The sequence below is a fragment of the Oncorhynchus gorbuscha genome, unplaced genomic scaffold, assembly GCF_021184085.1.
Source record: "Oncorhynchus gorbuscha isolate QuinsamMale2020 ecotype Even-year unplaced genomic scaffold, OgorEven_v1.0 Un_scaffold_1335, whole genome shotgun sequence".
NCBI lineage: Eukaryota > Metazoa > Chordata > Actinopteri > Salmoniformes > Salmonidae > Oncorhynchus > Oncorhynchus gorbuscha.
The window spans coordinates 393-72,481 of NW_025746141.1; the positions used below are offsets into that span (position 1 = coordinate 393).

At 43.8% G+C, this 72,089-nt stretch overlaps 2 protein-coding genes, 1 non-coding gene and 2 pseudogenes across 9 annotated transcripts; 3 read left to right on the plus strand and 2 right to left on the minus strand.

Moving 5' to 3' along the window:
• The first annotated feature begins 1,767 nt into the window (after positions 1-1,767).
• LOC124022324 lies at positions 1,768-6,817 on the plus strand (annotated as a pseudogene).
• Positions 6,818-13,018: 6,201 nt separating this feature from the next.
• LOC124022323 (G-protein coupled receptor 4-like) lies at positions 13,019-22,417 on the plus strand. Of its 3 annotated transcripts, none has more exons than XM_046337247.1 (4): positions 13,019-13,091; positions 13,515-13,564; positions 16,455-16,496; positions 21,074-22,417. In XM_046337247.1, exon 4 carries the CDS (start codon positions 21,168-21,170, stop codon positions 21,948-21,950), a length of 783 nt encoding a protein of 260 aa, XP_046193203.1. In that variant the 5' UTR covers positions 13,019-13,091; positions 13,515-13,564; positions 16,455-16,496; positions 21,074-21,167; the 3' UTR covers positions 21,951-22,417. The 3 variants fall into 3 exon arrangements, with proteins under 3 accessions (XP_046193203.1, XP_046193205.1, XP_046193206.1); XM_046337249.1 differs by having other exon boundaries at positions 13,039-13,091; positions 16,443-16,496; XM_046337250.1 differs by having other exon boundaries at positions 13,050-13,091; positions 13,515-13,554.
• A 6,349-nt stretch (positions 22,418-28,766) lies between these two features.
• On the plus strand, positions 28,767-37,567 carry LOC124022321 (G-protein coupled receptor 4-like). Of its 4 annotated transcripts, none has more exons than XM_046337242.1 (4): positions 28,767-28,836; positions 29,262-29,311; positions 31,941-31,982; positions 36,511-37,567. In XM_046337242.1, the coding sequence occupies exon 4, from the start codon at positions 36,605-36,607 to the stop codon at positions 37,460-37,462; it is 858 nt and encodes a 285-aa protein (XP_046193198.1). In that variant the 5' UTR covers positions 28,767-28,836; positions 29,262-29,311; positions 31,941-31,982; positions 36,511-36,604; the 3' UTR covers positions 37,463-37,567. The 4 variants fall into 4 exon arrangements, with proteins under 4 accessions (XP_046193198.1, XP_046193199.1, XP_046193201.1 ...); XM_046337243.1 differs by having other exon boundaries at positions 28,786-28,836; positions 31,929-31,982; XM_046337245.1 differs by having other exon boundaries at positions 28,800-28,836; positions 29,262-29,301.
• A 5,240-nt stretch (positions 37,568-42,807) lies between these two features.
• LOC124022319 lies at positions 42,808-51,123 on the minus strand (annotated as a pseudogene). Its single transcript, XR_006836358.1, has 11 exons — positions 50,310-51,123; positions 49,701-49,894; positions 49,420-49,535; positions 48,809-48,948; positions 48,267-48,367; positions 47,911-48,144; positions 46,819-47,181; positions 46,602-46,715; positions 44,501-44,725; positions 43,308-43,531; positions 42,808-43,208 (listed from the first exon to the last, which is right to left on the minus strand). The product of XR_006836358.1 is annotated as a polyadenylate-binding protein 1A-like (transcript).
• On the minus strand, positions 43,676-43,754 carry LOC124022326. The gene has a single exon (XR_006836361.1). It is a non-coding gene; the product is annotated as a small nucleolar RNA SNORD72 (small nucleolar RNA).
• Positions 51,124-72,089: the final 20,966 nt, after the last annotated feature.

A 72,089-nucleotide genomic window follows, 5' to 3' on the forward strand; every position in this document is an offset into this window, starting at 1 on the left:
ATCTGTATCTGTATCTGTATCTGTATCTGTATCTGTATCTGTATCTGTATCTGTATCTGTATCTGTATCTGTATCTGTATCTGTGCTGTATCTGTATCTGTATCTGTATCTGTATCTGTATCTGTATCTGTATCTGTGCTGTATCTGTATCTGTGTGCTGTATCTGTATCTGTATCTGTATCTGTATCTGTATCTGTATCTGTATCTGTATCTGTATCTGTATCTGTATCTGTGCTGTATCTGTATCTGTATCTGTATCTGTATCTGTGCTGTATCTGTATCTGTATCTGTATCTGTATCTGTATCTGTGCTGTATCTGTATCTGTATCTGTATCTGTATCTGTATCTGTATCTGTATCTGTATCTGTATCTGTATCTGTATCTGTGCTGTATCTGTATCTGTATCTGTGCTGTATCTGTATCTGTATCTGTATCTGTATCTGTATCTGTATCTGTATCTGTGCTGTATCTGTATCTGTATCTGTATCTGTATCTGTATCTGTATCTGTATCTGTATCTGTATCTGTATCTGTATCTGTATCTGTGCTGTATCTGTATCTGTATCTGTATCTGTATCTGTATCTGTATCTGTATCTGTATCTGTGCTGTATCTGTATCTGTATCTGTATCTGTATCTGTATCTGTGCTGTATCTGTATCTGTGTCTGTATCTGTATCTGTATCTGTATCTGTATCTGTATCTGTATCTGTATCTGTGTATCTGTATCTGTATCTGTATCTGTATCTGTATCTGTATCTGTATCTGTATCTGTATCTGTATCTGTATCTGTATCTGTATCTGTATCTGTGCTGTATCTGTATCTGTATCTGTATCTGTATCTGTATCTGTATCTGTGCTGTATCTGTATCTGTATCTGTATCTGTATCTGTATCTGTGCTGTATCTGTATCTGTATCTGTATCTGTGCTGTATCTGTGCTGTATCTGTATCTGTATCTGTATCTGTATCTGTATCTGTATCTGTATCTGTATCTGTATCTGTATCTGTATCTGTATCTGTATCTGTATCTGTATCTGTATCTGTATCTGTATCTGTGCTGTATCTGTATCTGTATCTGTATCTGTATCTGTATCTGTCTGTATCTGTATATCTGTATCTGTATCTGTATCTGTATCTGTATCTGTATCTGTATCTGTGCTGTATCTGTATCTGTATCTGTGTCTGTATCTGTATCTGTATCTGTATCTGTATCTGTATCTGTATCTGTATCTGTGCTGTATCTGTATCTGTATCTGTATCTGTATCTGTGTATCTGTATCTGTGCTGTATCTGTATCTGTGTATCTGTATCTGTATCTGTATCTGTGTCTGTATCTGTGAGTATCTGTCTGTATCTGTATCTGTGCTGTATCTGTATCTGTGAGTATCTGTATCTGTATCTGTATCTGTGCTGTATCTGTATCTGTATCTGTGATCTGTATCTGTATCTGTATCTGTGAGTATCTGTGCTGTATCTGTATCTGTATCTGTATCTGTATCTGTATCTGTGCTGTATCTGTATCTGTATCTGTATCTGATCTGTATCTGTATCTGTATCTGTATCTGTATCTGTATCTGTATCTGTATCTGTATCTGTAGTATCTGTATCTGTATCTGTATCTATCTGTATCTGTATCTGTGAGTATCTGTATCTGTATCTGTGAGTATCTGTATCTGTGCTGTAAAAATGTGCATGTATTCTATCTTGCATTTCCACTTCCTGATCTGAGTTGATTTGATAGGTGCTACAAGAGGAACTGTATCTGTATCAGTCAATCTAATGGAACCACCAGGTAAGACCAGGTAGATTCCCCATGGTTACTACATGGAGACAATATCTGTAGATTCCACATGGTTACTACATGGAGACTGTATACTGTAGATTCCACATGGTTACTACATGGAGTATCTGATACTGTAGATTCCACATGGTTCTACATGGAGTACAATACTGTGTATCTGTATCATCTGTTACTACATGGAGACAATACTGTAGATTCCACATGGTTACTACATGGAGACTGTATACTGTAGATTCCATGTGCTGTACACTGTGCTTACTATCATGGAGACAATACTGTAGATTCCACATGGTTACTATCATGGAGACAATACTGTAGATTCCCATGGTTACTACATGGAGACTGTATACTGTAGATTCCACATGGTTACTATCATGGAGACAATACTGTAGATTCCACATGGTTACTAAATGGAGACAATACTGTAGATTCCATCATGGTTATCTACATGGAGCTACAATACTGTAGATTCCACATGGTTACTACATGGAGACAATACTGTAGATTCCACATGGTTACTACATGGAGACAATACTGTAGATTCCACATGGTTACTACATGGAGACAATACTGTAGATTCCACATGGTTACTACATGGAGACAATACTGTAGATTCCCATGGTTCATGGTTACTACATGGTTACTAAAGACAATACTGTAGATTCCACATGGTTACTACATGGAGACAATACTGTAGATTCCACATGGTTACTACATGGAGACAATACTGTAGATTCCACATGGTTACTACATGGAGACAATACTGTAGATTCCACATGGTTACTACATGGAGACAATACTGTAGATTCCACATGGTTACTACATGGAGACAATACTGTAGATTCCACATGGTTACTACATGGAGACAATACTGTAGATTCCACATGGTTACTACATGGAGACAATACTGTAGATTCCACATGGTTACTACATGGAGACAATACTGTAGATTCCACATGGTTACTACATGGAGACAATACTGTAGATTCCACATGGTTACTACATGGAGACAATACTGTAGATTCCACATGGTTACTACATGGAGACAATACTGTAGATTCCACATGGTTACTACATGGAGACAATACTGTAGATTCCACATGGTTACTACATGGAGACAATACTGTAGATTCCACATGGTTACTAAATGGAGACAATACTGTAGATTCCACATGGTTACTACATGGAGACAATACTGTAGATTCCACATGGTTACTAATGGAGACAATACTGTAGATTCCACATGGTTACTACATGGAGACAATACTGTAGATTCCACATGGTTACAATACTGTAGATTCCACATGGTAAATGGAGACAATACTGTAGATTCCACATGGTTACTAAATGGAGACAATACTGTAGATTCCACATGGTTACAATACTGTAGATTCCACATGGTTACAATACTGTAGATTCCACATGGTTACTAAATGGAGACAATACTGTAGATTCCACATGGTTACTACATGGAGACAATACTGTAGATTCCACATGGTTACAATACTGTAGATTCCACATGGTACAATACTGTAGATTCCACATGGTTACTAAATGGAGACAATACTGTAGATTCCACATGGTTACTAAATGGAGACAATACTGTAGATTCCACATGGTTACTACATGGAGACAATACTGTAGATTCCACATGGTTACAATACTGTAGATTCCACATGGTTACTACATGGAGACAATACTGTAGATTCCACATGGTTACTACATGGAGACAATACTGTAGATTCCACATGGACAATACTGTAGATTCCACATGGTTACAATACTGTAGATTCCACATGGTTACTACATGGAGACAATACTGTAGATTCCACATGGTTACTAAATGGCGACAATACTGTAGATTCCACATGGTTACTAAATGGAGACAATACTGTAGATTCCACATGGTTACTACATGGAGACAATACTGTAGATTCCACATGGTTACTAAATGGAGACAATACTGTAGATTCCACATGGTTACTAATGGAGACAATACTGTAGATTCCACATGGTTTACAATACTGTAGATTCCACATGATTCCACATGGTTACTACATGGAGACAATACTGTAGATTCCACATGGTTACTACATGGAGACAATACTGTAGATTCCACATGGTTTGTAGATTCCACATGGATACTGTAGATTCCACATGGTTACAATACTGTAGATTCCACATGGTTACAATACTGTAGATTCCACATGGTTACTAAATGTAGATTCCACATGGTTACAATACTGTAGATTCCACATGGTTACTAAATGGAGACAATACTGTAGATTCCACATGGTTACTAATGGAGACAATACTGTAGATTCCACATGGTTACAATACTGTAGATTCCCCATGGTTACTAAATACAATACTGTAGATTCCACATGGTTACTAAATGGAGACAATACTGTAGATTCCACATGGTTACTACATGGAGACAATACTGTAGATTCCACATGGTTACAATACTGTAGATTCCACATGGTTACAATACTGTAGATTCCACATGGTTACTAAATGGAGACAATACTGTAGATTCCACATGGTTACAATACTGTAGATTCCACATGGTTACAATACTGTAGATTCCACATGGTTACAATACTGTAGATTCCACATGGTTACTAAATGGAGACGATACTGTAGATTCCACATGGTTACTAAATGGAGACAATACTGTAGATTCCACATGGTTACTAAATGGAGACAATACTGTAGATTCCACATGGTTACTAAATGACAATACTGTAGATTCCACATGGTTACTAAATGGAGACGATACTGTAGATTCCACATGGTTACTAAATGGAGACAATACTGTAGATTCCACATGGTTACTAAATGGAGACGATACTGTAGATTCCACATGGTTACTAAATGGAGACGATACTGTAGATTCCACATGGTTACTAAATGGAGACGATACTGTAGATTCCACATGGTTACTAAATGGAGACGATACTGTAGATTCCACATGGTTACTAAATGGAGACGATACTGTAGATTCCACATGGTTACTAAATGGAGACGATACTGTAGATTCCACATGGTTACTAAATGGAGACGATACTGTAGATTCCACAAGGTTACTAAATGGCTATTTTAACTGTTCTTGTGCTTCACGCGTTAACCACTGTAATACACAGTGATGACTTTGTTTTTCTTCGTTTTTTCTATTATATGATATTCATAAAAAAATGTCGTAATGGCTCAATTGATTAGTTAATTGCGTAAAAAAAGAGACGTTTTAAGGTATCCTAACATTTACACAATGTAAGAATGTTAATGTCTGCAGACATTGCACTTTGATAGTTCTATTTTGTATTACATGGTCTGTTTTACTAAAAATACACAGAACGTAGAACTATATTGAGCACACTTCCTGTTTCTTCAGAAGGGAAATGCTTTTAGATTTAGAGTAAAGATGCATAATCGAGCTCAAAACTAGACCTGTTTTAAAGAATCATGACTGGGATCTTAGATGTTATAGGAGTATAACACCAGCTATTTCTCTGTTTTTTTTCTTTCTGAGTGTAGGCGCACAACAGGAAAATATTAAAGGACCTTGAACTTGGAATCTGAAGGAAACCCTGCCGTTCACCAGTTCCTGCAACAACAAGCACCGCCAGGGATGGCTGGAGAAAACCTGTACAATGTTACGGACGACATCCCATCCACTTGGAGCATCGTTGAAACCGTCGTTCAGTGGACGACGTTCTCCATCGGTTTTCCTCTGATCTGTCTGTCCATTTATGCCATGTACTTCCTGGTCAGAGCTGATCACATCGCTCCAGTCTACGTTATCAACCTTCTTATTGCAGATCTCATTCAGATCTGCACGAGGCCGTTCAACCTGTCTGGTACCTGGAAATTGATTGTGATGTTTATTGAATTCTTTGGTATTAGTGCGAGCATTGGTTTCATGGTGTGTGTTGCTCTGGAGAGATATCTCGTGATTGCATTTCCTCTCTGGTACCGTTTTTTCGTCGTAACATCAAATACTCGCTCATAATGTCCTCCGTCATCTGGGTTATCCCTTTCCTCCAAATCTCCATGTTATACCTCACGCCGACTCTCGATACGAAGCTGATTCTGTTTGCGGTTAACCTCCTCATACCCTTTCCATTGCTCGTATTCTTCCTCGCGGGCACGTTGAAAGCTCTGTCCGTCTCCGTCTCCGTGCCGGCTGTCGAACGGAGACGGATTATTGGTACCCTGGCCCTTGTGCTGGGCAATTACACAGTCCTGTTCTTACCCCTCATCATACAATATCTGATATCAGGGGTGACAGGCCGTCACAATGTAGAGATCGGGACACTCCTTGAGAGATTCAGCCCCCTTGTGGATCCCTTACTCTACGTGTTCATGAGAAAGGGAGCGAAGGACACTCTTGCCTTCCCCTGCTTCGACAAGCTGATGGGTGACGAGGAGCAGAGCCAAGTCACTAACACTATGACCATGACTGAGAGTGTAGTAGAAGGCTCCAGGTAGGACAGATGCAGGGTAATGGACTGTATCTGTATTTAAAAAATATAAAAAAGTTACCATTCCTGTGTCTGTGAGAAGAATTCCAAAAACACAGTTAAAAATGGAAAAGACACCATTTGTTGTTTTGTCAGGTATTGTTGTATTTCTTTGCATCTTGGGACAGTATAAAAGTTTATTTTTTATTTTACCTTTATTTAAACGAGGCAAGTCAGTTAACAACAAATTCTTATTTTCAATGACGGCCTGGGAACAGTGGGTTAACTACCCTGTTCAGGGGCAGAACGACAGATTTGTACCTTGTCAGCTCGGGGATTTGAACTTGCAACCTTCCGGTTACTAGTCCAACGCTCTAACCACTAGGCTTGTAGTTAAAATGTGAAGAGTACATGCCTTGATTTTTTTATATACAATACATGACATACTGTATTGTACTCAGCCCTATTCTGCATTGCGCTATCTGTGTTGGGCTTGTATTGCAGCTTTTCAGAAAAATATGGACTTGTTTCTTTCAATAAACTGATCATGTGGATATTTGAGATCACTCTCCTCTTTTGTTCCCATTCTCTCCCGGAGTCCCTTTAAAAAAAAGAGGACACTGAAAGTGGTCAGAGTTAGAGCCAGTTTGTTCATTGTAACTTGGTGACGCAGTGGACAGGGCAGATAGGGGTTTGAATGACTAGGCATGTTGGGCAGCCTTCCTTCTCCAGAGACACAGTCTGGTTGATGGGCTGACAGGGCTGCGTGAGAGACCCCTCAACGGGTTCCAGGAGAACGAACAGGGAGATCAGGAGAACGCACAGGAACAGGGAGAACGGGAGAACGCACAGGAACAGGGAGATCGGGAGAACGCACAGGAACAGGGAGATCAGGAGAACGCACAGGAACAGGGAGATCAGGAGAACGCACAGGAACAGGGAGATCAGGAGAACGCACAGGAACAGGGAGATCAAGGTGCCGACACAGTGAGACCTAACATGCTGAAAGAGAGTCTAAGTGAAAACAAATTATTTTCTCTGGCATTAGAAATGGTACAGTGTAGATTGCTTATTATTTGCGAATAGTTGTAATAACTATATATAACAGTAAGAGAAGTCTGATCAATAGAGACGGGTTTACCTGAAGGACTCAGTCTGATCAATAGAGATGGGTTTACCTGAAGGACTCAGTCTGATCAATAGAGATGGGTTTACCTGAAGGACTCAGTCTGATCAATAGAGATGGGTTTACCTGAAGGACTCAGTCTGATCAATAGAGACGGGTTTACCTGAAGCACTCGGGCGGTCTATGTTTTGTCTTTATTTAGTATGGTCAGGGCGTGAGTTGGGGTGGGCAGTCTATGTTTTGTCTTTATTTAGTGTGGTCAGGGTGTGAGTTGGGGTTGGCAGTCTATGTTTAGGTTTCTGTTTTCGGCCCAGTATGGTTGTCAATCAGAGGCAGGTGTCGTTAGTTGTCTCTGACTGAGAATCATACTTGGGTAGCCTGGGTTTCACTGTTGGTTTGTGGGTGTTTGTTTCCTGTGTCAGTGTTTTGTCACCACACGGTCCTGTTTCAGGTTTCTGTTGGTTTGTGGGTGTTTGTTTCCTGTGTCAGTGTTTTGTCACCACACGGTCCTGCTCTCTGCTCATGATTTCTCCCCCTTCACAACAACCTTGAATAGAACTGGTATTCAGGGTTGGAGGCTCTCTGCTCATGATTTCTCCCCCTTCACAACAACCTTGAATAGAACTGGTATTCAGGGTTGGAGGCTCTCTGCTCATGATTTCTCCCCCTTCACAACAACCTTGAATAGAACTGGTATTCAGGGTTGGAGGCTCTCTGCTCATGATTTCTCCCCCTTCACAACAACCTTGAATAGAACTGGTATTCAGGGTTGGAGGCTCTCTGCTCATGATTTCTCCCCCTTCACAACAACCTTGAATAGAATCCCATGTTGGTAACAGAATATATGACTTTAACACAATGACTTCCTCATGAACTCTACTTTGCACAGTTTAGACTTCTGTGACTCTGTACCTGTACCCCCACATTGACTCGGTACCTGTACCCCCACATTGACTCGGTACCTGTACCCCCGCACATTGACTCGGTACCTGTGCCCCCCCACATTGACTCGGTACCTGTACCCCCGCACATCGACTCGGTACCTGTACCCCCGCACATCGCTCGGTACCTGTACCCCCACACATTGACTCGGTACCTGTACCCCCACATTGACTCTGTACCTGTACCCCCACGCATCGACTCGGTACCTGTACCCCCACGCATCGACTCGGTACCTGTACCCCCGCCCATCGACTCGGTACCTGTACCCCCACGCATCGACTCGGTACCTGTACCCCTGCGCATCGACTCGGTACCTGTACCCCCACACATCGACTCGGTACCTGTACCCCCACGCATCGACTCTGTACCTGTACCCCCACGCATCGACTCGGTACCTGTACCCCCACGCATCGACTCGGTACCTGTAGCCCAGCGCATCGACTCGGTACCTGTAGCCCCCCACATTGACTCGGTACCTGTACCCCCACGCATCGACTCGGTACCTGTACCCCCACGCATCGACTCGGTACCTGTAGCCCAGCGCATCGACTCGGTACCTGTAGCCCCCACATTGACTCGATACCTGTACCCCCACGCATCGACTCGGTACCTGTAGCCCCGCACATCGACTCGGTACCTGTAGCCCCCACATTGACTCGGTACCTGTACCCCCACACATCGACTCGGTACCTGTACCCCCGCGCATTGACTCGGTACCTGAACTCCCACACATCGAATTCCAAAAGTGTGCAAAGCTGTCATCAAGGCAAAGGGTGGCTACTTTGAAGAATCTCAAATATAAAATATTTATTTACAACTTTTTTGTTGTTGGTCACTACATGATTCTATATGTGTTCTTTCATAGTTTTCATGTCATCCATATTATTCTACAATGTAGAAAATAGTAAAAATGGAAAAAAAACCTTGAATGAGCAGGTGTGTCCAAACTTTTGACAGGTACTGTATGTAACCCCACAATTTCAACATTAGTGACAAGGAAGTCATTTTTCTGAAGTATTTGCACAATATTTCATTTGTTGCATTTGTGTGTGGTGGAGGACAGTTGTCACATTTCATCATTGTCTCAACATATTGGTTTTAAGTCTGATGGACCTAGACATTGTGACTGACCTATAAAAGTATGGTGGAATATCACTAGTAAGTTTGTTTTATTTTCTCAAGTAGCTGCCTGTACTCCAGCACATCAAGTCTGTGAATATAAAACTAACAGCTTCTTCACCCAAAGAGGTGTATGCATATTAGAGGTCGACCGATTCATCGGAAGGGCCGATTCATTAGGGCCGATTCATTAGGGCCGATTTTTTTTTATACCTTTATTTAACTGCAAGTCAGTTAAGAACAAATTCTTATTTTCAATGACGGCCCATGGTTTAGAAGGAAATAGTCCTATAATTCCTATAATAACTACAACCTAAAACTTCTTACCTGGGAATATTGAAGACTCATGTTAAAAGGTAAAAGGAACTACCAGCTTTCATATGTTCTCATGTTCTGAGCAAAGAACTGAAACGTTAGCTTTCTTATATAGCACATATTGCACTTTTACTTTCTTCTTCAACACTATGTTTTACATTATTTAAACCAAATTGAACATGTTTCATTATTTATTTGAGGCTAAATTGATTTTATTGATGTATTATATTAAGTAAGGGAACACCCCCCTGAAATGGACAAAAATGAATGGGAAGTCATTGGCACTGGAGAAACCATATACACGGTGTCCAATACCACTCAATTCGGCGTCGTTTCGTTCAAAGTTGATTGCAAATGCCATATGGCAAATGCCAGGTGTAACACTTTAAAAATCCAACAGGTGGCGAGTGCGCTCCACCGTGGTTTTTCATATTGCAAATGTAACACAAGTCAACATCCAAAAGTAACATTTTTAAAAAGTGAAAAAAAAAAAACTTATCACCCCTTAAAAAAGTGCTTTCTGAACCGTTTCTTGAAAATCTTTCGATTTTTTGTCAATTACACATGTGTAAGAACTGTATGAATATACTTTTGTCAACTTTTATGATCATTATTTTTCTTTAAAATTCTTTTTTTTTTTTTTTACTTGTCCATTTGCAATATGATTTCATAGGAAGTCAAAAGTCACTTTATTTTGGCCAAATGCCATAAGAAATGTCCAAATGCAATATGAAAGATTTGAAAATGCCAAATCAGGATGTTATGTCCATTTGCCATGTACCATCACAAATTTGACATGCTCAAAAATACTGCAGAAATGCAAAATTGACTGGCCTGATGAACTCGGGATGGCCGGGCAGTGATAGTGGTTCCTCTCCATCGCTTGTTGTGTTGATTTCATCATGTCCATTTGGTGATGTTTTTTTCAATGTTGAATCATATTGCAAATGCATGTGCATTTGCAATATGTTTCAATGGGCATTTACCATCACAAATTTGTCATGCTCAAAAATCCTGCAGGAATGCTAAATTGACTGGCCTGATGAACACAGGATGGCCGGGCAGTGATTCTGGTTCCTCTCCATCACTCGTTAGGGTTGATTTCAGAATGTCACTTTTGGTGATGGTAACTCACTGTCTAAACATATTGCAAATGGACAAAAGTCACCAGCAAGTCACCGTCCATCAGTCAATTAGAAATCATTCTGACACCAAACTGATACAAACTGACACCAAACCCACTTTTTCCAACTCGTTTAGAAGCCAACTATCACATACTTCAGAGCTGGCCCAACATTCACAACGCCTTCTGTTCAAACCATAATGAAAACGTAAAACACGTAGTTACGTTCCAGCTGCGGGTCCAGTTCTGACATCATGTGTAGGCCTAGCTGAGGCGACCCCGAATCCCAAGTTTCGGCTCGATAGGTAATTTGTTGCCCGAGCAATACACTAATTGGTTCTGAAAATCCACTTTTTTTTCCATGCCTTGCTACGGGGTCCTTGAATGAGCTATCGGATAGAAACGTTGGGGTCCGTCTATATGGGCCGAGACGTTTGCAATGCACCTAGTCTTGCAACTCTGGGACATTTCTAAATGTCGTCATTTTCGTGATGCAAAAATGAAATTATTGCAAATGTATGAGGCTGTTTCTCGATCCGAGAACCTTCTAGAGCCACGTAACTCACCTTGCACTATCGACCTGAGGTCTAGAACAGGTTTCTAAAGTTTCGGAAGTCTATGTCTGACGGTTCTTTAATAGTTCGAACAAGGTTAACTAATGCAGGCAGTGTATGTCTCCATGCACCCCAATGTGTCCCTCCTTCCAAGCTGTGTGTGTGTGTGATTTAGTTTTATTATTCTATTCTATTCTATTCTGTTCTATTAAATTTTATGGGAAAAATGACTGATTTACAGTTCATGGGGGTTGCCTAATCACACATATGAAGTTTTGGACAGATCTGACTTTTTTAACCCCTCGAAACAGCCCCTGAGACACCAATTATGGCACTTCCGGTTGGCACAGGAAGCTATAGGTAAAGACATATCCTCATTGGGGCTTTTACAGAATCCTGGGTCTTAAGTGTTTACTTCAAGAACTGACCGATTTACACAGGGTTGAATGCACTATGTCTATCAAACTGCAGGCAGGGTATGGATATACACTTTTGGGGTGATTTTAACCACTTCCGGTTGCTACAGGAAGCTTAGAATCGACACAGGTAGACCTCATACTGGCCTGATGGACTGTCATTGAAGACAGGTTTATAAGGCATTCATAACCTACATAGGCTTTAGGTTGACTTTAGAGGAGCAGGCAATGTATTCCTATGGGGAGAGAAGTCATTATAATCTGTGAGATCAAAAAACCCTGTTTTACTGTTAAGGGTTAATGCCACACGGTCAAGGTTAGGCTTGCACGGATCGGGAGGACCTCAGGAATGTACCTGAGGTCGAATTGTGCTTCTCACCCTAACGATTCTCTCACTGTCACCCAAAAGCAAATGACATTTAGGGCCAGGCTTCATTTTGGGCCTAATTTTCTAATGGTCGCTGCACCAGAGCGAGCTACGGTCAAGCGGGGCATCTCGTTGAACTCGGCACGGCCTAGAGAATATGGAAATGCCATTGCAGGTTCTGTGTGTCTTTAAGCACTGCACTTTGTCACTCCATCCTTGCTGTGTGTGTGTGTGTGTGTGTGTGTGTGTGTGTGTGTGTGTGTGTGTGCGTGTGTGTGTGTGTGTGTGTGTGTGTGTGTGTGTGTGTGTGTGTGTGTGTGTGTGTGTGTGTGTGCGTGCGTGCGTGCGTGCGTGCGTGCGTGCGTGCGTGCGTGCGTGCGTGCGTGTGTGTGTGCGTGAGAGAGAGAGCTTTTCTTTGACATCTGTTGGGGGAAATGACTGACTTACAGTTCATGGGGGTTGCCTAATCACACATATGAAGTTTTGAAAAGATCTGACCTTTTTTAACCCTTCGAAACAGCACCTATGACATCATTTTAAGGCACTTCTGGTTTACACAGGAAGCTGAACGCGACCTCTAATGCGTATGATAAGATGTGTGCATGAAGCGTATTATGTCATATTCCTGTTGTCCTTCTGAAATACATGGAAGTGGAAACAGTGTGGAATGGATTAGGTCCGGGGATCTTTTAACCACTGGTAGTGATGTCATGTGATCTCCCTGACCAATCAGCTGTCGAAGACAAATGATACAGTAACACACATTGTGCAATGACTTTTGACATCCTGGAGTGGTGGACTTCCTGTCTCACAGTATTGAAGGCTCAGACGTGCATGCTGTATTGTCACTGGGTCTGTGAGTATCTGTGAGTATCTGTGCTGTTGTCACGCCTTGGTCATTGTATTTTGTGTTTTTGTTATATGTTTGGGTAGGCCAGGGTGTGACATGGGTTTATATTGTTGTTTTTCGTATTGGGGTTTGTAGTATTTGGGATCGCGGATGTTTAGGGGTGTTGTATAGGCTTGGCTGCCTGAGGCGATTCTCAATCAGAGTCAGGTGATTCTCGTTGTCTCTGATTGGGAACCGTATTTAGGTAGCCTGAGTTTCGCTCTGTATTTCGTGGGTGTTTGTTCCTGTCTCTGTGTTGTAGTCACCAGATAGGCTGTAATAGTTTCACGTTCCGTTTGTTGTTTTCGTATTTCAGTTATTTCATGTACCGTCTTATCATTCATTAAAGTCATGAGTAACAAACACGCTGCATTTCGGTCCGACTCTCTTCCTTCAACAGACGAACGCCGTTACAGCTGTATTGTCACTGGGTGTGCACCGTGAGTATCTGTGAGTATCTGTATCTGTATCTGTATCTGTATCTGTATCTGTATCTGTATCTGTATCTGTATCTGTGCTGTATCTGTATCTGTATCTGTATCTGTGCTGTATCTGTATCTGTATCTGTATCTGTATCTGTATCTGTATCTGTGCTGTATCTGTATCTGTATCTGTATCTGTATCTGTATCTGTATCTGTATCTGTATCTGTATCTGTATCTGTATCTGTATCTGTATCTGTATCTGTATCTGTGCTGTATCTGTATCTGTATCTGTATCTGTTTCTGTTTCTGTGCTGTATCTGTATCTGTATCTGTATCTGTATCTGTATCTGTGCTGTATCTGTATCTGTATCTGTATCTGTGCTGTATCTGTATCTGTATCTGTATCTGTATCTGTATCTGTATCTGTATCTGTATCTGTATCTGTATCTGTATCTGTATCTGTATCTGTATCTGTATCTGTATCTGTATCTGTATCTGTATCTGTATCTGTATCTGTATCTGTATCTGTATCTGTATCTGTATCTGTATCTGTATCTGTGCTGTATCTGTATCTGTATCTGTATCTGTATCTGTATCTGTATCTGTATCTGTATCTGTATCTGTATCTGTATCTGTGTATCTGTATCTGTATCTGTATCTGTATCTGTATCTGTATCTGTATCTGTATCTGTATCTGTATCTGTATCTGTATCTGTATCTGTATCTGTATCTGTATCTGTATCTGTGCTGTATCTGTATCTGTATCTGTATCTGTATCTGTATCTGTATCTGTATCTGTATCTGTATCTGTATCTGTCTGTATCTGTATCTGTATCTGTATCTGTATCTGTATCTGTATCTGTATCTGTATCTGTATCTGTATCTGTATCTGTATCTGTATCTGTATCTGTATCTGTATCTGTATCTGTATCTGTATCTGTATCTGTATCTGTATCTGTATCTGTATCTGTATCTGTATCTGTATCTGTATCTGTATCTGTATCTGTATCTGTATATCTGTATCTGTATCTGTATCTGTATCTGTATCTGTATCTGTATCTGTATCTGTATCTGTATCTGTGCTGTATCTGTATCTGTATCTGTATCTGTGCTGTATCTGTATCTGTATCTGTATCTGTATCTGTATCTGTATCTGTATCTGTATCTGTATCTGTATCTGTATCTGTATCTGTATCTGTATCTGTATCTGTATCTGTATCTGTATCTGTATCTGTATCTGTATCTGTATCTGTGCTGTATCTGTATCTGTATCTGTGCTGTATCTGTATCTGTATCTGTATCTGTATCTGTATCTGTATCTGTATCTGTATCTGTATCTGTATCTGTGCTGTATCTGTATCTGTATCTGTATCTGTATCTGTATCTGTATCTGTATCTGTATCTGTATCTGTATCTGTATCTGTATCTGTATCTGTATCTGTATCTGTATCTGTATCTGTATCTGTATCTGTATCTGTATCTGTATCTGTATCTGTATCTGTATCTGTATCTGTATCTGTATCTGTATCTGTATCTGTATCTGTATCTGTATCTGTATCTGTATCTGTATCTGTATCTGTATCTGTATCTGTATCTGTATCTGTATCTGTATCTGTATCTGTATCTGTATCTGTATCTGTATCTGTCTGTATCTGTATCTGTATCTGTATCTGTATCTGTATCTGTATCTGTATCTGTATCTGTATCTGTATCTGTATCTGTTCTGTATCTGTGCTGTATCTGTATCTGTGCTGTATCTGTATCTGTGAGTATCTGTATCTGTATCTGTATCTGTATCTGTGCTGTATCTGTATCTGTGCTGTATCTGTATCTGTATCTGTATCTGTATCTGTATCTGTATCTGTATCTGTTCTGTATCTGTATCTGTATCTGTATCTGTATCTGTATCTGTATCTGTATCTGTATCTGTATCTGTATCTGTATCTGTATCTGTCTGTATCTGTATCTGTATCTGTATCTGTATCTGTATCTGTATCTGTATCTGTATCTGTATCTGTATCTGTATCTGTATCTGTATCTGTATCTGTATCTGTATCTGTATCTGTATCTGTGCTGTATCTGTATCTGTATCTGTATCTGTATCTGTATCTGTATCTGTATCTGTATCTGTATCTGTATCTGTATCTGTATCTGTATCTGTATCTGTATCTGTATCTGTATCTGTGCTGTATCTGTATATGTATCTGTATCTGTGCTGTATCTATCTGTATCTGTGCTGTATCTGTATCTGTGCTGTAGCTCTATCTGTATCTGTATCTGTGCTGTAGCTCTATCTGTATCTGTATCTGTGCTGTAGCTCTATCTCTATCTGTATCTGTGAGTATCTGTATCTGTATCTGTGAGTATCTGTATCTGTATCTGTATCTTTATCTGTGCTGTATCTGTATCTGTATCTGTATCTGTGCTGTATCTGTATCTGTATCTGTATCTGTATCTGTATCTGTATCTGTATCTGTATCTGTATCTGTATCTGTATCTGTATCTGTATCTGTATCTGTATCTGTATCTGTATCTGTATCTGTATCTGTATCTGTGAGTATCTGTATCTGTATCTGTGAGTATCTGTATCTGTATCTGTATCTCTGTATCTGTATCTGTATCTGTATCTGTATCTGTATCTGAGTATCTGTATCTGTATCTGTGAGTATCTGTATCTGTATCTATGAGTATCTGTGCTGTATCTGTATCTGTGAGTATCTGTGCTGTATCTGTATCTGTATCTGTATCTGTATCTGTATCTGTGAGTATCTGTATCTGTATCTGTGATCTGTCTGTATCTGTATCTGTATCTGTGAGTATCTGTATCTGTATCTGTGAGTATCTGTATCTGTGTGCTGTAAAATGGCATGTTTCTAACTTGCATTTCCACTTCCTGATAATGAGTTGATTTGATAGGTGCTACAAGAGGAACGCCAGTCAATCTAATGGAACCACCAGGTAAGACCAGGTAGATTCCCCATGGTTACTACATGGAGACAATACTGTAGATTCCACATGGTTACTACATGGAGACAATACTGTAGATTCCACATGGTTACTACATGGAGACAATACTGTAGATTCCACATGGAGACAATACTGTAGATTCCACATGGTTACTATCATGGAGACGATCTGTAGATTCCACATGGTTACTACATGGAGACGATACTGTAGATTCCACATGGAGACAATACTGTAGATTCCACATGGTTACTACATGGAGACGTATACTGTAGATTCCACATGGTTACTACATGGAGACAATACTGTAGATTCCACATGGTTACTACATGGAGACAATACTGTAGATTCCCCATGGTTACTACATGGAGACAATACTGTAGATTCCACATGGTTACAATACTGTAGATTCCACATGGGTACAATACTGTAGATTCCACATGGTTACTACATGGAGACAATACTGTAGATTCCACATGGTTACTACATGGAGTATCTGATACTGTAGATTCCACATGGTTACAATACTGTAGATTCCACATGGTTACAATACTGTAGATTCCACATGGTTACTACATGGAGACAATACTGTAGATTCCACATGGTTACTACATGGAGACGATACTGTAGATTCCACATGGTTACTACATGGAGACAATACTGTAGATTCCACATGGTTACTACATGGAGACAATACTGTAGATTCCACATGGTTACAATACTGTAGATTCCACATGGTTACTACATGGAGACGATACTGTAGATTCCACATGGTTACTACATGGAGACAATACTGTAGATTCCACATGGTTACAATACTGTAGATTCCACATGGTTACAATACTGTAGATTCCACATGGTTACTACATGGAGACAATACTGTAGATTCCACATGGTTACTACATGGAGACGATACTGTAGATTCCACATGGTTACTACATGGAGACAATACTGTAGATTCCCCATGGTTACTACATGGAGACAATACTGTAGATTCCACATGGTTACTACATGGAGACAATACTGTAGATTCCACATGGTTACTACATGGAGACAATACTGTAGATTCCACATGGTTACTACATGGAGACAATACTGTAGATTCCACATGGTTACTACATGGAGACAATACTGTAGATTCCACATGGTTACTACATGGAGACAATACTGTAGATTCCACATGGTTACAATACTGTAGATTCCCCATGGTTACAATACTGTAGATTCCACATGGTTACTACATGGAGACAATACTGTAGATTCCACATGGTTACAATACTGTAGATTCCACATGGTTACTACATGGAGACAATACTGTAGATTCCACATGGTTACTAAATGGAGACAATACTGTAGATTCCACATGGTACTACATGGAGACAATACTGTAGATTCCACATGGTTACTAAATGGCGACAATACTGTAGATTCCACATGGTTACAATACTGTAGATTCCCCATGGTTACTAAATGGAGACAATACTGTAGATTCCACATGGTTACTACATGGAGACAATACTGTAGATTCCACATGGTTACAATACTGTAGATTCCCCATGGTTACAATACTGTAGATTCCACATGGTTACTACATGGAGACGATACTGTAGATTCCACATGGTTACTAAATGGAGACGATACTGTAGATTCCACATGGTTACAATACTGTAGATTCCACATGGTTACTACATGGAGACAATACTGTAGATTCCACATGGTTACAATACTGTAGATTCCACATGGTTACAATACTGTAGATTCCACATGGTTACTACATGGAGACAATACTGTAGATTCCACATGGTTACTACATGGAGACGATACTGTAGATTCCACATGGTTACTACATGGAGACAATACTGTAGATTCCACATGGTTACTACATGGAGACAATACTGTAGATTCCACATGGTTACAATACTGTAGATTCCACATGGTTACTACATGGAGACGATACTGTAGATTCCACATGGTTACTACATGGAGACAATACTGTAGATTCCACATGGTTACAATACTGTAGATTCCACATGGTTACAATACTGTAGATTCCACATGGTTACTACATGGAGACAATACTGTAGATTCCACATGGTTACTACATGGAGACAATACTGTAGATTCCACATGGTTACTACATGGAGACAATACTGTAGATTCCACATGGTTACTACATGGAGACAATACTGTAGATTCCACATGGTTACTACATGGAGACAATACTGTAGATTCCACATGGTTACTACATGGAGACAATACTGTAGATTCCACATGGTTACTACATGGAGACAATACTGTAGATTCCACATGGTTACTACATGGAGACAATACTGTAGATTCCACATGGTTACTACATGGAGACAATACTGTAGATTCCACATGGTTACTACATGGAGACAATACTGTAGATTCCACATGGTTACTACATGGAGACAATACTGTAGATTCCACATGGTTACAATACTGTAGATTCCCCATGGTTACAATACTGTAGATTCCACATGGTTACTACATGGAGACAATACTGTAGATTCCACATGGTTACAATACTGTAGATTCCACATGGTTACTACATGGAGACAATACTGTAGATTCCACATGGTTACTAAATGGAGACAATACTGTAGATTCCACATGGTTACTACATGGAGACAATACTGTAGATTCCACATGGTTACTAAATGGCGACAATACTGTAGATTCCACATGGTTACAATACTGTAGATTCCACATGGTTACTAAATGGAGACAATACTGTAGATTCCACATGGTTACTACATGGAGACAATACTGTAGATTCCACATGGTTACAATACTGTAGATTCCCCATGGTTACAATACTGTAGATTCCACATGGTTACTACATGGAGACAATACTGTAGATTCCACATGGTTACTAAATGGAGACTGTAGATACTGTAGATTCCACATGGTTACAATACTGTAGATTCCACATGGTTACTACATGGAGACAATACTGTAGATTCCACATGGTTACTAAATGGAGACAATACTGTAGATTCCACATGGTTACAATACTGTAGATTCCCATGGTTACTAAATGGAGACAATACTGTAGATTCCACATGGTTACTACATGGAGACAATACTGTAGATTCCACATGGTTACAATACTGTAGATTCCCCATGGTTACTAAATGGAGACAATACTGTAGATTCCACATGGTTACAATACTGTAGATTCCCATGGTTACTACATGGAGACAATACTGTAGATTCCACATGGTTACTACATACAATACTGTAGATTCCACATGGTTACAATACTGTAGATTCCCCATGGTTACTAATGGAGACAATACTGTAGATTCCACATGGTTACTAAATGGAGACAATACTGTAGATTCCACATGGTTACTAAATGGAGACAATACTGTAGATTCCACATGGTTACTAAATGGCGACAATACTGTAGATTCCACATGGTTACAATACTGTAGATTCCACATGGTTACTAAATGGAGACAATACTGTAGATTCCACATGGTTACTAAATGGAGACGATACTGTAGATTCCACATGGTTACTAAATGGAGACAATACTGTAGATTCCACATGGTTACAATACTGTAGATTCCACATGGTTACTAAATGGAGACAATACTGTAGATTCCACATGGTTACAATACTGTAGATTCCCCATGGTTACAATACTGTAGATTCCACATGGTTACAATACTGTAGATTCCACATGGTTACTAAATGGAGACAATACTGTAGATTCCACATGGTTACAATACTGTAGATTCCACATGGTTACAATACTGTAGATTCCACATGGTTACTAAATGGTTACAATACTGTAGATTCCACATGGTTACAATACTGTAGATTCCACATGGTTACAATACTGTAGATTCCACATGGTTACTAAATGGGGACAATACTGTAGATTCCACATGGTTACTAAATGGAGACAATACTGTAGATTCCACATGGTTACAATACTGTAGATTCCCCATGGTTACTAAAATACTGTAGATTCCACATGGTTACTAAATGGAGACGATACTGTAGATTCCACATGGTTACTAAATGGAGACGATACTGTAGATTCCACATGGTTACTAAATGGAGACGATACTGTAGATTCCACAAGGTTACTAAATGGCTATTTTAACTGTTCTTGTGCTTCACGTGTTAACCACTGTAATACACAGTGATGACTTTGTTTTTCTTCGTTTTTCTATTATATGATATTCATAAAAAAATGTCGTAATGGCTCAATTGATTAGTTAATTGCGTAAAAAAAGAGACGTTTTAAGGTATCCTAACATTTACACAATGTAAGAATGTTAATGTCTGCAGACATTGCACTTTGATAGTTCTATTTTGTATTACATGGTCTGTTTTACTAAAAATACACAGAACGTAGAACTATATTGAGCACACTTCCTGTTTCTTCAGAAGGGAAATGCTTTTAGATTTAGAGTAAAGATGCATAATCGAGCTCAAAACTAGACCTGTTTTAAAGAATCATGACTGGGATCTTAGATGTTATAGGAGTATAACACCAGCTATTTCTCTGTTTTTTTTCTTTCTGAGTGTAGGCGCACAACAGGAAACTATTAAAGGACCTTGAACTTGGAATCTGAAGGAAACCCTGCCGTTCACCAGTTCCTGCAACAACAAGCACCGCCAGGGATGGCTGGAGAAAACCTGTACAATGTTACGGACGACATCCCATCCACTTGGAGCATCGTTGAAACCGTCGTTCAGTGGACGACGTTCTCCATCGGTTTTCCTCTGATCTGTCTGTCCATTTATGCCATGTACTTCCTGGTCAGAGCTGATCACATCGCTCCAGTCTACGTTATCAACCTTCTTATTGCAGATCTCATTCAGATCTGCACGAGGCCGTTCAACCTGTCTGGTACCTGGAAATTGATTGTGATGTTTATTGAATTCTTTGGTATTAGTGCGAGCATTGGTTTCATGGTGTGTGTTGCTCTGGAGAGATATCTCGTGATTGCATTTCCTCTCTGGTACCGTTTTCGTCGTAACATCAAATACTCGCTCATAATGTCCTCCGTCATCTGGGTTATCCCTTTCCTCCAAATCTCCATGTTATACCTCACGCCGACTCTCGATACGAAGCTGATTCTGTTTGCGGTTAACCTCCTCATACCCTTTCCATTGCTCGTATTCTTCCTCGCGGGCACGTTGAAAGCTCTGTCCGTCTCCGTCTCCGTGCCGGCTGTCGAACGGAGACGGATTATTGGTACCCTGGCCCTTGTGCTGGGCAATTACACAGTCCTGTTCTTACCCCTCATCATACAATATCTGATATCAGGGGTGACAGGCCGTCACAATGTAGAGATCGGGACACTCCTTGAGAGATTCAGCCCCCTTGTGGATCCCTTACTCTACGTGTTCATGAGAAAGGGAGCGAGGACACTCTTGCCTTCCCCTGCTTCGACAAGCTGATGGGTGACGAGGAGCAGAGCCAAGTCACTAACACTATGACCATGACTGAGAGTGTAGTAGAAGGCTCCAGGTAGGACAGATGCAGGGTAATGGACTGTATCTGTATTTAAAAAATATAAAAAAGTTACCATTCCTGTGTCTGTGAGAAGAATTCCAAAAACACAGTTAAAAATGGAAAAGACACCATTTGTTGTTTTGTCAGGTATTGTTGTATTTCTTTGCATCTTGGGACAGTATAAAAGTTTATTTTTTATTTTACCTTTATTTAAACGAGGCAAGTCAGTTAACAACAAATTCTTATTTTCAATGACGGCCTGGGAACAGTGGGTTAACTACCCTGTTCAGGGGCAGAACGACAGATTTGTACCTTGTCAGCTCGGGGATTTGAACTTGCAACCTTCCGGTTACTAGTCCAACGCTCTAACCACTAGGCTTGTAGTTAAAATGTGAAGAGTACATGCCTTGATTTTTTTTATATACAATACATGACATACTGTATTGTACTCAGCCCTATTCTGCATTGCGCTATCTGTGTTGGGCTTGTATTGCAGCTTTTCAGAAAAATATGGACTTGTTTCTTTCAATAAACTGATCATGTGGATATTTGAGATCACTCTCCTCTTTTGTTCCCATTCTCTCCCGGAGTCCCTTAAAAAAAAAGAGGACACTGAAAGTGGTCAGAGTTAGAGCCAGTTTGTTCATTGTAACTTGGTGACGCAGTGGACAGGGCAGATAGGGGTTTGAATGACTAGGCATGTTGGGCAGCCTTCCTTCTCCAGAGACACAGTCTGGTTGATGGGCTGACAGGGCTGCGTGAGAGACCCCTCAACGGGTTCCAGGAGAACGAACAGGGAGATCAGGAGGGAGGAACAGGGAGAACGGGAGAACACAGGAACAGGGAGATCGGGAGAACGCACAGGAACAGGGAGATCAGGAGAACGCACAGGAACAGGGAGATCAGGAGAACGCACAGGAACAGGGAGATCAGGAGAACGCACAGGAACAGGGAGATCAAGGTGCCGACACAGTGAGACCTAACATGCTGAAAGAGAGTCTAAGTGAAAACAAATTATTTTCTCTGGCATTAGAAATGGTACAGTGTAGATTGCTTATTATTTGCGAATAGTTGTAATAACTATATATAACAGTAAGAGAAGTCTGATCAATAGAGACGGGTTTACCTGAAGGACTCAGTCTGATCAATAGAGATGGGTTTACCTGAAGGACTCAGTCTGATCAATAGAGATGGGTTTACCTGAAGGACTCAGTCTGATCAATAGAGATGGGTTTACCTGAAGGACTCAGTCTGATCAATAGAGACGGGTTTACCTGAAGCACTCGGGCGGTCTATGTTTTGTCTTTATTTAGTATGGTCAGGGCGTGAGTTGGGGTGGGCAGTCTATGTTTTGTCTTTATTTAGTGTGGTCAGGGTGTGAGTTGGGGTTGGCAGTCTATGTTTAGGTTTCTGTTTTCGGCCCAGTATGGTTGTCAATCAGAGGCAGGTGTCGTTAGTTGTCTCTGACTGAGAATCATACTTGGGTAGCCTGGGTTTCACTGTTGGTTTGTGGGTGTTTGTTTCCTGTGTCAGTGTTTTGTCACCACACGGTCCTGTTTCAGGTTTCTGTTGGTTTGTGGGTGTTTGTTTCCTGTGTCAGTGTTTTGTCACCACACGGTCCTGCTCTCTGCTCATGATTTCTCCCCTTCACAACAACCTTGAATAGAACTGGTATTCAGGGTTGGAGGCTCTCTGCTCATGATTTCTCCCCTTCACAACAACCTTGAATAGAACTGGTAATATGATTTCTCCCCTTCACAACAACCTTGAATAGAACTGGTATTCAGGGTTGGAGGCTCTCTGCTCATGATTTCTCCCCCTTCACAACAACCTTGAATAGAACTGGTATTCAGGGTTGGAGGCTCTCTGCTCATGATTTCTCCCCCTTCACAACAACCTTGAATAGAACTGGTATTCAGGGTTGGAGGCTCTCTGCTCATGATTTCTCCCCCTTCACAACAACCTTGAATAGAATCCCATGTTGGTAACAGAATATATGACTTTAACACAATGACTTCCTCATGAACTCTACTTTGCACAGTTTAGACTTCTGTGACTCTGTACCTGTACCCCCACATTGACTCGGTACCTGTACCCCCACATTGACTCGGTACCTGTACCCCCGCACATTGACTCGGTACCTGTGCCCCCCCACATTGACTCGGTACCTGTACCCCCGCACATCGACTCGGTACCTGTACCCCCGCACATCGCTCGGTACCTGTACCCCCACACATTGACTCGGTACCTGTACCCCCACATTGACTCTGTACCTGTACCCCCACGCATCGACTCGGTACCTGTACCCCCACGCATCGACTCGGTACCTGTACCCCCGCCCATCGACTCGGTACCTGTACCCCCACGCATCGACTCGGTACCTGTACCCCTGCGCATCGACTCGGTACCTGTACCCCCACACATCGACTCGGTACCTGTACCCCCACGCATCGACTCTGTACCTGTACCCCCACGCATCGACTCGGTACCTGTACCCCCACGCATCGACTCGGTACCTGTAGCCCAGCGCATCGACTCGGTACCTGTAGCCCCCACATTGACTCGGTACCTGTACCCCCACGCATCGACTCGGTACCTGTACCCCCACGCATCGACTCGGTACCTGTAGCCCAGCGCATCGACTCGGTACCTGTAGCCCCCACATTGACTCGATACCTGTACCCCCACGCATCGACTCGGTACCTGTAGCCCCGCACATCGACTCGGTACCTGTAGCCCCCACATTGACTCGGTACCTGTACCCCCACACATCGACTCGGTACCTGTACCCCCGCGCATTGACTCGGTACCTGAACTCCCACACATCGAATTCCAAAAGTGTGCAAAGCTGTCATCAAGGCAAAGGGTGGCTACTTTGAAGAATCTCAAATATAAAATATTTATTTACAACTTTTTTGTTGTTGGTCACTACATGATTCTATATGTGTTCTTTCATAGTTTTCATGTCATCCATATTATTCTACAATGTAGAAAATAGTAAAAATGGAAAAAAAACCTTGAATGAGCAGGTGTGTCCAAACTTTTGACAGGTACTGTATGTAACCCCACAATTTCAACATTAGTGACAAGGAAGTCATTTTTCTGAAGTATTTGCACAATATTTCATTTGTTGCATTTGTGTGTGGTGGAGGACAGTTGTCACATTTCATCATTGTCTCAACATATTGGTTTTAAGTCTGATGGACCTAGACATTGTGACTGACCTATAAAAGTATGGTGGAATATCACTAGTAAGTTTGTTTTATTTTCTCAAGTAGCTGCCTGTACTCCAGCACATCAAGTCTGTGAATATAAAACTAACAGCTTCTTCACCCAAAGAGGTGTATGCATATTAGAGGTCGACCGATTCATCGGAAGGGCCGATTCATTAGGGCCGATTCATTAGGGCCGATTTTTTTTATACCTTTATTTAACTGCAAGTCAGTTAAGAACAAATTCTTATTTTCAATGACGGCCCATGGTTTAGAAGGAAATAGTCCTATAATTCCTATAATAACTACAACCTAAAACTTCTTACCTGGGAATATTGAAGACTCATGTTAAAAGGTAAAAGGAACTACCAGCTTTCATATGTTCTCATGTTCTGAGCAAAGAACTGAAACGTTAGCTTTCTTATATAGCACATATTGCACTTTTACTTTCTTCTTCAACACTATGTTTTACATTATTTAAACCAAATTGAACATGTTTCATTATTTATTTGAGGCTAAATTGATTTTATTGATGTATTATATTAAGTAAGGGAACACCCCCCCTGAAATGGACAAAAATGAATGGGAAGTCATTGGCACTGGAGAAACCATATACACGGTGTCCAATACCACTCAATTCGGCGTCGTTTCGTTCAAAGTTGATTGCAAATGCCATATGGCAAATGCCAGGTGTAACACTTTAAAAATCCAACAGGTGGCGAGTGCGCTCCACCGTGGTTTTTCATATTGCAAATGTAACACAAGTCAACATCCAAAAGTAACATTTTTAAAAAGTGAATAAAAAAAAAAAAACTTATCACCCCCTTAAAAAAGTGCTTTCTGAACCGTTTCTTGAAAATCTTTCGATTTTTTTGTCAATTACACATGTGTAAGAACTGTATGAATATACTTTTGTCAACTTTTATGATCATTATTTTTCTTTAAAATTCTTTTTTTTTTTTTACTTGTCCATTTGCAATATGATTTCATAGGAAGTCAAAAGTCACTTTATTTTGGCCAAATGCCATAAGAAATGTCCAAATGCAATATGAAAGATTTGAAAATGCCAAATCAGGATGTTATGTCCATTTGCCATGTACCATCACAAATTTGACATGCTCAAAAATACTGCAGAAATGCAAAATTGACTGGCCTGATGAACTCGGGATGGCCGGGCAGTGATAGTGGTTCCTCTCCATCGCTTGTTGTGTTGATTTCATCATGTCCATTTGGTGATGTTTTTTTCAATGTTGAATCATATTGCAAATGCATGTGCATTTGCAATATGTTTCAATGGGCATTTACCATCACAAATTTGTCATGCTCAAAAATCCTGCAGGAATGCTAAATTGACTGGCCTGATGAACACAGGATGGCCGGGCAGTGATTCTGGTTCCTCTCCATCACTCGTTAGGGTTGATTTCAGAATGTCACTTTTGGTGATGGTAACTCACTGTCTAAACATATTGCAAATGGACAAAAGTCACCAGCAAGTCACCGTCCATCAGTCAATTAGAAATCATTCTGACACCAAACTGATACAAACTGACACCAAACCCACTTTTTCCAACTCGTTTAGAAGCCAACTATCACATACTTCAGAGCTGGCCCAACATTCACAACGCCTTCTGTTCAAACCATAATGAAAACGTAAAACACGTAGTTACGTTCCAGCTGCGGGTCCAGTTCTGACATCATGTGTAGGCCTAGCTGAGGCGACCCCGAATCCCAAGTTTCGGCTCGATAGGTAATTTGTTGCCCGAGCAATACACTAATTGGTTCTGAAAATCCACTTTTTTCCATGCCTTGCTACGGGGTCCTTGAATGAGCTATCGGATAGAAAGAAACGTTGGATAAGAGGTCTAAATGACTTAAATGTAAATGTAAATGTCTATATGGGCCGAGACGTTTGCAATGCACCTAGTCTTGCAACTCTGGGACATTTCTAAATGTCGTCATTTTCGTGATGCAAAAATGAAATTATTGCAAATGTATGAGGCTGTTTCTCGATCCGAGAACCTTCTAGAGCCACGTAACTCACCTTGCACTATCGACCTGAGGTCTAGAACAGGTTTCTAAAGTTTCGGAAGTCTATGTCTGACGGTTCTTTAATAGTTCGAACAAGGTTAACTAATGCAGGCAGTGTATGTCTCCATGCACCCCAATGTGTCCCTCCTTCCAAGCTGTGTGTGTGTGTGATTTAGTTTTATTATTCTATTCTATTCTATTCTATTCTATTAAATTTTATGGGAAAAATGACTGATTTACAGTTCATGGGGGTTGCCTAATCACACATATGAAGTTTTGGACAGATCTGACTTTTTAACCCCTCGAAACAGCCCCTGAGACACCAATTATGGCACTTCCGGTTGGCACAGGAAGCTATAGGTAAAGACATATCCTCATTGGGGCTTTTACAGAATCCTGGGTCTTAAGTGTTTACTTTAAGAACTGACCGATTTACACAGGGTTGAATGCACTATGTCTATCAAACTGCAGGCAGGGTATGGATATGCACTTTTGGGGTGATTTTAACCACTTCCGGTTGCTACAGGAAGCTTAAAATCGACACAGGTAGACCTCATACTGGCCTGATGGACTGTCATTGAAGACAGGTTTATAAGGCATTCATAACCTACATAGGCTTTAGGTTGACTTTAGAGGAGCAGGCAATGTATTCCTATGGGGAGAGAAGTCATTATAATCTGTGAGATCAAAAAACCCTGTTTTACTGTTAAGGGTTAATGCCACACGGTCAAGGTTAGGCTTGCACGGATCGGGAGGACCTCAGGAATGTACCTGAGGTCGAATTGTGCTTCTCACCCTAACGATTCTCTCACTGTCACCCAAAAGCAAATGACATTTAGGGCAGGCTTCATTTTGGGCCTAATTTTCTAATGGTCGCTGCACCAGAGCGGGCTACGGTCAAGCGGGGCATCTCGTTGAACTCGGCACGGCCTAGAGAATATGGAAATGCCATTGCAGGTTCTGTGTGTCTTTAAGCACTGCACTTTGTCATCCTTGCTTGTGTGTGTGTGTGTGTGTGTGTGTGTGTGTGTGTGTGTGTGTGTGTGTGTGTGTGTGTGTGTGTGCGTGCGTGCGTGCGTGCGTGCGTGCGTGCGTGCGTGCGTGCGTGCGTGTGTGTGTGCGTGAGAGAGAGAGCTTTTCTTTGACATCTGTTGGGGAAATGACTGACTTACAGTTCATGGGGGTTGCCTAATCACACATATGAAGTTTTGAAAAGATCTGACCTTTTTTAACCCTTCGAAACAGCACCTATGACATCATTTTAAGGCACTTCTGGTTTACACAGGAAGCTGAACGCGACCTCTAATGCGTATGATAAGATGTGTGCATGAAGCGTATTATGTCATATTCCTGTTGTCCTTCTGAAATACATGGAAGTGGAAACAGTGTGGAATGGATTAGGTCCGGGGATCTTTTAACCACTGGTAGTGATGTCATGTGATCTCCCTGACCAATCAGCTGTCGAAGACAAATGATACAGTAACACACATTGTGCAATGACTTTTGACATCCTGGAGTGGTGGACTTCCTGTCTCACAGTATTGAAGGCTCAGACGTGCATGCTGTATTGTCACTGGGTCTGTGAGTATCTGTGAGTATCTGTGCTGTTGTCACGCCTTGGTCATTGTATTTTGTGTTTTTGTTATATGTTTGGGTAGGCCAGGGTGTGACATGGGTTTATATTGTTGTTTTTCGTATTGGGGTTTGTAGTATTTGGGATCGCGGATGTTTAGGGGTGTTGTATAGGCTTGGCTGCCTGAGGCGATTCTCAATCAGAGTCAGGTGATTCTCGTTGTCTCTGATTGGGAACCGTATTTAGGTAGCCTGAGTTTCGCTCTGTATTTCGTGGGTGTTTGTTCCTGTCTCTGTGTTGTAGTCACCAGATAGGCTGTAATTAGTTTTCACGTTTCGTATGTTGTTTTCGTATTTCAGTTATTTCATGTACCGTCTTATCATTCATTAAAGTCATGAGTAACAAACACGCTGCATTTCGGTCCGACTCTCTTCCTTCAACAGACGAACGCCGTTACAGCTGTATTGTCACTGGGTGTGCACCGTGAGTATCTGTGAGTATCTGTATCTGTATCTGTATCTGTATCTGTATCTGTATCTGTTTCTGTGCTGTATCTGTATCTGTATCTGTATCTGTATCTGTATCTGTATCTGTATCTGTATCTGTATCTGTATCTGTATCTGTGCTGTATCTGTATCTGTATCTGTATCTGTATCTGTATCTGTATCTGTATCTGTATCTGTGCTGTATCTGTATCTGTATCTGTATCTGTGCTGTATCTGTATCTGTATCTGTATCTGTTTCTGTTTCTGTGCTGTATCTGTATCTGTATCTGTATCTCTGTATCTGTATCTGTATCTGTATCTGTGCTGTATCTGTATCTGTATCTGTATCTGTATCTGTATCTGTATGTATCTGTATCTGTATGCTGTATCTGTATCTGTATCTGTATCTGTATCTGTATCTGTATCTGTATCTGTATCTGTATCTGTATCTGTATCTGTATCTGTATCTGTATCTGTATCTGTATCTGTATCTGTATCTGTATCTGTGTATCTGTATCTGTATCTGTATCTGTATCTGTGCTGTATCTGTTCTGTATCTGTGCTGTATCTGTATCTGTATCTGTATCTGTATCTGTATCTGTGCTGTATCTGTATCTGTATCTGTATCTGTATCTGTATCTGTATCTGTATCTGTGCTGTATCTGTATCTGTATCTGTATCTGTGCTGTATCTGTATATGTATCTGTATCTGTGCTGTATCTGTATCTGTATCTGTATCTGTATCTGTATCTGTATCTGTATCTGTATCTGTATCTGTATCTGTATCTGTATCTGTATCTGTATCTGTATCTGTATCTGTGCTGTATCTGTATCTGTATCTGTATCTGTATCTGTATCTGTATCTGTATCTGTATCTGTATCTGTATCTGTATCTGTATCTGTATCTGTATCTGTGCTGTATCTGTATCTGTATCTGTATCTGTATCTGTATCTGTATCTGTATCTGTATCTGTATCTGTATCTGTATCTGTATCTGTATCTGTATCTGTATCTGTATCTGTATCTGTATCTGTATCTGTATCTGTGTGTATCTGTATCTGTATCTGTATCTGTGCTGTATCTGTATCTGTATCTGTATCTGTGCTGTATCTGTATCTGTATCTGTATCTGTATCTGTATCTGTATCTGTATCTGTATCTGTATCTGTATCTGTATCTGTATCTGTATCTGTATCTGTATCTGTATCTGTATCTGTATCTGTATCTGTATCTGTATCTGTATCTGTATCTGTATCTGTATCTGTATCTGTATCTGTATCTGTATCTGTATCTGTATCTGTATCTGTCTGTATCTGTATCTGTATCTGTATCTGTGCTGTATCTGTATCTGTATCTGTATCTGTATCTGTATCTGTATCTGTATCTGTATCTGTATCTGTATCTGTATCTGTATCTGTATCTGTATCTGTATCTGTGCTGTATCTGTATCTGTATCTGTATCTGTATCTGTATCTGTATCTGTGCTGTATCTGTATCTGTATCTGTGCTGTATCTGTATCTGTGCTGTATCTGTATCTGTGCTGTATCTGTATCTGTGAGTATCTGTATCTGTATCTGTGCTGTATCTGTATCTGTGCTGTATCTGTATCTGTATCTGTATCTGTATCTGTATCTGTATCTGTATCTGTATCTGTATCTGTATCTGTATCTGTATCTGTATCTGTATCTGTATCTGTATCTGTATGTATCTGTATCTGTATCTGTATCTGTATCTGTATCTGTGCTGTATCTGTATCTGTATCTGTGCTGTATCTGTATCTGTATCTGTATCTGTGCTGTATCTGTATCTGTATCTGTATCTGTATCTGTATCTGTATCTGTGCTGTATCTGTATCTGTGCTGTATCTGTATCTGTGCTGTATCTGTATCTGTATCTGTATCTGTATCTGTATCTGTATCTGTATCTGTGCTGTATCTGTATCTGTATCTGTATCTGTGCTGTATCTGTATCTGTATCTGTATCTGTGCTGTATCTGTATCTGTGCTGTATCTGTATCTGTGCTGTAGCTCTATCTGTATCTGTATCTGTGCTGTAGCTCTATCTGTATCTGTATCTGTGCTGTAGCTCTATCTCTATCTGTATCTGTGAGTATCTGTATCTGTATCTGTGAGTATCTGTATCTGTGAGTATCTTTATCTGTGCTGTATCTGTATCTGTATCTGTATCTGTGCTGTATCTGTATCTGTATCTGTATCTTTATCTGTGCTGTATCTGTATCTGTATCTGTATCTGTATCTGTATCTGTATCTGTGAGTATCTGTATCTGTATCTGTGAGTATCTGTATCTGTATCTGTGAGTATCTGTATCTGTATCTGTATCTGTGAGTATCTGTATCTGTATCTGTATCTGTGAGTATCTGTATCTGTATCTGTGAGTATCTGTATCTGTATCTATGAGTATCTGTGCTGTATCTGTATCTGTGAGTATCTGTGCTGTATCTGTATCTGTGAGTATCTGTATCTGTATCTGTGAGTATCTGTATCTGTATCTGTGAGTATCTGTATCTGTATCTGTGAGTATCTGTATCTGTATCTGTGAGTATCTGTATCTGTGCTGTAAAAATGGCATGTTTCTAACTTGCATTTCCACTTCCTGATAATGAGTTGATTTGATAGGTGCTACAAGAGGAACGCCAGTCAATCTAATGGAACCACCAGGTAAGACCAGGTAGATTCCCCATGGTTACTACATGGAGACAATACTGTAGATTCCACATGGTTACTACATGGAGACAATACTGTAGATTCCACATGGTTACTACATGGAGACAATACTGTAGATTCCACATGGAGACAATACTGTAGATTCCACATGGTTACTACATGGAGACGATACTGTAGATTCCACATGGTTACTACATGGAGACGATACTGTAGATTCCACATGGAGACAATACTGTAGATTCCACATGGTTACTACATGGAGACGATACTGTAGATTCCACATGGTTACTACATGGAGACAATACTGTAGATTCCACATGGTTACTACATGGAGACAATACTGTAGATTCCCCATGGTTACTACATGGAGACAATACTGTAGATTCCACATGGTTACAATACTGTAGATTCCACATGGGTACAATACTGTAGATTCCACATGGTTACTACATGGAGACAATACTGTAGATTCCACATGGTTACTACATGGAGACGATACTGTAGATTCCACATGGTTACAATACTGTAGATTCCACATGGTTACAATACTGTAGATTCCACATGGTTACTACATGGAGACAATACTGTAGATTCCACATGGTTACTACATGGAGACGATACTGTAGATTCCACATGGTTACTACATGGAGACAATACTGTAGATTCCACATGGTTACTACATGGAGACAATACTGTAGATTCCACATGGTTACAATACTGTAGATTCCACATGGTTACTACATGGAGACGATACTGTAGATTCCACATGGTTACTACATGGAGACAATACTGTAGATTCCACATGGTTACAATACTGTAGATTCCACATGGTTACAATACTGTAGATTCCACATGGTTACTACATGGAGACAATACTGTAGATTCCACATGGTTACTACATGGAGACGATACTGTAGATTCCACATGGTTACTACATGGAGACAATACTGTAGATTCCCCATGGTTACTACATGGAGACAATACTGTAGATTCCACATGGTTACTACATGGAGACAATACTGTAGATTCCACATGGTTACTACATGGAGACAATACTGTAGATTCCACATGGTTACTACATGGAGACAATACTGTAGATTCCACATGGTTACTACATGGAGACAATACTGTAGATTCCACATGGTTACTACATGGAGACAATACTGTAGATTCCACATGGTTACAATACTGTAGATTCCCCATGGTTACAATACTGTAGATTCCACATGGTTACTACATGGAGACAATACTGTAGATTCCACATGGTTACAATACTGTAGATTCCACATGGTTACTACATGGAGACAATACTGTAGATTCCACATGGTTACTAAATGGAGACAATACTGTAGATTCCACATGGTTACTACATGGAGACAATACTGTAGATTCCACATGGTTACTAAATGGCGACAATACTGTAGATTCCACATGGTTACAATACTGTAGATTCCCCATGGTTACTAAATGGAGACAATACTGTAGATTCCACATGGTTACTACATGGAGACAATACTGTAGATTCCACATGGTTACAATACTGTAGATTCCCCATGGTTACAATACTGTAGATTCCACATGGTTACTACATGGAGACGATACTGTAGATTCCACATGGTTACTAAATGGAGACGATACTGTAGATTCCACATGGTTACAATACTGTAGATTCCACATGGTTACTACATGGAGACAATACTGTAGATTCCACATGGTTACAATACTGTAGATTCCACATGGTTACAATACTGTAGATTCCACATGGTTACTACATGGAGACAATACTGTAGATTCCACATGGTTACTACATGGAGACGATACTGTAGATTCCACATGGTTACTACATGGAGACAATACTGTAGATTCCACATGGTTACTACATGGAGACAATACTGTAGATTCCACATGGTTACAATACTGTAGATTCCACATGTTTACTACATGGAGACGATACTGTAGATTCCACATGGTTACTACATGGAGACAATACTGTAGATTCCACATGGTTACAATACTGTAGATTCCACATGGTTACAATACTGTAGATTCCACATGGTTACTACATGGAGACAATACTGTAGATTCCACATGGTTACTACATGGAGACAATACTGTAGATTCCACATGGTTACTACATGGAGACAATACTGTAGATTCCCCATGGTTACTACATGGAGACAATACTGTAGATTCCACATGGTTACTACATGGAGACAATACTGTAGATTCCACATGGTTACTACATGGAGACAATACTGTAGATTCCACATGGTTACTACATGGAGACAATACTGTAGATTCCACATGGTTACTACATGGAGACAATACTGTAGATTCCACATGGTTACTACATGGAGACAATACTGTAGATTCCACATGGTTACTACATGGAGACAATACTGTAGATTCCACATGGTTACAATACTGTAGATTCCCCATGGTTACAATACTGTAGATTCCACATGGTTACTACATGGAGACAATACTGTAGATTCCACATGGTTACAATACTGTAGATTCCACATGGTTACTACATGGAGACAATACTGTAGATTCCACATGGTTACTAAATGGAGACAATACTGTAGATTCCACATGGTTACTACATGGAGACAATACTGTAGATTCCACATGGTTACTAAATGGCGACAATACTGTAGATTCCACATGGTTACAATACTGTAGATTCCCCATGGTTACTAAATGGAGACAATACTGTAGATTCCACATGGTTACTACATGGAGACAATACTGTAGATTCCACATGGTTACAATACTGTAGATTCCCCATGGTTACAATACTGTAGATTCCACATGGTTACTACATGGAGACGATACTGTAGATTCCACATGGTTACTAAATGGAGACGATACTGTAGATTCCACATGGTTACAATACTGTAGATTCCACATGGTTACTACATGGAGACAATACTGTAGATTCCACATGGTTACTAAATGGCGACAATACTGTAGATTCCACATGGTTACAATACTGTAGATTCCCCATGGTTACTAAATGGAGACAATACTGTAGATTCCACATGGTTACTACATGGAGACAATACTGTAGATTCCACATGGTTACAATACTGTAGATTCCCCATGGTTACTAAATGGAGACAATACTGTAGATTCCACATGGTTACAATACTGTAGATTCCCCATGGTTACTACATGGAGACAATACTGTAGATTCCACATGGTTACAATACTGTAGATTCCACATGGTTACAATACTGTAGATTCCCCATGGTTACTACATGGAGACAATACTGTAGATTCCACATGGTTACTAAATGGAGACGATACTGTAGATTCCACATGGTTACTAAATGGAGACGATACTGTAGATTCCACAAGGTTACTAAATGGCGACAATACTGTAGATTCCACATGGTTACAATACTGTAGATTCCACATGGTTACTAAATGGAGACGATACTGTAGATTCCACATGGTTACTAAATGGAGACGATACTGTAGATTCCACATGGTTACTAAATGGAGACAATACTGTAGATTCCACATGGTTACAATACTGTAGATTCCACATGGTTACTAAATGGAGACAATACTGTAGATTCCACATGGTTACAATACTGTAGATTCCCCATGGTTACAATACTGTAGATTCCACATGGTTACAATACTGTAGATTCCACATGGTTACTAAATGGAGACAATACTGTAGATTCCACATGGTTACAATACTGTAGATTCCCCATGGTTACAATACTGTAGATTCCACATGGTTACTACATGGTTACAATACTGTAGATTCCACATGGTTACAATACTGTAGATTCCACATGGTTACAATACTGTAGATTCCACATGGTTACTAAATGGGGACAATACTGTAGATTCCACATGGTTACTAAATGGAGACAATACTGTAGATTCCACATGGTTACAATACTGTAGATTCCCCATGGTTACAATACTGTAGATTCCACATGGTTACTAAATGGAGACGATACTGTAGATTCCACATGGTTACTAAATGGAGACGATACTGTAGATTCCACATGGTTACTAAATGGAGACGATACTGTAGATTCCACATGGTTACTAAATGGCTATTTTAACTGTTCTTGTGCTTCACGTGTTAACCACTGAAATACACAGTGATGACTTTGTTTTTCTTCGTTTTTTCTATTATATGATATTCATAAAAAAATGTCGTAATGGCTCAATTGATTAGTTAATTGCGTAAAAAAAGAGACGTTTTAAGGTATCCTAACATTTACACAATGTAAGAATGTTAATGTCTGCAGACATTGCACTTTGATAGTTCTATCTTGTATTACATGGTCTGTTTTACTAAAAATACACAGAACGTAGAACTATATTGAGCACACTTCCTGTTTCTTTAGAAGGGAAATGCTTTTAGATTTAGAGTAAAGATGCATAATCGAGCTCAAAACTAGACCTGTTTTAAAGAATCATGACTGGGATCTTAGATGTTATAGGAGTATAACACCAGCTATTTCTCTGTTTTTTTTCTTTCTGAGTGTAGGCGCACAACAGGAAACTATTAAAGGACCTTGAACTTGGAATCTGAAGGAAACCCTGCCGTTCACCAGTTCCTGCAACAACAAGCACCGCCAGGGATGGCTGGAGAAAACCTGTACAATGTTACGGACGACATCCCATCCACTTGGAGCATCGTTGAAACCGTCGTTCAGTGGACGACGTTCTCCATCGGTTTTCCTCTGATCTGTCTGTCCATTTATGCCATGTACTTCCTGGTCAGAGCTGATCACATCACTCCAGTCTACGTTATCAACCTTCTTATTGCAGATCTCATTCAGATCTGCACGAGGCCGTTCAACCTGTCTGGTACCTGGAAATTGATTGTGATGTTTATTGAATTCTTTGGTATTAGTGCGAGCATTGGTTTCATGGTGTGTGTTGCTCTGGAGAGATATCTCGTGATTGCATTTCCTCTCTGGTACCGTTTTCGTCGTAACATCAAATACTCGCTCATAATGTCCTCCGTCATCTGGGTTATCCCTTTCCTCCAAATCTCCATGTTATACCTCACGCCGACTCTCGATACGAAGCTGATTCTGTTTGCGGTTAACCTCCTCATACCCTTTCCATTGCTCGTATTCTTCCTCGCGGGCACGTTGAAAGCTCTGTCCGTCTCCGTCTCCGTGCCGGCTGTCGAACGGAGACGGATTATTGGTACCCTGGCCCTTGTGCTGGGCAATTACACAGTCCTGTTCTTACCCCTCATCATACAATATCTGATATCAGGGGTGACAGGCCGTCACAATGTAGAGATCGGGACACTCCTTGAGAGATTCAGCCCCCTTGTGGATCCCTTACTCTACGTGTTCATGAGAAAGGGAGCGAAGGACACTCTTGCCTTCCCCTGCTTCGACAAGCTGATGGGTGACGAGGAGCAGAGCCAAGTCACTAACACTATGACCATGACTGAGAGTGTAGTAGAAGGCTCCAGGTAGGACAGATGCAGGGTAATGGACTGTATCTGTATTTAAAAAATATAAAAAAGTTACCATTCCTGTGTCTGTGAGAAGAATTCCAAAAACACAGTTAAAAATGGAAAAGACACCATGTTGTTTTGTCAGGTATTGTTGTATTTCTTTGCATCTTGGGACAGTATAAAAGTTTATTTTTTATTTTACCTTTATTTAAACGAGGCAAGTCAGTTAACAACAAATTCTTATTTTCAATGACGGCCTGGGAACAGTGGGTTAACTACCCTGTTCAGGGGCAGAACGACAGATTTGTACCTTGTCAGCTCGGGGATTTGAACTTGCAACCTTCCGGTTACTAGTCCAACGCTCTAACCACTAGGCTTGTAGTTAAAATGTGAAGAGTACATGCCTTGATTTTTTTATATACAATACATGACATACTGTATTGTACTCAGCCCTATTCTGCATTGCGCTATCTGTGTTGGGCTTGTATTGCAGCTTTTCAGAAAAATATGGACTTGTTTCTTTCAATAAACTGATCATGTGGATATTTGAGATCACTCTCCTCTTTTGTTCCCATTCTCTCCCGGAGTCCCTTTAAAAAAAAGAAGACACTGAAAGTGGTCAGAGTTAGAGCCAGTTTGTTCATTGTAACTTGGTGACGCAGTGGCCAGGGCAGATAGGGGTTTGAATGACTAGGCATGTTGGGCAGCCTTCCTTCTCCAGAGACACAGTCTGGTTGATGGGCTGACAGGGCTGCGTGAGAGACCCCTCAACGGGTTCCAGGAGAACGAACAGGGAGATCAGGAGAACGCACAGGAACAGGGAGAACGGGAGAACGCACAGGAACAGGGAGATCAGGAGAACGCACAGGAACAGGGAGATCAGGAGAACGCACAGGAACAGGGAGATCAGGAGAACGCACAGGAACAGGGAGATCAAGGTGCCGACACAGTGAGACCTAACATGCTGAAAGAGAGTCTAAGTGAAAACAAATTATTTTCTCTGGCATTAGAAATGGTACAGTGTAGATTGCTTATTATTTGCGAATAGTTGTAATAACTATATATAACAGTAAGAGAAGTCTGATCAATAGAGACGGGTTTACCTGAAGGACTCAGTCTGATCAATAGAGATGGGTTTACCTGAAGGACTCAGTCTGATCAATAGAGATGGGTTTACCTGAAGGACTCAGTCTGATCAATAGAGATGGGTTTACCTGAAGGACTCAGTCTGATCAATAGAGACGGGTTTACCTGAAGCACTCGGGCGGTCTATGTTTTGTCTTTATTTAGTATGGTCAGGGCGTGAGTTGGGGTGGGCAGTCTATGTTTTGTCTTTATTTAGTGTGGTCAGGGTGTGAGTTGGGGTTGGCAGTCTATGTTTAGGTTTCTGTTTTCGGCCCAGTATGGTTGTCAATCAGAGGCAGGTGTCGTTAGTTGTCTCTGACTGAGAATCATACTTGGGTAGCCTGGGTTTCACTGTTGGTTTGTGGGTGTTTGTTTCCTGTGTCAGTGTTTTGTCACCACACGGTCCTGTTTCAGGTTTCTGTTGGTTTGTGGGTGTTTGTTTCCTGTGTCAGTGTTTTGTCACCACACGGTCCTGCTCTCTGCTCATGATTTCTCCCCTTCACAACAACCTTGAATAGAACTGGTATTCAGGGTTGGAGGCTCTCTGCTCATGATTTCTCCCCTTCACAACAACCTTGAATAGAACTGGTATTCAGGGTTGGAGGCTCTCTGCTCATGATTTCTCCCCTTCACAACAACCTTGAATAGAACTGGTATTCAGGGTTGGAGGCTAACAGAATATGATTTCTCCCCCTTCACAACAACCTTGAATAGAACTGGTATTCAGGGTTTAGACTTCTGCTCATGATTTCTCCCCTTTCACAACAACCTTGAATTGAATCCCATGTTGGTAACAGAATAGATGACTTTAACACAATGACTTCCTCATGAACTCTACTTTGCACAGTTTAGACTTCTTGACTCGGTACCTGTACCCCCACACATTGACTCGGTACCTGTACCCCCACACATTGACTCGGTACCTGTACCCCCACACATTGACTCGGTACCTGTACCCCCACACATTGACTCGGTACCTGTACCCCCACACATTGACTCGGTACCTGTACCCCCACATTGACTCGGTACCTGTACCCCCACATTGACTTGGTACCAGTACCCCCGCACATTGATTCGGTACCTGTACCCCCGCACATTGACTCGGTACCTGTACCCCCGCACATTGACTCGGTACCTGTACCCCCGCACATTGACTCTGTACCGGTTGTCTACCTGTGCATGTTGTCTACCTGTGCATGTTGTCTACCTGTGCATGTTGTCTACCTGTGCATGGTGTCTACCTGTGCATGGTGTCTACCTGTGCATGGTGTCTACCTGTGCATGGTGTCTACCTGTGCATGGTGTCTACCTGTGCATGGTGTCTACCTGTGCATGTTGTCTACCTGTGCATGGTGTCTACCTGTGCATGGTGTCTACCTGTGCATGTTGTCTACCTGTGCATGGTGTCTACCTGTGCATGGTGTCTACCTGTGCATGTTGTCTACCTGTGCATGGTGTCTACCTGTGCATGTTGTCTACCTGTGCATGGTGTCTACCTGTGCATAGGCTACAATTTTACCATTTGATGAATGGAAAAAGACAGTTACAAAACACCAAGAAATGTTCCTAATAACATGAACAGGTTACCATTGATTAGGCCTACATGAATAGGTTACCATTGATTAGGCCTACATGAACAGGTTACCATTGATTAGGCCTACAGGTTACCATTGATTAGGCCTACATGAATAGGTTACCATTGATTAGGCCTACAGGTTACCATTGATTAGGCCTACAGGTTACCATTGATCAGGCCTACATGAACAGGTTACCATTGATCAGGCCTACATGAACAGGTTACCATTGATCAGGCCTACATGAATAGGTTACCATTGATTAGGCCTACATGAACAGGTTACCATTGATTAGTCCTTAGTTGATGACAAACTGACCTTTGTTTTTAGCCTGAAAAGTCAGGACCCCAGAAATGGGGCTGAAACCCAAGAACAACAGCATGCACAGCATGAACCGACGGTTGGATGGTTACGGTAAGGACAGCCAGCACAGCATGGACCGACGGTTGGATGGTTACGGTAAGGACAGCCAGTACGGACCGACAGTTGGATGGTTAAGGTAAGGACAGCCAGCACAGCACGGACCGACAGTTGGATGGTTAAGGCAAAGGACAGCATGCACAGCATGGACCGACGGTTGGATGGTTAAGGTAAGGACAGCCAGCATGGACCGACGGTTGGATGGTTAAGGTAAGGACAGCCAGCACAGCATGGACCGACGGTTGGATGGTTACGGTAAGGACAGCCAGTACGGACCGACAGTTGGATGGTTAAGGTAAGGACAGCCAGCACAGCACGGACCGACGGTTGGATGGTTAAGGTAAGGACAGCCAGCATGGACCGACGGTTGGATGGTTAAGGTAAGGACAGCCAGCACAGCATGGACCGACGGTTGGATGGTTAAGGTAAGGACAGCCAGCACAGCACGGACCGACAGTTGGATGGTTAAGGTAAGGACAGCCAGCACAGCACGGACCGACAGTTGGATGGTTAAGGTAAGGACAGCCAGCACAGCATGGACCGACGGTTGGATGGTTAAGGCAAAGGACAGCATGCACAGCATGGACCGACGGTTGGATGGTTAAGGTAAGGACAGCCAGCACAGCATGGACCGACGGTTGGATGGTTAAGGTAAGGACAGGCAGCACAGCATGGACCGATGGTCCTGACTGACATACTGACAGAACTAATATTAGGGTCATGTGCCTTGGCAGAACTAATATTAGGGCCATGGACCTTGGCAGAACTAATATTAGGGTCATGGACCTTGGCAGAACTAATATTAGGGTCATGGGCCTTGGCAGAACTAATATTAGGGTCATGGGCCTTGGCAGAACTAATATTAGGGTCATGGGCCTTGGCAGAACTAATATTAGGGTCATGGGCCTTGGCAGAACTAATATTAGGGTCATGGGCCTTGGCAGAACTAATATTAGGGTCATGGGCCTTGGCAGAACTAATATTAGGGTCATTGACCTTGGCAGAACTAATATTAGGGTCATGGACCTTGGCAGAACTAATATTAGGGTCATGGGCCTTGGCAGAACTAATATTAGGGTCATGGGCCTTGGCAGAACTAATATTAGGGTCATGGGCCTTGGCAGAACTAATATTAGGGTCATGGACCTTGGCAGAACTAATATTAGGGTCATGGGCCTTGGCAGAACTAATATTAGGGTCATTGACCTTGGAATACTGACAGAACTAATATTAGGGTCATTGAGCTTGGCAGAACTAATATTCAGGTCATGGACCTTGGCAGAACTAATATTAGGGTCATGGGCCTTGGCAGAACTAATATTAGGATCATTGAGCTTGGCAGAACTAATATTCAGGTCATGGACCTTGACAGAACTAATATTTGTTAGATCACTGGTTGACCAGTCATTCAGAGTACTGAGGGTAACAGATGTTAGATCACTGGTTGACCAGTCAGAGTACTGGAGGGTCAGAGACCAGATCACTGGTTGACCAGTCAGAGTACTGGAGGGTCACAGATGTTAGATCACTGGTTGACCAGTCAGAGTACTGGAGGGTCAGAGACCAGATCACTGGTTGACCAGTCAGAGTACTGGAGGGTCACAGATGTTAGATCACTGGTTGACCAGTCATTCAGAGTACTGGAGGGTAACAGATGTTAGATCACTGGTTGACCAGTCATTCAGAGTACTGGAGGGTCAGAGACAAGATCACTGGTTGACCAGTCAGTACTGGAGGGTAACAGATGTTAGATCACTGGTTGACCAGTCAGAGTACTGGAGGGTCACAGAGACCAGATCACTGGTTGACCAGTCATTCAGAGTACTGGAGGGTCAGAGACCAGATCACTGGTTGACCAGTCACACCTGCCTTTAACATTGCTGGTCACCTCAGAAGAAAACTCTCATTAGTTTACAAAGAGAGACCATATTTGGGAGGTTGTAAAGGCAACTCCTGATCATCTGGAGCTGCACATCACACATTCACGAGCCACCTCCACTATTACTGTAAACTACAGCGCCACCTAGTGGCAGAACACAGCTCCTGCTACACCACACCAGTGCTCTGCAGTACCCATCACCTCAAAAGTACAGGTCAGCGGTTCCATTAGCAACTACAGTGCACTAAAAAGTGTGGGGGAAAAACATATATCTCTTCATCGTAATAATTACTATAAGGTGAATGCCATCTACAAAGGAGGTTAGGATGAACCTTCGTGCACCAGCTCAAAAGGAAAAGACGGCCATTTTAAGTGTTTGATATCTTTATTTAGCAGTTTTCAATCCAAATGACAAAGTACTCAGCTATCTCATCTCCGAACACAACAGCTGATAATCTGAGTATTGATACTGGAAGAGGAAATAAAACAATGGAATGTTTTTAATTTTAATGGTCACATTTTGTCAAACATTTTTCAATAATTAAGATAAGTGTTTTTCTATTTTTTTTTTTTTTTTGTGTTTGTCCACTTTTGTAACTTTTAATAACGAGGACTAGCTTAATCTTCTCTAGACCCGGCAGATGTTGTATTCATTTTTTGTAAAGAAAAACTTTATTCATTTTTGCAATGTTTTCAGAGTTTTCAGGGTTTTTTCCATGTTTAAATTTTTTTCTACCATTTTCTTCGGTGAAGCAAGATTACCGTCTCTGAAACAAACAAACAAACGTTAACATTAGTAGCATGACAACGTCGATGGTACACTTAAAACAGATTAAATACATCTACAGTCTAAATATAGTCCTTACCGGTTCTTAGCTGGGGACTCCGGCGGGGTTGGTGGGCTTCTGGGCGGACTCCTTGGCCTGGTGAGCCTGCAGCACAGCGACAGCCTCGTCCACCTTGGAGCGGAGAGACTCGGGAGACTCCAGCATGTGGAGCAACTCGGAGTTGTCGATCTCCAACAGCATGCCGGTGATCTTTCCAGCCAGACTAGGGTGCATGTTTTGGATGAGAGGGAACAGACGCTCGCCTGGAGAATGAGGAGGGGAGGGGGGGGGGGGGGGGATTCAGCATCATAAAAGGACCCAGAAAAAGGCTCAGCAGCCATTTGAGGGCCAACAGTCAAGACAACAGATGCTACTTCTTCAGTGGTTCATTGACAGACAGGTTGGGCTCTTTGTCTCAGTTGAAAAATAAGAATCACTGAAAGTCATAAGTTCAGACATTTTTACAGAATACATCATTGACAAAGAGCACATAAAAATGTTGATCGTCCTTTTGAAAAAAGAAGAAGAAGCAGCAAACGGTGTGTAACTCTTTGGGCGACCAGACCAGATTCACATAGAAACAGGCGTTATAGATCTGGCATTCTCACTGAAAGCAAGTCTAAGAAGAGGTAGATATGATCTCTATGTCGCTATTTCTATACTTCCTGTTCTTAAGTTGTTTTTTTTTTGTGTGTTTTACGTGCGTTTTTTGTGCACCAGCTTCAAATAACTGAAAAGACAATATTTAATGATTTAAAATATATTTAACAGTGGTTTTAGACAGAACAATGATTCTCTACACAATGACCGATTATTTTATCACGTAAAACTGGAAGTTAACCAAAATATTTGAATTTTAGCAACCGGGAAATGGCCGGGAGAAATCAACAGGCGGTTAAAATCAGAAACCAATTCCACAGACCTTTAGCACTATTACTACGGTTAAGCAACTATTACTGAAACTTTATACAGATTCCACTATTACTACAGACCTTTAGCACTATTACTACAGACCTTTAGCACTATTACTACAGACCTTTAGCACTATTACTACAGACCTTTAGCACTATTACTACAGACCTTTAGCACTATTACTACAGACCTTTAGCACTATTACTACAGATATATTACGGACATTTAGCACTATTACTACAGATATATTCCTGACCTTCCAATGCAGAGGAAGCACCTTTAACTGAAGGAGACTGGAAGGTCAGTAAAAAGAGACTCACCCAACATCTGCTTCTGTTCCTGAGGAGGAGCCGCCGCCAGCATGGAGGCCGTCAGAGGCTCCTGTCCCTGGACGTGGACAGCCGGCTGCTGCATGGGCACCTGGGGCTGGCTGGACATGTGCTGCTGGGGGTTCCTCACGCCTGCTGCATACTTGTACTGAGGCATCCTCACCGGGGCTGCAGCAGCCGCCGCACCGGCAGGACGCTGGCCCAGGGCCTGGGTGGCTGGAGAGGGGAAAGGAGAGGAGGAGAGGAGAGAAGAGAGAGGGGAGGAAGAGAAGAGAGAGGGGAGGAAGAGAAGAGGGGAGGAAGAAGAGGAAGAGGGGAGGAAGAGAAGAAGAGGGGGAGGAAGAAAAGGGAGAGGGGAGGAAGAAGAGGGGGAGGAAGAGGAGAGAGTCAGTCAACATCCAAGAGACAGATTCATATATTGAGACATGGTGAGCGTACAAAACATTAAGAACACCTTCCTAATATTGAGCTGTACCCCCCCCCCCCAAACCCCATAACAGCCTTAACTTGTCGGAACATGGACTCTACAAGATGTTGAAAGCGTTCCAACAATTGTGTCAAGATGGCTGCATGTCCTTTGGGTGGTGGACCATTCTTGATACACAGGGGAAACTGTTGAGAGGGGAAAAAAGCAGCGTTGCAGTTCTTCACAAACTCAAACCGGGGCGCCTGGCACCTAGTTCTTCAAAGGCAAATCCCTACCAACCCCGTTCAAAGGCACCTACTACCTACCGCCTGTTCAAAGGCACCTACTACCTACCACCCCCGTTCAAAGGCACCTACTACCTACCACACCGGGTTCAAAGGCGGGAGGAAGTCTTGGGAGAGGGGACCCTCTGAATGAAAACACACAGGAATGCCTCAAGGCTTAAATCCTTCAACATCCAAGAGACAGATTCATATATTGAGACATGGTGGCGTACAAAACATTAAGAACACCTTCCTAATATCACCCATCCCCCCCAAACCCCATAACAGCCTTCCCCTTGTCAACATGGACTCTACAAGATGTTGAAAGGTTCAACAATTGTGTCAAGATCACGGCATGTCCTTTGGGTGGTGGACCATAAACTTACCATACCCAGGGGAAACAGGTTAGTCTCAAAAACCCATCCTCTGCAGTTCTTCACAAACTCAAACCACCCATCCTCTGGCACCTACTACCTACCACCCCCGTTCAAAGGCACCCACTACCTACCCACCCCCGTTCAAAGGCACCTAAACTACCTACCACCCCCCGTTCAAAGGCACCTACTACCTACCACCCCCCGTTCAAAGGCACTTAAATATTTTGTCTTGCCCGTTCACCCTCTGAATGACACCACACACATCCCATGCCTCCAGGCTTAAATCCTTCAACCCCGGTAGAAATAGAGTAAATAGTAGCTGAAAGGTTGGTTACCCATCCCCTGGGTCAACCAGGTAAACTCAGCCATCCCCTGGGTTAACCAGGTAAACTCACCCATCCCCTGGGTTAACCAGGTAAACTCAGCCATCCCCTGGGTTAACCAGGTAAACTCACCCATCCCCTGGGTTAACCAGGTAAACTCACCCATCCCCTGGGTTAACCAGGTAAACTCACCCATCCCCTGGGTCAACCAGGTAAACTCACCCATCCCCTGGGTCAACCAGGTAAACTCACCCATCCCCTGGGTCAACCAGGTAAACTCACCCATCCCCTGGGTCAACCAGGTAAACTCACCCATCCCCTGGGTCAACCAGGTAAACTCACCCATCCCCTGGGTCAACCAGGTAAACTCACCCATCCCCTGGGTCAACCAGGTAAACTCACCCATCCCCTGGGTCAACCAGGTAAACTCACCCATCCCCTGGGTCAACCAGGTAAACTCACCCATCCCCTGGGTTAACCAGGTAAACTCACCCATCCTCTGGGTTAACCAGGTAAACTCACCCATCCTCTGGGTTAACCAGGTAAACTCACCCATCCTCTGGGTTAACCAGGTAAACTCACCCATCCTCTGGGTTAACCAGGTAAACTCACCCATCCTCTGGGTTAACCAGGTAAACTCACCCATCCTCTGGGTTAACCAGGTAAACTCACCCATCCTCTGGGTTAACCAGGTAAACTCACCCATTCTCTGGCCGGCCATCATGCGTGGCACCTGGGATGACGAGGGCCTCATGGCGCCGAAGGTCTGCGGCCTGGGGGCGGACGGGCGCATGGCGTTGGGCATGTTCTGGAAGTCTGGAAGCAGAACAGACAATTAAAACAAACGACTTCCTGGGTGGAGCTATTCTAGTCTGGAGTGAAACTGTTGACTAAAATAAAAAAAATTGTAGATCTTTACGTTGTGGTCTGACGCCCTGGGTGGCCCAGCGTGGGCCTGGTCTCAGCTGAGCCAGCTGATTGGTGGAGTAGTAGGCAGCGCGGTTCTGAGTCTGGGGATGGCAGCCATGAAGTACCCAGAGGGAGGGGCAGGCTGGTAGGGGTTGAGGACTGGGTTGGGTACGGGCCGGACGGTGGCCATCCTCTGCATGTACTGGTTGGTGAGGTGAGCCTGGCGCTCCTCTTTCCTCTGGGCCAGCGCCACGTACAGCGGCTTGGTGGCCACGATGCGCCCGTTCATCTCCGTCACGGCCTTGGTGGCCTCCTCCGGGGAGGAGAAGCACACAAAGCCGAAGCCCTTGCTGCGACCACCTTCCATCATCACCTAGAGAGAGAGGCACATTAAATAAAAGGGGTTTCTGAACCAGAAAGACAGGGGCCTATAGACCACACCGCTTTATAGAGACAGGCAACAAGCGTACCACCACACTACAGTAATGGCTCAATCAGAGGGTGATATTGACTTTGAGGAAGGTGTAGATAGGAAGGTGTAGAAGGCTGTAGGAAGGTGTAGAAGGTTGTAGTAGAAGGTGTAGAAGTTGTAGAAGGGTGTAGGAAGGTGTAAGGTTGTAGAAGGTGTAGAAGGTTGTAGGAAGAGAAGGTTGTAGAAGGTTGTAGAAAGGTGTAGAAGGTTGTAGAAGGTGTAGGAGGGTGTAGGAAGGTGTAGAAGGTTGTAGGAAGGTGTAGAAGGTTGTAGGAGGGTGTAGAAGGTTGTAGGAGGGTGTAGGAATGTGTAGAAGGTGTAGGAAGGTGTAGGAAGGTGTAGGAAGGTGTAGAAGGTTGTAGGAAGGTGTAGAAGGTTGTAGGAAGGGTGTAGAAGGTTGTAGTGAGGGTGTAGAAGGTTGTAGGAGGAAGGTGTAGAAGGGTGTGTAGGAAGGTGGAAGGGTGTAGGAAGGTGTAGAAAGGGTGTAGAAGGTTGTAGGAGGGTGTAGAAGGTTGTAGAAGGTTGTAGGAGGGTGTAGGAAGGTTGTGTAGAAGGTTGTAGGAGGGTGTAGAAGGTTGTAGGAGGGTGTAGAAGGTTGTAGGAGGGTGTAGAAGGGTGTGGGAAGGTTACCTTGGCGCTGGTGATGGTACCGAAAGGAGAGAACTCCTTCCTCAGCCGCTCGTCGTCGAGGCCATCGTCCAGATTCTTGACGTACAGGTTGACCCCCTGGTAGCGGGTCATACGGTCCTGCTTCATCTGCTCAAACTTGCGTTTCAACTCCGTCTGGCGCTCTCCCTTCTTCTGGGCTCGGCCCACGTAGACCTGTCGCCCGTTGAAATCCTTCCCGTTCATCTCGTCTACAGCCTGAGAACGTAACGGATAAAGGCGGCCCCGTTGAGGTCAAGAATTCACTGTCTTTCATAGGACACGTAGCTCTATTCAACGTCCAGATAAGCGATAATAAGGAAATGTGCGGTACAACTCACCCTCTGAGCATCCTCGTGCCTCTCAAAGCTGACGAAGCCGAACCCTCGGGACTTCCCGCTGTCGTCCGTCATCACCCTGATGCTCAGGGCCGGTCCTGGAACAGTAGAACCCAACACAAAAACGACATCAAATTCTAACTCTACGGAACCGACATTTACAACACGAGGGGAAAAAAATCGACAATCTGGGCTAGATTCCATTATATTGCCGTGAGAAAACATTTATTTATTGGACATTAATCAGGTCCCTCCCTCCTCCCTTGGTGCCGTTTGCTCCCTAATGAACACACCCCCGGGTGTAGAACAACACGTGGACCCCCGGGTGTAGAACAGCACGTGGACCCCCGGGTGTAGAACAGCACGTGGACCCCCGGGTGTAGAACAGCACGTGGACCCCCGGGTGTAGAACAACAGCACGTGGACCCCCGGGTGTAGAACAGCACGTGGACCCCCGGGTGTAGAACAGCACGTGGACCCCCGGGTGTAGAACAACAGCACGTGGACCCCCGGGTGTAGAACAACAGCACGTGGCAGACACTTACCATATTTCCCAAACAGCTCCCTGAGCTTCTCGTCGTCCATGTCCTCTCCGAAGTTCTTGATGTACACGTTGGTGAACTCTCTGGCTCTGGCTCCGAGCTCAGCCTCGCGCTCTTTGCGGGATTTGAAACGCCCGACGAACCTATTGTATGTTAATAAAATAATATTGTTAGTTGAACAGTGTGTTGAAAGGGCTTCCTGTTCTGTAGAGTTGGGGAGGGGGTGAGCTTGGTGGCGTATGTTACCACCATTTTGACTAAACCACCCCCCATGGAAAGAGGATTGGGTTTGATAAAGCTGTGAGGAGAGAAGCACAAGGCTACAGAGCAACAGTTCTTTATTAGTGGACACTTGAAACAAACAAAAAAAAACCTTGAGTTAGTCAAATTAAAAGTTTAGAACTCACACAAAAACAAAATCATGCTTTAAAAATCAAACCAATTCTTTTGAATCTAGTTGAAATTGAAAACCAGTTCGCGTTTACAACTCAAGTTACATTTCTGTACGGGTTGAGTTGCATTTTAACTCTGTAGACAGCTGACTAGCCCCCTCCCTACCACCCCCATCTATTATTGATTACGTCTCTAAGTTCACGAGGACTGATCACACTTACACTTTTCTGTCATTGAGCAGCATGCCGTTCATTTTCTCAATGGCTCTTTCAGCCGCCTCCTGGGTCTCAAAATGCACAAAGCCATAGCCTTTTGAGCCATTCTCGTCACAAACCACCTGGGAGAAGGGACATCGGAGAGCACAGGCGGTGGTTTTAAAAACACCATGCGCACCAAAACAACAGACTCAGAATCCAACACACATTTCAACCAACACTGGGGGGGTTGAACAACACAGCACATGGCAACCACACACAGCCAGAAAGCGTCTCTCTCATCCTACCTTGCAGGATAGGATGTTTCCGAACGCCGAGAAGGTGTCATAGAGGGCCTTGTTGTCAATGGACTTGTCCAGGTTCTTGATGAAGATGTTGCCCACCCCACTCTTCCTCAGGGAAGGGTCACGCTGAGACCACATGATACGCAGAGGTCTCCCTTTGATGACGTCAAAGTTCATGGTGTCCAGGGCACGTTCAGCTAGAAAACACATATCGGGAGCCGTGTACCATTAAGAATGCGGTTGAAGGAAACCGCGCCATTTGCAGCCAATACTCCCAATTTAATTATTGAACCTACAACACGACAACAAATTAGGACAGTGAAAGGCTCGTTGGCCTTACATAGCTTGCTGAACTGAAACCATGTTAGTCAAATGTTGACGCGTGATTATGTACTTAGACCTATAATGTTATTCATCACACCGGATTGACATTTTAATTTTTTTGGTGCAACGTGAACGTGTGAGCCACGTCATGTTATATATATATATATATATATATTTTTTTTTTACTGGTGATACCATTACGATTAAATACGATGTATTATTATTATCTAAAAAATAATAAATAATATAAATAATAAATATAAAATAATAATATAATAAAATAGTTACCATCGGCTGGTTGTTGAAAGTTGACGTAGGCATATCCGAGGGATCGCCGAGTGATCATGTCCCTGCAGACCCGGATGGAGAGGATGGGCCCGGCGGGGCTGAACTTCTCGTACAGCATGGCCTCGGTGATATCCTGGTGCAGGTCGCCCACGTACAGGGAGGCCATCGGGTAACTGGGGGCGCTTGGATTCATTATGGGGTTTTTAAATAACTAATACGGGAGGGGAATAAACACGTTACGTTGTCAGGTTAACGTGAAATGGGGTCTTATGACACCGAAGATTTGCTGTTTGCTAAAAAAAATGAAATAAAAATAAATGTTTTGGACGTTAACTACTTCGCACTTAGGCCCTAAAAAAAGCAATGCGGGCCGGTTGGCTAATTCTGCTACGTTACCTTCGGGAGGAAATAAATTACAAAATAAAAGTTTAATAGTAGCTACGACTAGTTAACGTTACAATAATAACAGATGCGACAACAACAAAAAATCCCCTGCTACGTTATAGCTTCTAGCTAATAAAATAATCATAAAAGGTCTCGGTTAACTATTAAAATGAAATCACCCCACGCCTTTCCAGCAATGTTATCAAAATGGAACAAAATGACCTTCTCTTCCGAAATCTCGTCCTATTTTCGACGGGTTACTTGTTAAATCCTGCTTCACCGAGTTTTTTCTTTTTCTTACAAAAAAATAATCTTCCCTTGTGTTTATTTATTTTATATATTTTTTTTGTGTTTTTTTTTTGATAATAAAATGTGTGCCGAGGCTCCGGAACACACTCTAGCGTAGCTACGCAGAAGGGAATGAACATGTGGTCATGTGCTGTTGAACCCCCCTTAAAACACAGATCTCGCAGATTCTCGCGTTGGTTTGCGTCATCTGATCCTATCAACGCGAGATCTTATTAATCAAAGACCTCTTTGATCAATTACACGTATTGTTTTTTTTTGTTGTTGTTTTGTTTTCTTCTTCAATTCTACCAAATAATATTCCTTGATTTGACCGCTATTGCTGCTCTCAAATTTCTGCTGTTAGCAAATGCAACACAGCCATTGGTCTTTGAGGTAAAAACAAGTTCACGCATGGTTGTATATCTATAACGGGTGGAAACAGCATTCACTGGTTCCTGTCTTCAGGTTCAAGACAGACAGTAACTCATATGAGCAGGATGGCTGGTCGATGCCCACATTTTCTTCCCGAAAATAATGACTATAATACATAGAAAACGCATGTAATGTTATAACACACAGATACGTTGTTTTGCATGTGGGTTTTTGGATTTAACTGAGTGGTTTTGGATAATATACATTCTATCAGTCAATGCCAAACTCTACCAGCATTCGGCTGGTGTTAATTTCCCTCCCCGCTGATGAGGGTGTCCGTCTGGTAAATGTGCAGATGCTGTACTTTTGAGTCATAAAGACATTCGCAGTATGCGTGCAGTACCTGTTTTAGCTATTTTTTATTTGTTATAACTAAACCAAGATAGACCAAAGCTTATCGTTCCAAATGGGAGCCAAATTAATCATAGTGGGACAGAACGAGCAAGGAGGTGGGCAGAGCCAAGCAAGAGCTATTCAATTCTATTGGTGCGTTCAAGCATTCATTTGCATGTTTCCGTTAGGGAACGCCTACTCGGTGAAGTGCGCATGTGTAAGAACTCATTTCTCGTTTGCATTCCTAAACAACAACCATTCAACAACAACAACAAAAACGTTGGCAAAGGTTAAAGTCTACAAAACGCAGTCCACTCTGTTTGATATTTTATTCTAGTTTTGGAAACAGAAAACTGTATGGAGTTCAAATGTTTCATAGATGAGAAAATGAGCAGAATTTTTGTCATAAATTCATTTCGTTCCATCTTCTCCCACCGCTGACCACTGGACTTCCTCTCATTACCATATTTGGTAGTGAGTGGAACACGCCAACCAGATGCTTCACATTGAAACTTCTGGCAAAATGTATGGCTCATTGTTCTGTGGTTTTAGTTGTAATGTTTTTTTTTCCCTCCACTGTACACCTTCAGCCTGCTCTTTCCTCTCACAACCACCAGGGGAAGCAGCCAGTAGGAGAACCTACTTTAACCACACCTGTCTGAGCCCAAACCTGGGCCTGCTTCAGTGTATTTCTGTGGCGGTGAAAACTGTGATTTGAACCTCAAATGAGTCCGTAGCCTGGTGTATTTAGGACAAAACTCTGTCTGGAATACCTGCCCCCCCCCTCCCCTAAATAAATCCTCATCCTGAATATATCAGACCACAAACCCAGGTGTGTGTGCTAACCACATGTACGACTCCTGCTGTGGTGCATTGGGGTACCAATTGTTTTCAGTCTCTCCTGATAGACGGGTTTCGGTTCTGGGTGTTGAAATGACTATTGTTTTACCCCAGTGGGAGGTGTGGCTGGGTTCAGGATCTATACACATGTTAATTAAACCCCAGAGCTTCTCTCACACGTCTCCAGTCTCACTGATAAGGAGTTATGTCAACAATAGTCTGTTTCACTCTCGGTATGCATGAGCGGAATGTAACAAGGTTTCTGAGGTCCTGGCTGTGAATATCATGCATTCCACCGAGGACCAATGGGAGGGTTCTAACGAGACACTGAGGAGCCAATGGGAGGGTTCTAACGAGACACTGAGGAGCCAATGGGAGGGGTTCTAATGAGACACTGAGGAGCCAATGGGAGGGGTTCTAACGAGACACTGAGGAGCCAATGGGAGGGGTTCTAATGAGACACAGAGGAGCCAATGGGAGGGGTTCTAACGAGACACTGAGGAGCCAATGGGAGGGGTTCTAATGAGACACTGAGGAGCCAATGTGAGGGGTTCTAATGAGACACTGAGGAGCCAATGCGAGGGTTCTAATGAGACACAGAGGAGCCAATGGGAGGGGTTCTAATGAGACACTGAGGAGCCAATGGGAGGGGTTCTAATGAGACACTGAGGAGCCAATGGGAGGGGTTCTAATGAGACACAGAGGAGCCAATGGGAGGGGTTCTAATGAGACACTGAGGAGCCAATGGGAGGGTTCTAAAGCTGTGGGTTTAATGACCAACACTCTAACACTAGACTACCCTGTCTCCCCCCTCTAACCACTAGACTACCTGCCTCCCCCCTCTAACCACTAGACTACCTGCCCCTCCCCTCTCCCTCTAACCACTAGACTACCTGCCTCCCCCTCTCCCTCTAACCACTAGACTACCCTGTCTCCCCCTCTAACCACTAGACTACCTGCCTCCCCCTCCCCCTCTAACCACTAGACTACCTGCCTCCCCCTCTAACCACTAGACTACCTGCCCCTCCCCTCTAACCACTAGACTACCTGCCTCCCCCTCTAACCACTAGACTACCTGCCTCCCCCTCTAACCACTAGACTACCTGCCTCCCCCTCTAACCACTAGGCTACCTGCCTCCCAACTCTAACCACTAGGCTACCTGCCTCCCCCTCTAACCACTAGGCTACCTGCCTCCCCCTCTAACCACTAGGCTATCTGCCTCCTAACTCTAACCACTAGGTTACCTGCCCCACCCCCCTCTAACCACTGGACTACCTGCCTCCCCCTCCCCCTCTAACCACTAGACTACCTGCCTCCCCCTCCCCTAACCACTAGACTACCTGCCTCCCCCTCCCCCTCTAACCACTAGACTACCTGCCTCCCCCTCTAACCACTGGGAGACTACCTGCCCCCCCCTCTAACCACTAGACTACCTGCCTCCCCCTCTAACCACTAGACTACCTGCCTCCCCTCTAACCACTAGACTACCTGCCCCCCTCCCCCTCTAACCACTAGACTACCTGCCACCCCCTCCCCCCTAACCACTAGGGACTACCTGCCTCCCCCTCCCCTCTAACCACTAGACTACCTGCCTCCCCCTCCCCTCTAACCACTAGACTACCTGCCTCCCCCTCTAACCACTAGACTACCTGCCTCCCCCTCCCCCTCTAACCACTAGACTACCTGCCTCCCCCTCCCCTCTAACCACTAGACTACCTGCCTCCCCTCTAACCACTAGACTACCTGCCTCCCCCTCCCCCTCTAACCACTAGACTACCTGCCTCCCCCCTAACCACTAGACTACCTGCCTCCCCCTCCCCCTCTAACCACTAGACCACCTGCCTCCCCCTCCCCTCTAACCACTAGACTACCTGCCTCCCCCTCCCCTCTAACCACTAGACTACCTGCCTCCCCCTCCCCCTCTAACCACTAGACTAACCACTAGGCTACCTGCCCCTCCTCCCCCTCTAACCACTGGGCTACCTGCCTCCCCCTCTAACCACTAGACTACTGCCTCCCCCTCCCCTCTAACCACTAGACTACCTGCCTCCCCCTCTAACCACTAGACTAACCACTACCTGCCTCCCCTCCCCTCTAACCACTAGACTACTTGCCTCCCCCTCCCCCTCTAACCACTAGACTACCTGCCTCCCCCTCTAACCACTAGGTTACCTCCCCTCTAACCACTAGACTACCTGCCTCCCCCTCTCCCTCTAACCACTAGACCTAACCTGCCTGCCCCCCTCCCCCTCTAACCACTAGACTACCTGCCTCCCCCTCTAACCCTCTACCTGCCCCTCCCCTCTAACCACCTACCTGCCTCCCCCTCTAACCACTAGACCTGCCTCCCCCCCTCTAACCCTAGACTACCCCTCCCCCTCTAACCACTAGACTACCTGCCTACCCCCTCCCCCTCTAACCACTAGACTACCTGCCTCCCCCCCCCTCTAACCACTAGACTACCTGCCCCACCCCCCCCTCTAACCACTGGACTACCTGCCTCCCCCTCCCCCTCTAACCACTAGACTACCTGCCTCCCCCTCCCCCTCTAACCACTAGACTACCTGCCTCCCCCTCCCCCTCTAACCACTAGACTACCTGCCTCCCCCTCTAACCACTAGACTACCTGCCCCTCCCCTCTAACCACCTACCTGCCTCCCCCTCTAACCACTAGACTACCTGCCTCCCCCTCTAACCACTAGACTACCTGCCTCCCCCTCCCCCTCTAACCACTAGACTACCTGCCTCCCCCTCCCCTCTAACCACTAGACTACCTGCCTCCCCCTCCCCCTCTAACCACTAGACTACCTGCCTCCCCCTCCCCTCTAACCACTAGACTACCTGCCTCCCCCTCTAACCACTAGACTACCTGCCTCCCCTCCCCTCTAACCACTAGACCACCTGCCTCCCCCTCCCCTCTAACCACTAGACTACCTGCCTCCCCCTCTAACCACTAGACTACCTGCCTCCCCCCCCCTCTAACCACTAGACTACCTGCCTCCCCCTCTAACCACTAGACTACCTGCCTCCCCCTCCCCCTCTAACCACTAGACCACCTGCCTCCCCCTCCCCTCTAACCACTAGACTACCTGCCTCCCCCTCCCCCTCTAACCACTAGACTACCTGCCTCCCCCTCCCCCTCTAACCACTAGACCACCTGCCTCCCCTCCCCTCTAACCACTAGGCTACCTGCCTCCTCCTCCCCCTCTAACCACTAGGCTACCTGCCTCCCCCTCTAACCACTAGACTACTTGCCTCCCCCTCCCCCTCTAACCACTAGACTACCTGCCCTAACCACTAGGTTACCTGCCTCCCACCTCTAACCACTAGACTACCTGCCTCCCCCTCTAACCACTAGACTACCTCCCCTCCCCCTCTAACCACTAGACTACCTGCCTCCCCTCCCCTCTAACCACTAGGCTACCTGCCTCCCCCTCTAACCACTAGGCTACCTGCCTCCCCCTCTAACCACTAGACTACTTGCCTGCCTCCCCCTCTAACCACTAGACTACCTGCCTCCCCCTCTAACCACTAGGCTACCTGCCTCCTCTAACCACTAGACTACCTGCCTCCCCCTCCCCCTCTAACCACTAGACTACCTGCCTCCCCCTCTAACCACTAGACTACCTGCCTCCTCTAACCACTAGACTACCTGCCTCCCCCTCTAACCACTAGGCTACCTGCCTCCTCTAACCACTAGGCTACCTGCCTCCCCCTCTAACCCCTAGACTACTTGCCTCCCCCTCCCCCTCTAACCACTAGACTACCTGCCTCCCCCTCTAACCACTAGGCTACCTGCCTCCTCTAACCACTAGACTACCTGCCTCCCCCCCCCCTCTAACCACTAGACTACCTGCCTCCCCCTCTAACCACTAGGCTACCTGCCTCCTCTAACCACTAGGCTACCTGCCTCCTCTAACCACTAGACTACCTGCCCCCCCTCCCCTCTAACCACTAGACTACCTGCCTCCCCCTCTAACCACTAGACTACCTGCCTCCCCCTCCCCCTCTAACCACTAGACTACCTGCCTCCCCCTCTAACCACTAGGCTACCTGCCTCCTCTAACCACTAGACTACCTGCCTCCCCCTCTAACCACTAGACTACCTACCTCCCCCTCCCCCTCTAACCACTAGACTACCTGTCATTTCCACTGTTATTGAGTCGACAACACTGATTGGAAGGTGAGTGTTCAAATGAAATCAAACTTTATTTATCACATGCGCTCAATACAACCGGTTTAGACCTTACCGTGTAACGCTTACTTTACATGCTCTTAACTTAACCAAACCATTCAGTTCAAGAAAGAGTTATGAAAATATTTACCAAATAAAGTAAAACAATATTTAAAATAAGTAACACAATAAAATAAAATAACGAGTTCAGGTTAGTCGAGGTCATTTGTTCATATAAGTAGGGGTAAAGTGACTATGCATAGATAAAACAGCGAGTTGCAGTCGTGTGGGGGGGGGGGGGCAATGTAAATAATCCAGGTGGCCAGTTGAGTAATTGTTCAGCAGTTTTATGGCTTGGGGGAAGAACAATTAATCAAATGGCCATCGGACAATTTACATTGACACCCCCCCCCCCCCCCATTTGTTTTTAAACTGCTGCTACTCGCATTTGAGTAATTGTTCAGCAGTCTTATGGCTTGGGGGAAGAACAATTAATCAAATGGCCCCCGCCCCCCTCCCCCACCCCTCATGAACATTCCCCTGATTCAGAATCTAGTTTTATCAGGGCCATGTAACCATTGGGCCGGCCAGCATAGGGCTCAGCAACATTCTAATGACATTCTGAATCAGAATCTAGTTTTATCAGGGCCATGTAACCATTGGGCCGGCCAGCATAGGGCTCAGCAACATTCTAATGACATTCTGATTCAGAATCTAGTTTTATCAGGGCCGTGTAACCATTGGGCCGGCCAGCATAAGGCTCAGCAACATTCTAATGACAAACACCATACGAGAGATGTTATACTGTGGCCCTACTTTCAGCGTTCTGCACCGTCCAATGGGAGCAGCCAGATCATTTTGGATACTGGTGTTGAAAATATGTCTAAAAATGTAACAGTTTCCAGACTGAGATTTACTAAAACAACAACAGATATACCTCATTGGTATTTATTATGGATCCCCATTAGTTCCTGCCAAGACAGCAGCTACTCTTCCAGGGGTTTATTATGGATCCCCATTAGTTCCTGTCAAGACAGCAGCTACTCTTCCAGGGGTTTATTATGGATCCCCATTAGTTCCTGCCAAGACAGCAGCTACTCTTCCTGGGGTTTATTATGGATCCCCATTAGTTCCTGTCAAGGCAGCAGCTACTCTTCCTGGGGTTTATTATGGATCCCCATTAGTTCCTGCCAAGGCAGCAGCTACTCTTCCTGGGGTTTATTATGGATCCCCATTAGTTCCTGTCAAGGCAGCAGCTTCTCTTCCTGGGGTTTATTATGGATCCCCATTAGTTCCTGCCAAGACAGCAGCTACTCTTCCAGGGGTTTATTATGGATCCCCATTAGTTCCTGCCAAGACAGCAGCTACTCTTCCAGGGGTTTATTATGGATCCCCATTAGTTCCTGCCAAGACAGCAGCTACTCTTCCTGGGGTTTATTATGGATCCCCATTAGTTCCTGTCAAGGCAGCAGCTACTCTTCCTGGGGTTTATTATGGATCCCCATTAGTTCCTGCCAAGGCAGCAGCTACTCTTCCTGGGGTTTATTATGGATCCCCATTAGTTCCTGTCAAGGCAGCAGCTTCTCTTCCTGGGGTTTATTATGGATCCCCATTAGTTCCTGCCAAGGCAGCAGCTTCTCTTCCTGGGGTTTATTATGGATCCCCATTAGTTCCTGTCAAGGCAGCAGCTTCTCTTCCTGGGGTTTATTATGGATCCCCATTAGTTCCTGCCAAGGCAGCAGCTACTCTTCCTGGGGTTTATTATGGATCCCCATTAGTTCCTGTCAAGGCAGCAGCTACTCTTCCTGGGGTTTATTATGGATCCCCATTAGTTCCTGCCAAGGCAGCAGCTACTCTTCCTGGGGTTTATTATGGATCCCCATTAGTTCCTGTCAAGGCAGCAGCTACTCTTCCCGGGGTTTATTATGGATCCCCATTAGTTCCTGTCAAGGCAGCAGCTACTCTTCCTGGGGTTTATTATGGATCCCCATTAGTTCCTGTCAAGGCAGCAGCTACTCTTCCTGGGGTTTATTATGGATCCCCATTAGTTCCTGTCAAGGCAGCAGCTTCTCTTCCTGGGGTTTATTATGGATCCCCATTAGTTCCTGCCGAGGCAGCAGCTACTCTTCCTGGGGTTTATTATGGATCCCCATTAGTTCCTGTCAAGGCAGCAGCTTCTCTTCCTGGGGTTTATTATGGATCCCCATTAGTTCCTGCCGAGGCAGCAGCTACTCTTCCTGGGGTTTATTATGGTTCCCCATTAGTTCCTGCCAAGGCAGCAGCTTCTCTTCCTGGGGTTTATTATGGATCCCCATTAGTTCCTGTCAAGGCAGCAGCTACTCTTCCTGGGGTTTATTATGGATCCCCATTAGTTCCTGTCAAGACAGCAGCTACTCTTCCTGGGGTTTATTATGGATCCCCATTAGTTCCTGCCAAGGCAGCAGCTTCTCTTCCTGGGGTTTATTATGGATCCCCATTAATTCCTGCCAAGGCAGCAGCTTCTCTTCCTGGGGTTTATTATGGATCCCCATTAGTTCCTGCCAAGCCAGCTGCTACTCCAGGTCATCTATAAGTCCATGCTTGGTAAAACTCTGCCTTATCTCAGCTCACTGGTCATGATAACAACACTCACCCCCTAGCACGCTCTCCAGCAGGTATATCTCACTGGTCACCATAACAACACTCACCCCCTAGCACGCGCTCCAGCAGGTATATCTCACTGGTCACCATAACAACACTCACCCCCTAGCACGCGCTCCAGCAGGTATATCTCACTGGTCATCCCCAAAACAAACACCTCATTTGGTCGCCTTTCCTTCCAGTTCTCTGCTGCCATTGACTGGTACGATTTGCAAAAATCTCTGAAGCTGGAGACTCATATCTCCCTCACTAACTTTAAACGTAATCTGAGCAAATATATAAATATATGCCATTTAGCAGACGCTTTTATCCAAAGCAACTTACAGTCATGTGTGCATACATTCTACGTATGGGTGGTCCCGGGGATCGAACCCACAACCCTGGCGTTAAAAGCGCCATGCTCTACCAACTGAGCTACAGAAGGACCAGCAGCTAGAGCAGCTAACCGATCGCTGCAGCTGTACTTAGTCCATCTGTAAATAGCCCACCCAATCTACCTACCTCATCCCCATATTGTTTTTATTTACTTTTCTGCTCTTTTGCACACCAGTATTTCTACTTGCACATCATCTGCACATCTATCACTCCAGTGTTAATTTGATACATTGTAATTACTTCGCTACTATTGGCCTATTTATTGCCTTACCTCCTCATGCCATTTGCACACACTGTATATAGACTTTCTTTTTTCTATTGTGTTATTGACTGTACGCTTGTTAATTCCATGTATAACTCTGTGTTGTTGTTTGTGTCGCACTGCTTTGCTTTATCTTGGCCAGGTCGCAGTTGTAAATGAGAACTTGTTCTCACCTGGCCAACCTGGTTAAATAAAGGGTTAGGGTTATATATATATATATATATATATATATATATAAATACCTGGTTAAATAAAGGGTTAGGGTTATATATATATATCTATATAAATACCTGGTTAAATACAGGGTTAGGGTTATATATATATAAATATATATATATATATATATGTATAAATACCTGGTTAAATAAAGGGTTTATATATATATATATATATATATATATATATATATATATATAAATACCTGGTTAAATAAAGGGTTATATATATATATAAATACCTGATTAAATAAAGGGTTAGGGTTATATATATATATATATGTATAAATACCTGGTTAAATAAAGGGTTAGGGTTATATATATATATATAAATATATTATAATATATATATATATATATATATATATAAATACCTGGTTAAATTAGGGTTAATAAATATTATATATATATATATAAATACCTGGTTAAATAAAGGGTTAGGGTTATATATATATATAAATACCTGGTTAAATAAAGGGTTAGGGTTATATATATATATATATATATACCTGGTTAAATAAATACCTGGTTAAATAAATATATATATATATATATAAATACCTGGTTAAATAAAGGGTTAGGGTTATATATATATATAAATACCTATATATATATATATATATATATATAAATACCTGGTTAAATAAATACCTGGTTAAATAAAGGGTTATATATATATATGTATAAATACCTGGTTAAATAAAGGGTTATATATATATATATAAATACCTGGTTAAATAAAGGGTTAGGGTTATATATATATATATATAAATACCTGGTTAAATAAAGGGTTAGGTTATATATATATATATATATATATATATATATATATATATATATATATATAAATACCTGGTTAAATAAAGGGTTAGGGTTATATATATATATATATATATATATAAATATGGTTAAATAAATATATATATATATATATAAATACCTGGTTAAATAAAGGGTTAGGGTTATATATATATATATAAATACCTGGTTAAATAAAGGGTTAGGGTTATATATATATAAATACCTGGTTAAATAAAGGGTTATATATATATATATATATAAATACCTGGTTAAATAAAGGGTTAGGGTTATATATATATATATGTATAAATACCTGGTTAAATAAAGGGTTATATATATATATATATAAATACCTGGTTAAATAAAGGGTTAGGGTTATATATATATATATAAATACCTGGTTAAATAAAGGGTTAGGGTTATATATATATAAATACCTGGTTAAATAAAGGGTTATATATATATATATATATAAATACCTGGTTAAATAAAGGGTTAGGGTTATATATATATATATATAAATACCTGGTTAAATAAAGGGTTAGGGTTATATATATATATAAATACCTGGTTAAATAAAGGGTTATATATATAAATACCTGGTTAAATAAAGGGTTAGGGTTATATATATATATATAAATATCTGGTTAAATAAAGGGTTATATATATATATATATAAATACCTGGTTAAATATATATATATATAAATACCTGGTTAAATAAAGGGTTATATATATATATATAAATATATATATATATATATATATATATATATAAATACCTGGTTAAATAAAGGGTTAGGGTTATATATATATATATATATATATATATATAAATACCTGGTTAAATAAAGGGTTAGGGTTATATATATATATAAATACCTGGTTAAATAAAGGGTTATATATATAAATACCTGGTTAAATAAAGGGTTAGGGTTATATATATATATATAAATACCTGGTTAAATAAAGGGTTATATATATATATATATAAATACCTGGTTAAATAAAGGGTTATATATATATATATATATATATATATATAAATACCTGGTTAAATAAAGGGTTAGGGTTATATATATATATAAATACCTGGTTAAATAAAGGGTTAGGGTTATATATATATATAAATACCTGGTTAAATAAAGGGTTATATATATATATATAAATACCTGGTTAAATAAAGGGTTAGGGTTATATATATATATAAATACCTGGTTAAATAAAGGGTTATATATATATATAAATACCTGGTTAAATAAAGGGTTAGGGTTATATATATATATATATATATATATATATAAATACCTGGTTAAATAAAGGGTTATATATATATATATAAATACCTGGTTAAATAAAGGGTTATATATATATATATATATATATATATAGAAATACCTGGTTAAATAAAGGGTTAGGGTTATATATATATATAGAAATACCTGGTTAAATAAAGGGTTTTATATATATATATATAAATACCTGGTTAAATAAAGGTGAAATAAATCAAATAAAACTCTTCCTGAGGTTCAGCAAAATGAGAGCCGTTATAGAACATACATTACAATACAATGATGAATTTACTGTGTTTTAAATGAGGCCTCTCCTCCTGGTTACACTCGTGACCATGTCCCCCGTGCATCCCGTAAAGGCGGAGGTGTTGCTAACATTTACGATAGCAAATTTCAATTTACAAAAATAAAATTATGTTTTCATTTTTTGAGCTTCCAGTCATGAAATCTATGCAGCCGACTCAATCCGTTTTTATAGCTACTGTTTACAGGCCTCCTGGGCCATATACAGCGTTCCTCATTGAGTTCCCTGAATTCCTATCGGACCTTGTAGTCATAGCAGATAATATTCACATTTTTGGTGACTTTAATATTCACATGGAAAAGTCCACAGACCCACTCCAAAAGGCTTTCGGAGCCATCATCGACTCAGTGGGTTTTGTCCAACATGTCTCCAGACCTACTCACTGTCACAGTCATACTCTGGACATAGTTTTGTCCCATTGAATAAATGTGGATCTTAATGTTTTTCCTCACAATCCTGGACTATCGGACCACCATTTTATTACGTTTGCAATCGCAACAAATAATCTGCTCAGACCAACCAAGGAACATCAAAAGTCGTGCTATAAATTCACAGACAACACAAAGATTCCTTGATGCCCTTCCAGACTCCCTCTGCCTACCCAAGGACGCCAGAGGACAAAAATCAGTTAACCACCTAACTGAGGAACTCAATTTAACCTTGCACAATATCCTAGATGCAGTTGCACCCCTAAAAACTAAAAACATTTGTCATAAGAAACTAGCTCCCTGGTACACAGAAAATACCCGAGCTCTGAAGCAAACTTCCAGAAAATTGGAACAGAAATGGCTCCACACCAAACTGGAAGTCTTCCGACTAGCTTGGAAAGACGGTACCGTGCAGTACCAAATAGCCCTTACTGCTGCTCGATCATCCTATTTTTCTAACTTAATTGAGGAAAATAAGAACAATTCTAAATATATTGTTGATACTGTGGCAAAGCTAACTAAAAAGCAGCATTCCCCAAGTGAGGATGTATTTCACTTTAGCAGTGATAAATTCATGAACTTCTTTGAGGAAAAGATTATGATTATTAGAAAGCAAATTACGGACTCCTCTTTAAATCTGCGTATTTCTCCAAAGCTCAGTTGTCCTGAGTCTGCACCACTCTCCCAGGACCTAGGATCAAGAGAGACGCTCAAGTGTTTTAGTACTATATCTCTTGACACAATGATGAAAATAATCATGGCCTCTAAACCTTCAAGCTGCATACTGGACCCTATTCCAACTAAACTACTGAAAGAGCTGCTTCCTGTGCTTGGCCCTCCTATGTTGAACATAATAAACGGCTCTCTATCCACCGGATGTGTACCAAACTCACTAAAAGTGGCAGTAATAAAGCCTCTCTTGAAAAAGCCAAACCTTGACCCAGAAAATATAAAAAAACTATCGGCCTATATCGAATCTTCCATTCCTCTCAAAAATTTGAGAAAAAGCTGTTGTGCAGCAACTCACTGCCTTCCTGAAGACAAACAATGTATACGAAATGCTTCAGTCTGGTGCTACAGTCAGATTGTCTCAGTACGGTACAGCACTTAGAGATATTCAAACGTACTGTCATGGGGGTTTGTGCTTCTCATCAGGGTGCTGTAGGAGGAAGTCGTGTAGGACCTTGAGAGCTTCTGGAAAGGACTGAGTGACTGGACTGGATAGGACTGAGTGACTGGACTGGATAGGGCTGGGTGACTGGGCTGGGTGAATGGTCTGGATAGGACTGAGTGACTGGAATGGGTGACTGGACTGGGTGAATGGTCTGGATAGGGCTGAGTGACTGGCTGAGTGAGTGATTGGACTAGGTGAATGGTCTGGATAGGGCTGAGTGACTGGACTGGGTGAATGGTCTGGAAAGGGCTGAGTGACTGGACTGGATAGAGCTGAGTGACTGGACTGGGTGAATGGTCTGGATAGGGCTGAGTGACTGGGCTGAGTGATTGGACTAGGTGAATGGTCTGGATAGGGCTGAGTGACTGGACTGGGTGAATGGTCTGGAAAGGGCTGAGTGACTGGACTGGATAGAGCTGAGTGACTGGACTGGGTGAATGGTCTGGATAGGACTGAGTGACTGGACTAGGTGAATGGTCTGGATAGGGCTGAGTGACTGGACTGGGTGAATGGTCTGGATAGGGTTGAGTGACTGGACTGGGTGAATGGTCTGGATAGGGCTGAGTGACTGGACTGGGTGAATGGTCTGGATAGGGCTGAGTGACTGGACTAGGTGAATGGTCTGGATAGGGCTGAATGACTGGACTGGGTGAATGGTCTGGATAGGGCTGAGTGACTGGACTAGGTAAATGGTCTGGATAGGGCTGAGTGACTGGACTAGGTAAATGGTCTGGATAGGGCTGAGTGACTGGACTGGATAGGGCTGAGTGACTGGGCTGAGTGACTGGACTGGGTGAATGGTCTGGATAGGGCTGAGTGACTGGACTAGGTGAATGGTCTGGATAGGGCTGAGTGATTGGACTGGATAGAGCTGAGTGACTGGACTGGGTGAATGGTCTGGATAGGACTGAGTGACTGGACTAGGTGAATGGTCTGGATAGGGCTGAGTGACTGGACTGGGTGAATGGTCTGGATAGGGCTGAGTGACTGGGCTGGGTGAATGGTCTGGATAGGGCTGAGTGACTGGACTAGGTAAATGGTCTGGATAGGGCTGAGTGACTGGACTGGATAGGGCTGAGTGACTGGGCTGAGTGACTGGACTGGGTGAATGGTCTGGATAGGGCTGAGTGACTGGACTGGGTGAATGGTCTGGATAGGGCTGAGTGACTGGGCTGGGTGAATGGTCGGGATAGGGCTGAGTGACTGGACTAGGTGAATGGTCTGGATAGGGCTGAGTGACTGGACTGGATAGGGCTGAGTGACTGGACTGAGTGACTGGACTGGGTGAATGGTCTGGATAGTGGTGGGGGACTGGACTGAGTAGGGCTGAGTGACTGGACTGAGTGACTGGACTGGGTGAATGGTCTGGATAGGGCTGAGTGACTGGACTAGGTGAATGGTCTGGATAGGGCTGAATGACTGGACTGGGTGAATGGTCTGGATAGGGCTGAGTGACTGGACTGGGTGAATGGTCTGGATAGGGCTGAGTGACTGGACTGGATAGGGCTGAGTGACTGGACTGGGTGAATGGTCTGGATAGGGCTGAGTGACTGGGCTGGGTGAATGGTCTGGATAGGGCTGAGTGACTGGACTGGATAGAGCTGAGTGACTGGACTGGGTGATTGGTCTGGATAGGACTGAGTGACTGGACTGGGTGAATGGTCTGGATAGGGCTGAGTGACTGGACTAGGTGAATGGTCTGGATAGGGCTGAGTGACTGGACTGGATAGAGCTGAGTGACTGGACTGGGTGAATGGTCTGTATAGGACTGAGTGACTGGACTAGGTGAATGGTCTGGATAGGGCTGAGTGACTGGACTGGGTGAATGGTCTGGATAGGGCTGAGTGACTGGACTAGGTGAATGGTGTGGATAGAGCTGAGTGACTGGACTGGATAGGGCTGAGTGACTGGACTGAGTGACTGGACTGGGTGAATGGTCTGGATAGTGGTGGGGGACTGGACTGAGTAGGGCTGAGTGACTGGACTGAGTGACTGGACTGGGTGAATGGTCTGGATAGGGCTGAGTGACTGGACTAGGTGAATGGTCTGGATAGGGCTGAATGACTGGACTGGGTGAATGGTCTGGATAGGGCTGAGTGACTGGACTAGGTGAATGGTCTGGATAGGGCTGAATGACTGGACTGGGTGAATGGTCTGGATAGGGCTGAGTGACTGGGCTGGGAGAATGGTCTGGATAGGGCTGAGTGACTGGACTGGGTGAATGGTCTGGATAGGGCTGAGTGACTGGACTAGGTGAATGGTCTGGATAGGGCTGAATGACTGGACTGGGTGAATGGTCTGGATAGGGCTGAGTGACTGGGCTGGGAGAATGGTCTGGATAGGGCTGAGTGACTGGACTGGATAGAGCTGAGTGACTGGACTGGGTGAATGGTCTGGATAGGACTGAGTGACTGGACTGGGTGAATGGTCTGGATAGGGCTGAGTGACTGGACTGGGTGAATGGTCTGGATAGGGCTGAGTGACTGGACTGGGTGAATGGTCTGAATAGGGCTGAGTGACTGGACTGGGTGAATGGTCTGGATAGGGCTGAGTGACTGGACTAGGTGAATGGTCTGGATAGGGCTGAGTGACTGGGCTGGGTGAATGGTCTGGATAGGGCTGAGTGACTGGACGGGATAGAGCTGAGTGACTGGACTGAGTGACTGGACTGGGTGAATGGTCTGGATAGGGCTGAGTGACTGGACTGGGTGAATGGTCTGGATAGGGCTGAGTGACTGGACTGGATAGAGCTGAGTGACTGGACTGGGTGAATGGTCTGGATAGGACTGAGTGACTGGACTAGGTGAATGGTCTGGATAGGGCTGAGTGACTGGACTGGATAGGGCTGAGTGACTGGACTGAGTGACTGGACTGGGTGAATGGTCTGGATAGGGCTGGGGACTGAACTGGACTGTGACTGGACTGGGTGAATGGTCTGGATAGGGCTGAGTGACTGGACTGGGTGAATGGTCTGGATAGGGCTGAGTGACTGGACTGGGTGAATGGTCTGGATAGGGCTGAGTGACTGGACTGGGTGAATGGTCTGGATAGGGCTGAGTGACTGGACTAGGTGAATGGTCTGGATAGGGCTGAGTGACTGGACTGGGTGAATGGTCTGGATAGGGCTGAGTGACTGGACTGGGTGAATGGTCTGGATAGGGCTGAGTGACTGGACTGGGTGAATGGTCTGGATAGGGCTGAGTGACTGGACTGGGTGAATGGTCTGGATAGGGCTGAGTGGACTGACTGGACTGGGTGAATGGTCTGGAAGGGCTGGTGACTGGGTGAATGGTCTGGATAGGGCTGAGTGACTGGACTGGGTGAATGGTCTGGATAGGGCTGTGACTGGACTGGGTAGGGCTGATGACTGGACTGAGTGACTGGACTGGGTGAATGGTCTGGATAGGGCTGAGTGACTGGACTGGGTGAATGGTCTGGATAGGGCTGAGTGACTGGACTGGGTGAATGGTCTGGATAGGGCTGAGTGACTGGACTGGGTGAATGGTCTGGATAGGGCTGAGTGACTGGACTGGATAGGGCTGACTGGACTGGGTGAATGGTCTGGATAGGGCTGAGTGACTGGACTGGGTGAATGGTCTGGATAGGGCTGAGTGACTGGACTAGGAGCTGAGTGACTGGACTGGGTGAATGGTCTGGATAGGGCTGAGTGACTGGACTGGGTGAATGGTCTGGATAGGGCTGAGTGACTGGACTGGGTGAATGGTCTGGATAGGGCTGAGTGACTGGACTGGGTGAATGGTCTGGATAGACTGGACTGAGCTGAGTGACTGGACTGGGTGAATGGTCTGGATAGACTGGCTGGTGAATGGACTGGATAGGGCTGAGTGACTGGACTGATAGTGGTCTGAGGACTGGACTGGGTGAATGGTCTGGATAGGGCTGAGTGACTGGACTGGGTGAATGGTCTGGATAGGGCTGAGTGACTGGACTGGGTGAATGGTCTGGACTGGACTGGATGGGCTGAGTGACTGGACTGGGTGAATGGTCTGGATAGGGCTGAGTGACTGGACTGGGTGAATGGTCTGGATAGGGCTGAGTGACTGGACTGGGTGAATGGTCTGGATAGGGCTGAGTGACTGGACTGGGTGAATGGTCTGGATAGGGCTGAGTGACTGGACTGGGTGAATGGTCTGGATAGGGACTGAAGTGACTGGACTGGGTGAATGGTCTGGATAGGGCTGAGTGACTGGACTGGGAGAATGACTGGATAGGGCTGAGTGACTGGACTGGGTGAATGGTCTGGATAGGGGGCTGAGTGACTGGACTGGGTGAATGGTCTGGATAGGGCTGAGTGACTGGACTGGGTGAATGGTCTGGGGCTGAGTGACTGGACTGAATGGTCTGGATATGGTCTGGATAGGGCTGAGTGACTGGACTGGGTGAATGGTCTGGATAGGGCTGAGTGACTGGACTGGGTGAATGGTCTGGATAGGGCTGAGTGACTGGACTGGGTGAATGGTCTGGATAGGGCTGAGTGACTGGACTGGGTGAATGGTCTGGATAGGGCTGAGTGACTGGACTGGTGAATGGTCTGGATAGGGCTGAGTGACTGGACTGGGTGAATGGTCTGGATAGGGCTGAGTGACTGGACTGGGTGAATGGTCTGGATAGGGCTGAGTGACTGGACTGGTCTGGATAGGGCTGAGTGACTGGACTGGGTGAATGGTCTGGATAGGGCTGACTGGACTGGGTGAATGGTCTGGATAGGGCTGAGTGACTGGACTGAATGGTCTGGAATGGACTCTGGATAGGGCTGGGACTGAGTGACTGGACTGGGTGAATGGTCTGGATAGGGCTGAGTGACTGGACTGGGTGAATGGTCTGGATAGGGCTGAGTGACTGGACTGGGTGAATGGTCTGGATAGGGCTGAGTGACTGGACTGGGTGAATGGTCTGGATAGGGCTGAGGACTGGACTGAGTGACTGGACTGGGTGAATGGTCTGGATAGGGCTGGACTGGGGTGAATGGTCTGGAGGGCTGAGTGACTGGACTGGATAGGGCTGAGTGACTGGACTGACTGGATAGGGCTGAGTGACTGGACTAGGTGAATGGTCTGGATAGGGCTGAGTGACTGGACTGGGTGAATGGTCTGGATAGGGCTGAGTGACTGGACTGGGTGAATGGTCTGGATAGGGCTGAGTGACTGGACTGGGTGAATGGTCTGGATAGGGCTGAGTGACTGACTGGACTGAGGACTGGACTGGGTGAATGGTCTGGATAGGGCTGAGTGACTGGACTGGGTGAATGGTCTGGATAGGGCTGAGTGACTGGACTGGATAGAGCTGAGTGAGCTGAGTGAATGGACTGGGTGAATGGTCTGGATAGGGCTGAGTGACTGGCTGGGTGAATGGTCTGGATAGGGCTGAGTGACTGGACTGGACTGGACTGAGACTGAGTGACTGGACTGGGTGAATGGTCTGGATAGGATAGGGCTGAGTGTGACTGGACTGGGTGAATGGTCTGGATAGGGCTGAGTGACTGGACTGGGTGAATGGTCTGGATAGGGCTGAGTGACTGGACTGGGTGAATGGTCTGGATAGGGCTGAGTGACTGGACTGGTCTGGATAGGGCTGAGTGACTGGACTGTGAATGGTGAATGGTCTGGATAGGGCTGAGTGACTGGGGTGAATGGTCTGGATAGGGCTGAGTGACTGGACTGGGTGAATGGTCTGGATAGGACTGAGTGACTGGACTGGGTGAATGGTCTGGATAGGACTGAGTGACTGGACTGGGTGAATGGTCTGGATAGTGGTGGGGGGACTGGACTGGCTGAGTGACTGGACTGGGTGAATGGTCTGGATAGGGCTGAGTGACTGGACTAGGGTGATGGTCTGGATAGGGCTGAATGACTGGACTGGGTGAATGGTCTGGATAGGGCTGAGTGACTGGACTGGGTGAATGGTCTGGATAGGGCTGAGTGACTGGACTGGTGAATGGTCTGGATAGGGCTGAGTGACTGGACTAGGTGAATGGTCTGGATAGGGCTGAGTGACTGGACTGGGTGAATGGTCTGGATAGGGCTGAGTGACTGGACTGGGTGGTGAATGGTCTGGATAGGGCTGAGTGACTGGACTGGGTGAATGGTCTGGATAGGGCTGAGTGACTGGACTAGGGCTGGTGAATGGTCTGGACTGGACTGAGTGACTGACTGGACTGGGTGAATGGTCTGGATAGGGCTGAGTGACTGGACTGGGTGAATGGTCTGGATAGGGCTGAGTGACTGGACTAGGTGAATGGTCTGGATAGGCTGAGTGACTGGACTGGGTGAACTGGGCTGAGTGACTGACTGGGTGAATGGTCTGGATAGGGCTGAGTGACTGGACTGGGTGAATGGTCTGGATAGGGCTGAGTGACTGGAACTGGATAGACTGGCTGAGTGACTGGACTGAATGGTGAATGGTCTGGATAGGGCTGAGTGACTGGACTGGGTGAATGGTCTGGATAGGGCTGAGTGACTGGACTGGGTGAATGGTCTGGATAGCTGGCTGAGTGACTGGACTGGGTGAATGGTCTGGATAGGGCTGAGTGACTGGACTGGGTGAATGGACTAGGTGAATGGTCTGGATAGGGCTGAGTGACTGGACTGGGGAATGGTCTGGATAGGGCTGAGTGACTGGACTGGGTGAATGGTCTGGATAGGGCTGGTGACTGGACTGGACTGAGGACTGGACTGGGTGAATGGTCTGGATAGGGCTGAGTGACTGGACTGGGTGAATGGTCTGGTCTGGAGTGACTGGACTGACTGGGATAGAGCTGAGTGACTGGACTGGGTGAATGGTCTGGATAGGGCTGAGTGACTGGACTGGGTGAATGGTCTGGGCTGAGTGACTGGACTGGGTGAATGGTCTGGATAGGGCTGAGTGACTGGACTAGGTGAATGGTCTGGATAGGGCTGAGTGACTGGACTGGGTGAATGGTCTGGATAGGGCTGAGTGACTGGACTGAATGGTCTGGGTGACTGAATGGTCTGGATAGGGCTGAGTGACTGGACTGGACTGGGTGAATGGTCTGGATAGGGCTGAGTGACTGGACTGGGTGAATGGTCTGGATAGGGCTGAGTGACTGGACTGGGTGAATGGTCTGGATAGGGCTGGGACTGACTGGGTGACTGGGCTGAGTGACTGGACTGGGTGAATGGTCTGGATAGGGCTGAAGTGACTGGACTGGATAGGGCTGAGTGACTGGACTGGGTGAATGGTCTGGATAGGGCTGAGTGACTGGACTGGGTGAATGGTCTGGATAGGGCTGAGTGACTGGACTGGATAGAGCTGAGTGACTGGACTGGGTGAATGGTCTGGATAGGGCTGAGTGACTGGACTGGGTGAATGGTCTGGATAGGGCTGAGTGACTGGACTGGACTGGATAGAGCTGAGTGACTGGACTGGGTGAATGGTCTGGATAGGGCTGAGTGACTGGACTGGGTGAATGGTCTGGATAGGGCTGAGTGACTGGACTGGGTGAATGGTCTGGATGAGTGGGCTGAAGATAGGGCTGAGCTGAGTGACTGGACTGGGTGAATGGTCTGGATAGGGCTGAGTGGCTGATGGTCTGGATATGGACTGGGGCTGAGTGACTGGACTGGGGAATGGTCTGGATAGGGCTGAGTGACTGGACTGGGTGAATGGTCTGGATAGGGCTGAGTGACTGGACTGGGTGGGTCTGGAGTGACTGGACTGGGTGAATGGTCTGGATAGGACTGAGTGACTGGACTAGGTGAATGGTCTGGATAGGGCTGAGTGACTGGACTGGGTGAATGGTCTGGATAGGGCTGAGTGACTGGACTGGGTGAATGGTCTGGATAGGGCTGAGTGACTGG

What these genes read in the sequence shown, in the direction of transcription:
- LOC124022323 (XM_046337247.1), top strand. Translation starts at nt 21,168, where the DNA reads ATGGCTGGAGAAAACCTGTACAATGTTACGGACGACATCCCATCCACT.
- LOC124022321 (XM_046337242.1), top strand. Translation starts at nt 36,605, where the DNA reads ATGGCTGGAGAAAACCTGTACAATGTTACGGACGACATCCCATCCACT.